At 41.7% G+C, this 60,948-nt stretch overlaps 1 long non-coding RNA gene across 1 annotated transcript; it reads right to left on the bottom strand.

The window, feature by feature from the left end:
• Nucleotides 1-7,743: 7,743 nt before the first annotated feature.
• LOC138915851 (uncharacterized) lies at nucleotides 7,744-45,559 on the bottom strand. Its single transcript, XR_011422215.1, has 5 exons — nucleotides 45,303-45,559; nucleotides 28,835-28,981; nucleotides 16,500-16,801; nucleotides 8,620-8,754; nucleotides 7,744-8,171 (listed from the first exon to the last, which is right to left on the bottom strand). It is a non-coding gene; the product is annotated as an uncharacterized lncRNA (long non-coding RNA).
• Nucleotides 45,560-60,948: the final 15,389 nt, after the last annotated feature.

Here is a 60,948-nt window from a genome sequence, read left to right as displayed (position 1 = left end):
TATAGCGAAAATTTTCTTCTCAGAGTTAAAGATAGTATACAACTACCAATTACATTTCAAGTAGATATCTTTTCCCATCTAAATAATACTCAAACAGTGAGGAGAACCCATAATAGTACCACCCACTGAGAAGCACCTTCCTCAGCTAGAGATACAGGAGGCCTTCGAACCTCCTGTGATAGGGCCCCGCCCACGTCAGCATCCTGGGCATTACCAATGGCTCCTTCTGCTCTCTGCCCCTGGAAATTGGATGTGCCACGCGTGCAGGAGCAAAGATTGTGCCCTGCAGGGAGGCTCGGTGCATGCCAATAGAGCATGAGGAAGACAAGGGGAAAATGCCTACTTTCATATGAGTCTTATGAGTAAATTCATAAGTTCATGTGAGACAATTATTCCAGACTTAGCCCAGTGCCCAATTATTCTCACAACAGGATTCCTGTCTTCTTAAATCATTTTAAATCTTAAACTGTGATTAAGTAAATAATTAGGCAGCTTCTTTATATGAACTAACATATTCCCTAGCCAACTTGAGATTATATAAATAAGCCTTTATCTTCAACTATTACTCATGCATTCACTTGCCCCAAATGTTGGAGTAATTCTCCTAAAGTCTTCTTTGGAACTTCAAACAAACGATTAGCCTTTGTTGCGTTCCTCCAAATCTCACCAATTTTCTGAGGCTGATGAAACCCAGACAGCGATTCAGAGGGCAGCGGCAGGATGAGACTGAGTTCTGTGTGCTAAAGAAAGGGAGACTACGTCATTTAGGGTTTGTATTAATTTGCCAGGGCTGCCATAACAAAGTGCCACAGACCAGGTGGCTCAAAACAATAGACATTTATTGTCTCACCGTTCTGGAGGCCAGGAGTCTGAAATCAAGGTGTCAGCAGGGCCACACTCCCTCTGAAACCTTGAGGAAGGATCCTTCCTTGCCTCTTCTGCGTTTATGGCAGTGGCCAGCAACCCTTGGCACTCCTTGGCAAGTAGACGCATCTCTCCAACCCTCCGTCTTCATGTGACCATCGTTCCTCTGTACATGTCTATCTCTGTGTCCAAATTTCCCCTTTTTACACAGACACCAGTCATGTTAGACTAGGGCCCACCCTAATAACCTCATTTTAACTTGATTAGCTCTGTAAAGACCCAATTTCCAAAGAAGATCACATTCTGATACAGGGGGGGTAGGACTTCAATATGTTTTGGGGGGGGACACAATTCAACCCATAACAGGGGTGTCAATGATTACCAAGCAAAACCTAAATAGTAAATAAAAAAATATCAAGGACCAGCCATACTACTTCAATAGACACAAGGGAAGAAAAGAAAGTGGAAGATTCCTGGATGAATGTGGGATGGCAAGGTTGAAGACATGAAGTACTGTCCTGAGAAGCTGCCGGTGGATTAATACGGTACCGAAGAGGGAAGGGGATGCTGCTAACAAAGAAACGGGGTCACGAAGGGGAAGAAGGGGCCACGGCAAAGGCCAGCCTTGCCTGCCCACACCTTCCCCCAGGGCTGGGTGGGAGGACCGTTCAGTGTGTGCTGGGGAAAGTCAGTTTAAGTCTGTTCCCCGTTGGTTAAATATCAAAATATATTTGTGCCAAGTGCTTTATATTAAGGCACTTTATATTTCCTTTTGAAGGTAGCTTTTTGAAATGTTGACATCTAAATGGAAATCGCAGGCTTCGTAAGTTTAACTATGAGTCAGAAACACGGAGCTCAAATTTTAGCTCCATTGTCTGTAGTGCACCCCTAAAAAGATGGGTCCACGGCTTACTCCCCACAACTTGGAATGTTACCTCACTGGAAAAAGAGTCTTTGCAGAAGTAATTAAATTCAGGGTTCTGAGATGAGGTGATCGTCCTGGTTTATCCAGGTGGGCCCTAAATTCAAGGACAAGTGTCCTTACAGGAGAGACATGCAGACACAGAGAAGGTGACGTGAAGATGGAGGCAGAGACTGGAGTCAAGGAATGCCACCAGCCACCAGAAGCTGGAAAAAGCAAAGGAGGGATGCCCCCTAGAGCCCCAGAAAGAGTGTGGCCCTGCCAACACCTTGACTTTGGACTTCTAGCCTCCAAAACTGTGAGGGGATAAATTTCTATTGTTTAAGCCATCTAGATTGCGGCAATTTGTTGTGGGAGCCGGAGGAAACTAACACATGGTCATCTTCTTGTGTGGTTTTGAAGAAAGTCAGAGGCTCAATTTTTGGAGTGTCAGTTCTGATGGTCCAAGTTCGGGTTGTAAGACTTTCCCAGTTTAGCTTGTAAGTCACACTATCAGACTTCTGTGCAGATGAGATACATCATCTCATACAACAAACAAAAATGAAAAGCAAATAGAACAATACCCAATAATTCAAGAAACATTTATGGATCCCCTACGAAGCCTTCGAGGTGCTGGGGAACAGCTGTGGATAAAGTCCCTGCCCTTCAGAGGCGCACTCTGAAGTGGGGGACCCAGAAAATAAGCAAATAGACAGATAAGAATTAATACACGAGGCAGGGCAGATGCCCTGAAATACATCAGGATAAGGGAATAGGGTGACTGGTGTGGGGAGCTGTGAGCTATTTTAAGGAGGACCGTCAGAGAAGCCCTCTTTGTAGAAATGGTACCAGAGCAGAGCCTTGAAAGAAAGGAGAGTGAGCCATGTGCAGATCTGGGGGAAGCCATTTCCAGGCAGAGAGAACAGCAAGTGACAAGGCCGAGGCAAATAGGAGCTGCCTTGTTTGAGTCACACGAAGAAGATGAGTGTGGCTGGAGTGGCCAAAGCGGAGAAGGGGTCAGAGGTGATGGTGATACAGACTTTCAGGCACAAGAAGGACTTCGGATCCATTCTCAGGGTGGCAGGGCAGGGAAGCAGCCTCTGTCTCCCCAGCATGAGAGTCGTTTGCTGGTAATTACTCCTCCTGGCCCTGCAGCTCATCTCCTCCCTCTGTGGAGACAGCGGTTACCTACCACTCCAGTTCCCAAGACTGTGTCTGCCTCGCCTGGACCAGACGTAGCGCCCGCCCCTGGATGCCGCCCTCGGAACCCTTCCAAGGAGCACCTGATTTCTTTCCAGCAGGGGTCTGAAGAAGCCTGATTATTAAGTGAAACTTCCCTTTTACAGACTGATTGGAGGGTTATTTAGCAGCTGGGAGCCAGAACAAACACGGTGAGTGAGGCTTTCAATCCATTTTCTCAGAGTCTAAAATACCGTACATGAACGAATCACGGAATTCAGGAGCGAGTAAGATAAAGGGAGTTACCTCTGGAACGTGAAGCTCAGACGTTTTTCACAAGTTTAGCACCGTTGGTTCTAGAATCCTGGATGAGGAAAAGGCTGCCACAGGCCTTGGTCCCTACCACTGATCTCAGGGAAGGCAGCCCAAACCCATTCTAACATGACAACTTAATTCAGTTCAAAAGGTCTCAGAGGAAACGTTCCCCATCTCCCATGATGGCCATTTAGTCAAATGACGTCTACAAATAGGAAACTTGTATTAGCACACTTACTCGGCATTCCACAGATACTTAGTAAGTAAGCACTTACACATTTAGACAGAAATCAATGAATTTGGTAGGCTTTCGTTGCCATTCCAGTTGTGTAAAAAATCACTTAAGGGGAGAGAATTACTTATGTCTCATTTGGGTTGAAGATCCAAGACAACAGATGCCACAGTGCAAAGTAAGTTGTGAAACCACTATGCAAGATTTCAGAAGGAATTTGTGAAAATACCTCCCACCTCCAAACTAGAGGTTGGAGAGGCAGGAAGAGTTAGAGATGGAAAGGTCGGGGGTCTGATGGTTAATGTGCTGGATGACACAGCCCTAAAGAGGTAAGCACCTCTCCCCACCTCAAGCCTGGGAAACTGGGGAGTTTGATGAGTGTCCCCTGCACACTGAGTGCACCCAGGCTCTAGTGTCCAGATGCATGCAGGGGGCAGCGGCAGGCTGGTCAGCTGCTCTGATGCTGGAGCAAACAGAGGCTGCTGCACTGGGGGTCACCTGTGTTCACAGGGCTGGTGGGGGAAATGGTTGCATGAGTGTGTCCTTGCATGTGGGCCACAAGAGAGAGCCTATCCAAGGCAGGACAAATGACCCCAACAGGAGGACCAACCACTGTATGCCCAGAGGCTAAAAAAGAAACCACAGGTGAGCAGCCAGAGGACATACAATGTCCCACAACAGGGATGGTAGCTGTGACTTCCCCGAGATGGGGAAAGATGGCCCTAGGAGAGAGAGACAGCTTCAAATACATCCCAAGCCCAGGGAAAGCCCATGCTGTTAAGAAAGGCTTTTCCTTTCCGTTTCTCCCTTTCTTTCACACAGCTCCGATCCTGGAGGGGAAAGAAATGGAGGTAGCAAGAAGGAGGTGAGGTAGCAGGCCAGCCAGGGAAAGAGTGGAACAGCCAATCCTGCTCCCTCTCCCACTGTTGGTAGCCAGCCATGCAGCGGCCTGATCTGGGAAGAGAGAGAGGCTGAACCTCGAATGGAGTTCAGGCACTGCATATTACTATTACTGAATTGGGATTGTTTTTATTACTTGAATGTGATCAGAGAAGTCTGTGATCCTCTTTAAGATCAAGGGGGCTTACCCTAAATTTCTGTCACGCACGAGAAGTTGCAAACCATAGAATTTATAGGGACAGTGGGAAATAAATGAGTTAATTTTGATTTAACCCATGCAATTTTCTCGTTCAGTTTATGGTTTTTTCAGTGATCAAATGTAACAATCTCTTTTAATTTTCTATGATTGTCCCTGTCCAGCAAAGAAAAATGTGCTTAAATATTATTAATCCATATGATTTGCATACATTTCCAATTACTAATAGGGGCCCACTTGGTTTCAGTATTGCCAGAGTAAGACCATTTTTAGGATGATACAAGTTTTTACCTAAGTCAGCAAATTATTTCGTAACACAGTAAAACTTTAAAAAAGAATCCTCATGAAATGCAGCTATTTCTGTTCAAGGACTCAAATCCAAAATCTGGCTTTTCTATATTAATGACTAATAATAATAGTTGCCATTTAGCCTATGTTTTCTAAGTTGTTTAGATATATCACCTAATTTGGTTCTCAGAACGAGTCTGTGAAGTAGGAATTATTAGGTTATCTTTATTACGCACATGTTTGAATGTCCATGTGGGTACACACCTCCTTCTCAATGGATAATACATTAATGGTGTGTGCACACAAAAGGTCATTGCTCAATAACCTTTATTCATCAATGAATGACCTTATTCACTGTGCAGTCTGTTTATTTTTCTTTTCTACTGACTCACCTTTATTGAGGAAGCAGTACACTTTTCACAGAAACAGGGTTTTTTTGCACTCAAATGTCATCGGTTTATATAATATTTAATTAAATCTTGTCATGAAAGGAACAAGTACAAGAGGCTTAGTTTCAGGTTTAGTCACCAAAAAGCTGACAGAAATATTTTTTTTAAATGCCTGTTGTTTTTTGTGATATCTCAAGATTTTTGTCAAAATACAAGTTTTCTAGTGTTCAAAAACCATTTTTATTCAGGTTTAGTAGTAAACACAACTGGCTCTTGTAATCCCACAGCCTAACAAATGGAAAAAGCATGTGAACGTCCTAGCTGAGTGTTCCACATTCCGTGGGCATCCGTCAGAAGGTTGAACAGAGGGCGCGGGAAATGCCAGTTAGTCTAGCAAGTAAGTTCAGAGGAAGTCCTTTAAAAGTCTACCGTTTTTCTCCCGAAAATGTTATCCATTTTTGCTTGGTGTTTGCCCCACCTACAACAGTTTCGCTTCCTGAAGCACCCCGTCCCTCCAAGAATTTCAGAGTCTGTGTGGGGGTATTTCATGTGCTTTAATAAAAAAGTCTCACCAGTTAACACACATACGTAACAGAGCACAAATCACGTGTCTATAACTTGATGGGTTATTATAAAGTGAATACACCCATGGAACCAGATAAAAGGAAGAGAATATCACTGGAATCCCAGAAGACCCTCTCTACCCCACATCACTACCCCTCCCTATTCCCCACAGGTAGGCGCTATCCCCTTCAGCCTGGCTAATATAGTGTTAATCTATATATTGAATTCTTAATTTCAATTACTAAAATTTTCAGTTTCACAATTTCCTTTTGATTTTGTAATATAGGCTTCTAGTCCTCTACTGAAATTTCCTGAACTTATTAATCACAGATATTTTAAATTCTGTGTCTGAGGACTCCAAAATCTAGACCTTCTATGGGTCAGTTTATATTTTCTGTTTTTTCTCTTGGTATTTAGTCCTTTCATCTTATTACCTGTTATGCCTGATAATTTCTTACTGAATGTCAGATATTGGGTATGAAAAAGAAAATCTAAATAAAATTTAAGGTTCTCAGTGCTTTTCCTTCTGTTAAACGATTAGGAGGACAGCTGACCTTAATCTAATCGTGGATTGAACTATCTCAGACCTGAGCTTCAGTCACTGTCAAGGCTTCTCCCTCTCTAGTTCCTCCTGCTCCCAGTGTATAGCAGCTTTAAGGTCCCAACTGAAAGCTAGCACTTGTCCTCCTTGGTGGATTCTGAATCCAATTTTTTTTAACTTCAGTCTCCTAAGACTGGATTCTCAGTTTCACAGCTTCCCAGTGCTGCTCATGACTGGCAAACAGTGTAAGAGGTGAAGCCTCATGTTCGGCTCACATGATTGCGCTTTTCTTCTCTCTGGAATTTGGCCCCCTAAGCCATAGCTGCCTCGGTAGGTCTCTGAGGCTTTCAAATAAATATTCTGAAATATTTTATCCAGTGTTTCTAGTAGCTCTTGGCGGGAGTATTAGTCACCAAAAAGCTGACAGAAATATTTTTTTTAAATGCCTGTTGTTGTTTGTGATATCTCATGATTTTTGTCAAAATACAAGTTTTCTAGTGTTCAAAAACCATTTTTATGCAGTAAATTGTACTTATTTGCAATGCTGGCCCATCATGTCCTTGTTCTGTGCTCATTGGAGTTGGAAAAAATAAAAAGCAAAAGTCCTGTTATGGATAGCAGAAACACTTATTCGGGAATTTCTCACGGTAAGTTCATTTCTAAAATTGCTTGCTTCGGTGCATTGCCTGCAGGAGATTAGGTTTGTGCGTTAAGGGCGCAGTGGGCTGAAGCGTTGGTCAGTCGCCAATAGGTGGGCGGAGCCTCTTCGCTCCCTGTGTCCCTCGAAGCCTGATCAGTAGGTTTACTAACGTGCCCCCTGGTGTGAGCCCGCAGGCCCTTCACTGGCGATGCCAGAACTTTCATACCAAGCATTAGGAACAGCCTTGAATTTATCAAGTTTAAAGCAAAAGAATAGGACCTCATTCCAAACTAACCAAGTGCCCAGAAAGCCCCTCGTTGATATTTTTCCTGCACTTCGCTTTTTTCTTTTTCTGTACTTTTTATCTCTGTCAACCAACTTTCTTTTAATTATTTGTTCTCACAAAAGTGACAGAATTGGGTCATTCCAAAGTCTAGGCAGCAGATAAAACAGCTCTTGTGCCAGCCAGGGAAGGAAAGCCTTTGAATCCCAGGTGCTTTCAATAGAGCAAAATTAACATTCAAGGCTGCGCCCGGCTGGCTAGTGCGCCTCTCTCAGGGAACAGGAAAATTAGGGTGTTTATTTATAGCTCTCTTTGAAAAGAGCAGTGTCCATTTTTGACCAACAAAAAAAAGGTTCTCTTTCCAACTTGACGTATTTTTCTTTTAAACCAGTACTCTTTCCTAAATTAATATTGATTGCCAATTAAGGCGCATGGATAAACTCAAACTTCAAATGATACGACAAAGTTTAATAGAGCAATACAGTATAAGGAGAATCTATTTCATTTAATTCGGCATACTTTTATTGAGTTCTTATAATGTTCAGGTCGCTTTTCTAGAAGAGTTTGAAAGACGCAAAGATAGATAAAACAATTCTTCATCCCAAAGAACTAAGTAGGAGCTCCCAGGCGGGTGAATTCGTGGAGACTGGGGGAGAGCGGCTGAGACGGCAGAGAGCTCTGTGCACCGACCCGACCCGCCCCCCCCCCCGCCCCGCCCCCTCAACACCAGGCCTTGCCCTGTGCATCTCTTCCGTGGGGCTGTTCCTGAGTGGGTGCTGATGCCTGAGATCTGCAGCTGGCTGCCCACACCCCTGCTGGTTTCCTCGGCAGAATGTAGCCATCTCTAGTCACGGCGGAGGAACTTGGAAGAGGATGGGCCTACACGGAGCCAACATGGAGCAGAAAACTGAATTAGCCCGACCCTGGGAACAGAAGAATGTGCAAGTGCTGAAGGCCCACCCACGGCGCATCTCACCCTTGACACAGGCGGGAAAGCCAATATGGCTGAACTCAAGATGGGCGTTTGTCTTAGAAGACCTTCTGCATCCCCCCACATTACCTCACATAGTGCTGAGAATGCGTTGAAGATTTATGGACCATTTTGACATGTAAATAAGGCCTGACCAAGGGAAAGGGAAAAGACAATGGGAATTTTGCCAAACAGGATCAAGGAATGTACTTTTTTTGGACTCTATTTTTAAAGAACTATTTTTACAGAACCTTCCACGTAGTTGGTATCAGCCAAGGTGTGCTAGTCTCTTCCTTCTGAGTGTCTTATTTCAGAACTAAAGTATATAATATCACCCACACCGAGTATCTTGGGTACCTTTTTCATGGGATTTTGAAAGTTCACAGAACTGGACTTCCTGGTCCTTCAGACCTGGACCTGTGGAGTATGCGGATGATCCAATGGAGCGCCAGAAGAAAATATTTTAACTTCTAGGAGTGTCGATGTTCTAATCTAAAGATGAAGAAAGAAATTAAGTTTTACTGTTACTAATAGCGATAGTAAGAAATATGATTAATATTTACTCTGCATATTCCCAAGTATATGTGTATAAAATTTACAAATAAATATAAATATGATGGGGATGTAGGTTCGATTTTGGGGGGATCGGACTGTGTGAACAAAATGTTTAGTGGGACTTCTGCTTCTGACCAATATGGAATAACAGAGACCAAATTTATCCTCCAGTATGAAACAACCCCCACAAAAAAACAGACAAAATATAGGAAATGACAATTTTCAAGACACTGGACATCAGGCAACGAAGAGATCCTGAGAGTCAGGAAGCTTATGAGGTGAGCCCTCCACTGTCTCAGCTTCCAACACTGAGTTACCGAGTTCAGATTGTTTAATGAATAGTTACATATGTTTCAAAAAAAGAACTTACAATATAATAACTCACGGCCTAATGTAATTGGAATAAATGTAGAAACAAAGGGTTGCAATGCAGAGTGGAAATAGAGACTATATTTGTCTGGTAACAGGAACGAAGGATGCAGGAAGCAGAATTTGAGCTGGATCTTAAAGGGTGGGTAGGATTTCACCAAACTCACCTTCAGAGTCACTTTTCCATAAAGCAGTTCCTGGTGCTTCCCCGAGACACAACTGACCTCTCCCACCACACACCACACACAGACCATACACACACTGCACACACCACATACACACACTCACACATCACATACATATACACACACATCCTCACACCCCCCCCCCACACACACACACCACATACACATACACATACACACACACTTCCTTTATGCCCTACTCTTCCCTAAACATGTCATCCCCCATAGGACCCACAGCTTATTTGTTTGCAGGTATATCTCATCCACTATACTGTCAGCACCTTAGGGAACTCCAGAGCCTGCCATGGATCTAGGACTATTCCAGCTCTGGGGGATTGGAATTGGCCACCCCAAGATCCGCCTCTTTGGCATTAGGATTATTTTGGGATGCTTACTTTTTTGAAAAACTGCAGACATGAGAGTAACTCTGAAAAGTAGAAGTTACCCTTTGTTAAGAGACGTTTACATTTGTAAAGGAAATCTCCACATGTAAAGGTATCTCCCTCTCTGTACCAGGAAGAAGGGGAGATGACCTTATCTCTAGAAACCCTTATCAATGCAGAAGGCAAGGACTTAAATCTGCATAATAACCTTGTTTACTGTACTTTTCTGGTAACCTCCCATAACTGACCCCCTGACCCCCAACATCCTCCTTTGCCTTTAGCTGAGGATGGTATTTAAGATGAGAAACTCTGCCATTTTGGCAAGTTGCTCAGTTTGCCTGAGTCTCTCCCATGTATACATGTTATAAAGCTTTGTTTGATTTTTCTCCTGTTATTCTGTCTCATGTGAATTTAATTTGTTGTCTGGCCAGAAGGACCTAGAGTGGGTACAGGAAATGTCTTCCTCCCCTACACATCCTAGAATGAACGTTTATAAGCATTTGTTTAGTTAATTAATTAGGTCATTAATTAGTTAATAGAGAGATTAAAAAGAAAGAACAGTAAGGATTCTAGTTTCATATTTCCTATTACAGGTTGGGATCCCCAGGAAGCAGATTCTGATTGCACATTAAAATCACCTGGAGAGCTTTTCTAAAAAACATTTAATTATGAAAAGTTTCAAACTTTTACAGAAGTAGACTGAACAGTCTAATGAACTCCCACGTACTCATCACCCAGTTTCAACAATTATGAGGCATGGCTAACCTTGTTTCATCTAAACCTTCACACAACCCCACACTCTTCTCTATATTTTGTTAGTATTTGGAAGCAAATTGGGGAGCTTTTTAAAAATACTGATGCCTAGACATTCGGATTTCAATTTCTGCACAACAGGTAAGAGGACAGTCTTACCTGTTGTGCGGAGTTTGCATTTTATTCTGAAGTTCATCATGATCATTGTCATCCAGGACTGAGCTGTGCTATTATTAATTTCACAGATGCGAAAGCTGAATACTGAGTAATTATGTGACTTAACTAAGAATGCACATTAAATTAACACTGAAAGTCAAACAATTAAGCCAAGATGCCCCATTTCCATGAAATCTCTGTGACTTTTTGTGATTTTCACAATGATTTCTAATAAAGGAATTATTTCACCTATAGTAAATAAAAGAGTGTAAGTCAAATGTGTAGAAGGGCATAAGCACTAATGGCTAAAAAAGTAGAGGCTCAAGAAAGACCCAGTTACCGAAAGGAAAATGGCAACTACCATAAAGACAGTCCCCCCGTCTGAAAAAAACGGAATGTCATTTCTCTGCAGTTCTTGTTTTATGCCTTTCACTTAACCAATTCTATTTAACGGTAGCATTTTGTTTGCTTTCCCCATTCAGAGTTCCTGGACACATTTTTTTTTTATATTCTTCATGACTTTTTATTCATTTCATATTTTAATATGGGCTATCATATACTGATTCAATACTTGTTTGAAAAATGCAACGACAAGAAATTCATGAATTAGAGTCAATTATAGATTGATCATCTTAAAAGTTCAATCTCTTAAAATTTTAGTCATAATGATGCGGGGTCAGTGAGCCGAGGAGTCAAAAGAAAGATTTCTTAGACTCTCAAGATCTGGCAGTAGTGCTCTTTTATTTAGAGAATAGTATAGAATAGCATGGGGACAGGACCCATGGGCAGTCAGAGCTTCTGCTGCCCCAAGTTGAGGGTTAGAGCTAAATTTAAGGCATAGGTATGTGAGTTATCTCTTTACGAGACAAACAAAAAAAGTTAAAATGGTACCAGTGCCGGTAGGGTCCGGCCATTGGGCGGTCCCACAACTTTTAGATAAGAATCAAACCGGATTGAGTAAATGGCAGAAGTCACCGCTCAAATATTATCTTCAGCTAAAGACAAAGGAGGATTTTGGGGTGGGGGGGTCAGTTACATGAGGTTGCCAGACAGTAAACAACTTAAGTTCTTGCCTTCCCCATTAAGAGTTTCCAGAGATAAGGCCATGGCCCCTTCCTCCTGGGGCAGAGAGGGAGGCATGGAGATTTCCTTCACAAATGCAACTGTCTCTGATCAAAGGGCAAGCAAATTCCACTCCTCGGAGCCTGGTTCTCATCTGCAGTTTTAAAATTAACCACCCTAAAAATCCTCATCATAAACCATTTTAAAATTAAGCAGCCTAAAAATCCTCATCAATAATAGATTTCAAACTTATAAGGGGATACAATGAATCACTTTGCATACCACTATTACTGAGCAAGGGCTCGCCACCTGATGCACACAGAAGCTGACACCGTGGCACACCAGCTTTTGAGAAAAGAAAAGGCTTTATTGTGAGGTCAACCGGCAAGGAGACAGGAGGCCAAGCTCTCAAATCTGTCTTGCCCATCCAAGGTGTGGGGTAAAGTTTAAGGGGTTAGGGAGAGCCAGCTGGTCTGAAAGGGCTGACAGGATGAGTTTTGATTGGCAGGTCAAAATTTTTTCTTCTGTGAATGCTCCTGGCTGGCTTTGCTGCTCCCAAAAAACCAGCTTTAACATTCAGTTGTTAAGATGAGGGTCAGTTATGGGATATTACTAGGAAAAGTATAATAAACAAGGGTAAAGTTGTCATGCAGATTTAAGTCATTGCCTTCTCCATTGATAAGAGTTTCTAGAGATTTGGAGTCATCCCTCTCTTCCTGGCACAGAGGGATACACCCTTACAAATGGAGATTTCTTTTATAAATGGAAATTTCCCTTACAAAAAGGGTAATTTCTCCTAGGTTTTCAGAGCTTTTCCTGTGTCTGCTGCTTCTTAACAATCATCAGCTCAAAATAATCCTTATGTCAGAGGCAAATTTGGGGGTGCAAAATCTGTTCCTGGTCCTGTGGTTACATCACTAAGTATTGTTAAATCAAGATACTTTTTAAGATACTGTTAATTTCAAAACAGCCAAAATAGAGAATGTTTCCTTCACATTTGTTACTATATTCAACCTCACTTCGAAAAATTACTGCAAAAAAAAAAAAAAACCCCTCCAAAAGTGCATTAGCAGTTTTGCTTTTAGAATATAAATCAACAAATATTTATTGAGCATGTATTATATGCAAATTTAAATTGTTTTCCAGTTTCATTGAAATATTTTTGAAAGTCATTAAAATTTCTTATGAGTTTTGCATGACTAATTAAGCATTTTAGCAATATTATGGCTTTGCCATCTTGTCAGATTCAAGGATAAAAGAATGCGGTTTTCATATTGTTATTTCATTCATGCTTTCAGACAGCAAGAAGGAAAAAAGCAGAGCAACATGAGGAGCAAAACAAAAAGATGGATTGCTTACACCCTGCAGCTGTGTCTCAGATTGGCACTCGGCTTTTCTTCCCTTAGTTTTTATCAGCAGGGTGTCTCAGAAATGTAAAATGTCCTTTAAAACGGCATATTTTTTCAACCTAAACGTCATTTCATAATCCATGTTCCAAGTGTTCTGAAACCTTTAGATGAAAATAGTGTGATGACAGACATGTCATTAGTGTACGTACGAAGCATTTTGGTGCAAATGCTTCCCTTTTGAAATGCTCCCAATGATACTATTGTCTGCTTCACACAGGGGTGCTTTTAGATCCAAGAAAACAATTTAGGGGAGAAGGGGAAGGTGGAAGGTGCAGAGCGGCAGATTCACTAACTTTATCTCCTTTATTCAAAGCTAAAGCAGATGAGAATATCAGCTAAAAGTCACAGTCCTTTAGAATCTACTGTTAATGGGGGAAAATAATGGCTTGAAATACGAATTGTCGGTCCTTATGTCACCATCAACTGGAGAGCAGAATTCTATATGAAGGAGTCTGTCTTGGATCTTGTTTTATAAGCTTTGTCAGTGAAGTATTTCTTCATTGCATTAGAAGAAATGAGGTTGTATGTGTGCAGAGATGGATTCACTGGGAAGCTAATGAAGCTCAAACTAGAGCACCTCTCACTTCCACTAGCCCTTTCCAAGGTCCTGAGGAATGCCTCAGCAATGTATTCAATTGGTCCTCTGTTTTGCAACATTTGCACAGTTAAGCTATTTTATCTACAATTGCTCAAGACCACTATCTCTTTCCACCCTGACATCCCCTCCATCACTCCCCTCTTGGCAGTGGGGTGGTCACTGGAATTCTGAAGATGCAACTAATGGGAAATTGAGACAGAGTTACATTTGGTTATGAATAAGTGGGATACATTTATGTGGTTCACAGTCACTTCAAGTTGTAGTTACATTCTTACTAGCTGTCCTAGAATGGGAAGAGCTCCCAGGAATACTGCCCCCTAGTGTTTTGACTCATCACGATGGAAACACAAAGATTCAAGGTAGGGACTGTAATCCCATTTTGAGTGTGACCTATGACTCTCAGTCCCAGAAAGCTGTAGAAAGAGGAGGAAAAACAAAGTTTGAAATGTACAGAACCAGAAACTAGCCTGTGGAAGCTTTTTTAAAGTGTCAGTAATAAAAATTGAATTTCAGTCATCTATTATTCTAGAGGAAAGACTGAAATATTTTTCTGTTTTCTCTACAAAAATGATGTTACAAAATCATTGTCTTACAAAGAGATGATCAAAGAAAATGTAGGAAATTATGTTTAGAATTTGTCAGATAGTTATGAAGATATATTCCTTTTCTTGATTTTGTTATGACTGTGCTGTTTATCAGCTTTAAAAATTTTGTATTTTGCGATAGTTTCTTTACCAAAAAAGCATACTAAAGAAATTCTAGAATTCTTTTAAAAGAATTTTAAATTGTTTTAAAAATTCAGCTTTGCATTTATTTTTGAACTTGTAATTTTGCATTCATCTTCTTAAAGAGAGATTGCCAATTATATATGCTTGGGCCCACAGACCTGGATCCACCTCTCTATGAGCAGCCCTAACAGAACTGTGTCCATGTTCCATCATGGCCTTCAGTATAGACTCAGACCACTTGTCGGAGACTGGCCCAACCTGTACTCCCGTGATTTTGCATGATGTGTGGTGGGCAACAAGATCTGAATTTCTTCAGCATCTTTTGTCAACTGATGGATCGTAGGGCCCCCAGCCTGAGTGAGATGTCCCCAGTGAATGTTCTCCCAGAAACAGGTCCCTTGTGTTTACACTCTGGCTCCATTCCAAGCAAGATTATTGCCTCCCCTTAACTCCTTATCCCATACAGGAGATGGGAATTCAACTTCTACAAGAACTTTCTGAAGGTTCCAGGATCTTAGGATGGATAAAACAGAGAGCTGAATACAAAGGAGAAGAGAAGAGCTGCTCTTGCGGCTCATAAACTCAGATCCAGCCCATGCCCAAGGTTCCTGACTGGCCTCTTCCTTACCTATCTTTCTAGCTCTGAGCTTTAGGAGATTCCTTCTAATTTCAGTGATAGAAGTGCATCCCTTCATTCACCTTGCACTTTCTGAGAACCTGCCATAATCACAAAAACAATTCTTTATTGAGTTGTATACTATATGCCATGAACTGTGCTTAAGAGTGTTACATGCTTTAATGAATTTAATTCTCCCAGGCATGTTATGCTGTTGATATTATTATTATTTTCTCTATTTATAAATGGGTTCTGAGAGTTAGAAATTTGCCCAAAGTCTACGCAGACAGTACCTAGGAATTAAATGCAGTCCAGACCTAGATTCTACATTCTTAACCACAGAACTACGTGCCCATCACTGTGCTAGGAGTGGATGGAGAGGGGAGCAAAGGAGCCTGAACGAGTCACCATCTTGTCCTCCTCTGTGACAGACACAAGTTAAAATAATGGTTACCATGGTCCTGCAGCCGCTCTGGGGGATTTGCGGTGTCTCAAATGGTCTAATTTGCTCCCATCCTAAAACCTGCATCCTCTGTTCATTCTACCTGGAATGTTCCCCTCAACCCCCAATGCCAATCATCTTTTGGTTGGACCTTTTTTTACTGTTTAGACTTCTGTTCAAATTTAACTTTATCAGCAGGCCATGCCAGATCACCCAATAATTTAGATTCCTAGTTAAATTATTCACAGAAGCACTTAACACTATATGGCATTTTTCTTGCTTTTATTGTTTGTTTTCTCTATATAGTTTATTCTTAAATTTGTGTGTGTGTATACGTGTGTGTGTGCAGGGAAGACAGGAAGATGGCAAGAAAGAGGATAAAAATGAAAGACTGCAAGAAGAGAAGAAGGGAGCAAGGAAGGGTAAGAGGAACAGAGAGGTGACAGCAGGTAACCAAGAAGGGAAAGAAAGGAAGAGGGACATCATGGATAATCCTAACAGCACATTTGTTGAATGCCCTTGGCCTTGCCATTTGTACGAGTTTCCTGTGGCTGCTGTAACAAATTACCCTACACTCGGTGACCTAAAACAACAAATGTGTCCTCTCAGTTCTGGAGTGCAGAAGTCCAAATCAAGTGTCACCATGGCCACCCTTGCTCCGGAGGCTCCAGTGAGGACTCCAGTCCTTGCCTCTTACTGCTTCTAGTAGCTTCTCCATCTTCACATGGCCTTCTCTGTATCTGTCTTTGCCTCTCTCTCTTATAAGGACACTTATGAGGGCATTTAGGGCCCTACCACATAATCCGAGATAATCTCCTTATTTCAAAATCCTTAATTTAATTACATCTTAAGATTTAATTGCAGATTCAAAGACCCTTTCTCCAAATAAGACATCATTTACAAGTTCTACGCATTATGACTTGATATCCTTGGGTGGCCGTTATTCAACCTATGACACCATCCATGATGTTTTTTTCTTACCTGTTTTGAAAATCAGCATCCATTAGTTGAGGTGTCAGTAAGACTTGTAATGGCTGAAAAGGAAAATGAATCTTAGATATGTGAGGCATGGACATGTCAGTGTTGTTGAGGAACACCGTGGACCTGTGAAGTGGAGGAGTGTCCCATCCCTATGAGGTCACTGACTCCTTCAGGACCCAGACTTGTCTCTGTCCTCTGTCCTCCATTTGGTGGCCCTAGAAACATTTTGCCAAATATGAGGTTCAAGGTCTTCTCAAGAAGTAACTGTCCCTCATTGCGATGATGCCACGTTTTTATAACACCTGTCAAGAAAATGAGGATTCCAGGTCATGCATTGTTCCGTTTTAGTGATAATTGTAGGATTTCGTTATCAGCATCAAATACAAAACAAACAGATGTGCATACATGTTCTTTATTTGTATGTTTGTGATAGAGCATTTGTTTATAAAGCTCTTATTCAGTGTTTACTGAATGAGGAGTACAATTTACAGAACTTTTTAGCAACCAAAATGACATACTGTATATTTATAATAGGAAGAAATCACATTGACAGATGGATAACATAATATTCTAGTTATGTTTAAGTCTATCCTAGAAAAATGTTAGGAATTGCATGTGTTTATACAAAGTTATTACGGTTTAAAGTCATATAAGCACTTCAAAAGTGTCCCGTAAGTGTCTGTGGACAGTCGCTATTGATTATTTACTTTGTGTAGTTCATGGAGAGAATGCTTAAAACTCAGCCAGTTTCCTTTGGCACAGGATTTTATGAAATCATCTCCACCAAGAGATAAAGATGCTAAGGATAATTTTGACATTAGCTTAAGAGAGCATAATTTAGATGTAAATAATTTAAACGCAATTATACTATTAACAGTCTTTCAATGCTTTACGGTTAAACATAGCTTATTTAAAAGCAATAAATAAATACTCATGCAACATTTCCCAAAGTGTGTTTCTTGAAAGACTACTCTTATAGTTGTTAAAAAGTAGAGTATGGAAACAGAGTACTGTAATCAACTACGAACAGTAAACACTAATTAAACAACTTTCTTAGTGAGGGCTTCCTCTGAGACATTAATATAAAAAATATATTTGGAGTCTCCAAGAATATGGTAGAAGAGAATGTGGCATTTCCCAAAATAATGTCAGAATGAACACCTCCCTGAATTAGGATTCCACAGAACCCACTGCAAAATGCTGCCCAAGGGAAGAGCATCTTCACCAATCAACTAATTGAGATTCACCCCCTGAGGCTGCGGATGGTTCATCTCCAAGTTTCCTGCCCTGTACTCTGCTAGCAAGCAGGAAGGGAGGAAATGACCCTCTGAGATGCAGACAGCGACTCTCAGGTCCGGGATGATAAATTGAGACTTTATACGAGTTTATTCAGCTCATTAATGGAGGTCCATTCCACACACATCAGTCTGGCTTTGAAACTCTTAATTATCTTACATTCTACTGCTTTTTGATACGGTAAAAGTGGTACCATTATTACCCACTGCTCTAAAAGACTTCTGGTAGTTTTTAGGCGGAATTTAAAGTGAGTTCTTCAACCTGGAGACTGAAGAATGGAGTTTGGCCACACTAATGGCCTTTGATTGCTTTAATAGAGAAAGGTTTTCTCAAGTATTTAAAGATCTTTTCACCTTTTATTAACAATTAGAAATAGATATATTTTTAAATCAATCTCATTTTCCTTCCTTGCCCTTCTCTAAGTTACATTAGTGTTGGCCCTACATTTCAACCACTTGCGGTGACCACCCCAAATGCTACTGACCACATGGCAGAGAGGAGGGGGAGAGGGTGTTTGAAAGACAGAAACTTATTTGCAGCAAGAATAGTAAGGAAAATAAAGCTACAATGTTATACACACAATCATAACTTCTAAGGAGCTGTGAAAACCCCAATGGTAATAATTAACATTAACTAATTTCATAGGCTGCAAACTGAAGTGTTTAAGAAATGTAGCTGTCTGTAATTTTCCATAATTGGACTTAATTCTCTTCGTGGCCTCCATTTCTGGTAGATGGTGGAAAACCTACCCTGGTCACTTTGGCATCAGCCAGGTTCAGTAATTTCATAACAACGTGGTGTTTTCCGCTGTCCCTTCTTTTATAATAAACAGGCAGGACTTTATCTAAAAGCATTCAAAATCAACTTTTAAAAAAGCTCCATGCTGGCCAAATCTGAGACATCTCAGGTTGCCCTCAGCCTCCCAGGGGACAGTTTGCCACCCTAGTCATCATTTTTCAGGTTTTGAAACCAAGACTAACAGCTTCCCCCACAGTCACACACATAGACACACGAAACTTGGAAATCCAACAGAGGTCTATCTGACTCCAGATCTCTGGCTCTTTTCTGCTGGAAACTCTTGTCAACTAGATCTCTTCTATCCCTCTACCTCCCACTAAAATGTACTTGTCTGTGCCTCGTTCTTTCCCTAGATTTTCATTATTGTCATAGACATAATTGATAACATTCTTTGTTTCAAGTAAAATATTTGAATCCACAAGAAACAAGCTTATTTTGAGCCCCTCCATGTACCAAGTTCTATAAAAATTACTGTAAGACATGGTTCTTGGCTTTAAATAAAACAGCATACATGAAAAGTCTTTGCAAATTATAAAACAGCAAAAATTACTTTTTGTCTTCACTGAGTCTTCGCCATATTTTTCAAGGAATGAGTAGTCTACTCCAATATGTGTCAGAAATAAATTATGTGCAGCCAGTTTCTTCCAGCCAGGCCTCTCACCCCTCAGTTGGGGAAAGGCAAGCTCACCCTTTCTCACCACCCCATCCCTTACTCCCTGCTGACTCCTCCTATTCTGGGGTTTTTCCACTCTCTTGCATTAGTCTTGCTGGATTCTTTGATCTAATGAGAACATCCTTTCGTCCTTTTTTGGAGAGTGGGGGAAGGAGGTAGCATTTTCACTCCCTTTACTTCCCTACCTTAAATGAACTCTCATCCCCACTATCCATCAATCTTTTTACTCCTCTCGGTCATTTATCTTATCTGTTGCCTTTAATAACTTTTTAGATCATTGCCACCCTCTTTAAGCCCCTTGTTCAATTCTGCCCCAACTTACTCTCAGCACATGACAATGGAAGCCATTAGGCATGAACTGTTTCAACTTCCTGCCCTCTTTACCTACAAGCTTGTCTCCATTCATCTCCATTCTACCTCCTTTTCCCTACTCTCAGAGGATGAAATATCTTTTCTCAAGATCAACCCCTCTGTTGGGGTTTTTTTCAAGATTAACCCCTCTATTAGGGATTGAATGGTGTCCTCCAAAAACATATGTGGATGCCCTAACCTCTGGTACCTGTGAGTGTGACTTTATTTGGAAATAGAGTGTTTGCAGATGGAATCAAGTTATGATGGGGTCATTAAAGTGGATCCTAATCCAATATGACTGATGTCTTTATAGGAATAAGGCAATCCAGACACAAATACAGACACACACACAGACACCGAGAGAGAAAAGAATGCCATGTGAAGACACAAACACACAGCCAAGGGTACTAAGGATTGACGGCCACCACCAGAAGCTAGGAAAAGGCAAGGAACGATTCTACCCAGAGTCTAGGGAGCAAGGCCCTCCTGACACCTTCATCTTGGACTTCTCGCCTCCAGAACTGTGAGAGAATACATTTCTGTTGTTTTAAGACATCTAGTCTGTGGTACTTTGTTACAGCAGCCCTAGGAAAGGCTGATACATCCTCCCTCCTTCTTCTGATCACATCACATCATGGTCCTTATTCAGTCAGCCCCTCTTCTCTATCTAAGGGCTCCTTCTCTGCAGCCTATAAACATGTCAAGTATTGCCCATCATCAAAATATCCTCCTCTAACCCAGTGTCCTACTTGAGTTACCACCAATACTCACTTTCTTCTTCTGATCTGGACCTCTCAGAAGAGTAGCACAAACTAGCTTACTTCATCACATCTCTCATTCATTGCACCATTCCTGGTAATTGGGCTTCTTCCCCCACTGGTCTCCAGGAACTACTTGAGTTAAGGTCATAAATAACCTCCTACTTATAAAATCCAATGGATATTTTTCAGTTATTTTGTATTGAATTAGCACACTATTTTGACACTATTGATTGCTCTCTCTTTTTTGAAACTGTCTACTTTCTTGGCTTTCATTACATTTGACTTTCCTGGTCCATGTCTATTGCTTATATTTAGTTCCTTCCCCATTTCCTCTTTGGGCTTCCCTCTTCCTACTCTTTAGACAGGGCATCTCCTAGGATTCCAGCCCTGTCCACTGCTCTTATTCTGCATAGGAATTTTGACAGGGTGATCTCATCTACTCTCATGATTCTAGATAGCACCAAACCTTTATCTGTAGTGAAGATTCTTCTCTTGAACTTCTTCTGGATATATATCTAACTGCTTACCAGAGTCACACTCATACCACAAACTCATCCATTCCCAAACTAAATGATCAACCTTGCCTACAAATCTTCCTATATTCTCAATGTCTTAGTGCCTCTATCATTCATCTATTCATCCCAGCTAGAATTTGGAGACTCAGCTTATCTTTGGTTCTCTCATCATCTCTCCTAATTGGTCCTTCTGCCTTCTATGCTTTCTCCTTCAAGTCCATCATCTATATAGCAGCCGGATTAATATATCTAGAAGAAATATGACATCATCTCTCAACATAAACTAAAAGTTCTTTTCTCTCTCACCTCTCCAACCGCATTTTCCATTTTTGTCTTTGGAATGTGGAAATGATCGTAGTTGTACCGTGAGATGGCTAATGCCTTGTGACTTTTTCATGTGGTTCCATCTCCTCAGGACATTATCACCTGACGTGTAACCTTATTCACTTTTAATCCTCCTTTATGTTTAAGCACAGACTCTCTTCTGGGAAGAATTCTCAGAGGCTTCCCACTACCTTGGGTACCCCCTTCTGTTTCTATATCCCCCGTATGGACTTCTGTTATTTCTTCACTGTGTTATGTTATAATTACTTGTTTACCAACTTGATTCCCTCACTAGATGGGGAGCTCCACAGAACAGGAACTGCATTCATTTCACCTTTGCATTCCATTACCTGGCACATTGATGGAGAATGAATAGATAAGTAACTGGGATGTTGGGCATCTATTATTCTGTACCAGGTGATGAGTAAGCTCTCCTGGGGGAAGAAAGGCTTTTTGGCACCTTTCAAATAATCCTACACAACCTGATTTTTGATCCTTCCTACTAAGAACAGATAATGCAAAATCCAATTACATGTTAGGTTATCTCAATGGCAGAGTGTGGAAATGAACACACCATGATAAATCTCTGCTTTGTGATAAACATCTTTTTTCCCTAGGGAACATGGAAAACAAAACGTCTCTCCCTCTTTTGAGCTGTAATATGCTGCTCCTTTTGGAAATTCTCACTTTTAACAGAGCAGCTTCATTCCCAGAGCCATCAGTTTCACAAGGTCACCCACAACCCAGTGGACAGAGTCAAAGGATATTTCACAGAAGAGCAGGCTTTCTCATGACAGTAGGTTTGGGGTTTTGGGGGATTATACATACACCAGAATTTGTATTCAACACACACATACACACACAGTTTTAATATTCAGAAGGCGTAAGAATAAAATAAAAAAATATTTATGCATTAGGTATTCTGAATAAGTATCCTTAAATATTCTGTACTGTAACATTCTTGAGGAGGAAAAACAGTGCTGAGATGAATTGCCTTGTCCTAGTATATATCTTATTTTTGATGATCTTCTTAGCAAAGAATATTATTAGCCTACACAAAGAGTCTGAAAGGGTGTGCCAGAACTCTTTTTTTGGCCAGCATGGTATGCTGATTTGTTCAACTTTTAAAAGCTGTGAAATATAATATAAAAATCATAAAAATGCTTAATATTTGAATATATAGTATTATCAATAATTATAAATTGAATATTTGTGAAACCATCTTCCAAGTCAAGAAATAGAACATGTGCACCTGGTGTGAGCTAAATTGCACCCTCCCAAAATTCTTGTGTTGAAGTCCTAACCCCTAGGACCTCAGAATGTGGCTGTGTTTGGAGATAGGGCTTTTAAAGAGTTGATGAAGGTTAAACGAGGTCATTAGGGTGGGCCCTAATCCAATATGATGGGTGTCCTTATAAGAAGAGAAAATTTGGTTGCACAGAGGGAGAAACAAGACATGCGCATGCACAGAGGAAAGCCCGTGTTGAGGACACAGCAAGAAGACAGCCAGCTGCAGCCGACGAGAGAGACCGCCTAAGACAGCCAACTTGTCGACACCTTACTCTTGGACTTTCAGCCTCCAAAATAGAAAATAAATTTCTGTTGTTTAAACGACCCTGTGTGTGGTGTTTTGTTATGGCAGCCCAAGAAAACTATTACAGCACCCTCAGAAGGACACTTGTGTCCCTTCCTGATGACAATGTCTTCCTTCTCCCATCTGAGACATGGTCACTCGCTTGACTTACAGTTATTGGCAAACGTTATCATTTTTCACTGAATTTGTGCTTGTATCCCAAAAATTATACCTGTGCTTACATTCAAAAAAATTACAGCTTAGTTTTGCAGTTTTGTAATGAATTTGAATTTGAATGCCTTGAGGCAAAGCATCCACTCTCTAATTCACAATATCCAGTATTTTCTAGTGTCTGCCCCTGATTCGTCCTTGAGCATGTGTGTTTGCCACTCCTTGGCCTCATGCCCAGCCTCCTGGAACATACCTCTTTTAATGGCCAATTATCAACTCAAGAATGACTGAGCCAATGCTTCTAACAGTCACACTCCTTTACTCCCCCCTGTTACAAGTGCTAAATGTCAAGTTTTTCATTTTAAATTACAGTTGAAACTGTTTTGAGAATTTCATGACACCTATTGAGATAAATAGTGTCACCCAGAACTGTCACAAACCAAGATAGAAAATTGTTAGTTTAGCCAAGGTGAGCTTCATTGAAAGAAGCCGCAATACCAAAATCCTTTTCTTGCCTGTATCACACAGGGTCCCAACAGAATACAGAAGAACGGTCAAGTTAAACTAATTAAGGAAGAGTTTATTTACAAAGGAACTCATTACAAAAGTAGGAGAACCACAAGGAATCATGCAGGAACCAGGTCTCGTGGCAGAGAGAGAGATACTAGAAGCAAGAAAGAGAGAATTGTCTAGAAGAGAGCTCCTTGAGAGTGACCTTTTGTTGAGGGTCCCAGCTAGCCTGAGGCAACTGCTCAGGGAGGGAGCCAGAGAAATGAATCTCTATCCTCACTCTTCTCCCTCTGATCTCTTGCTGGCTCCCCATTGATCCAACCAGCCAGAAGCCAGAGCGTTTGGGGATCTGTCAATGTCGGGGATATAGGTCTCAGGGCAGAGAGAACAGGAGGAGGGGAAATCTGGGGGGAAATGGGAGATTTCTGGCACTTGGCCTTTGGAATGGCAATGTGAGAGAATGTGGATGTTGATTTTTCCAGGCAATTCCATGTTTGAAATGTGACAATTCTCCAGGGAGGCCAGTGTGTGAGAAACGTGCAGCTTTTCCAATATCCTTCCTGGAAGTTCTCGACACCAGGATGACCAGATAGTAACCACCAAGAAAGCAGACAGGTACCTTGGATATTTAGATATGGCGTGCTTCCTAGACATCTTTGTGCCAATTAGACTGTACGGCATTTGAATTTACTAATTTTAACGCTTCAGACATTTCACTGCCAAATGGGAAGAACAATTAGGAGAAAAAAAGAGAGCTACCATCTGGAAGGACTAGTATGCTTTTTAAGACAGTAGGTGTGACCTGTACTCACATTTGGAACCAAAGTCAGCTAACATATAAATCTCTCCTGAAATATTACATATATATGTATTGGATCAAAGCGGGAATTTTTTTTCCAGATTATTTTCCCAAGAGAATGGCATAATAGTATCACACTACATGCAGTACAAAAGTCACCTTTATTTCTAGGTGATTTTTATTATAACAGAATATAATCAAATTATAAATATATTTTATATAACTTTATAATATATAATTTATAATATATTATATAATTTATAGTATATTATATATTATATCACTGTAATCCTATTTGTAAATTTGGAATTGGGCATGAGGAAGGCTCATCCTGAAATCCAGCTGAAAGATTTTGGTTATTGAAATAACAGAGTAATTGCTCAAGGTTAATCTACAAGCATAGATACCAAGGCAAGTGAATAATTAATCTCTTTATCTGTGCTCAAAGACAGCTGACATTTGTAATTCAATAGAAGAAAAAGAAAAAACAATGCATGAAAGAATAAGATACGCCACTCAGAGTTAGGTTTGTTAAATAATAAGCCAAATCCTTAGAAGAGTTGGGATTAAAAATCAGGTCCCAAATTTACCTCCATCTCTAAATTGGAACCCTTGTAAATTGTTGATGGAAAGTAAAATGGTGCAGCCACTGTGATAAACAGTGTGATATTTCCTCAAAAAGTTAAACATAGAATTACCTCATGACCCCACAATTCTGCTCCTAGGAATATATCCAAAAGAATTGGAAACAGGGACTCAAACAGATTCTTGTATGCCAACGTTCACAGCAACATTTTTCACAATAGCCAAAAAGTAGAAACAATCCAAGTGTCTATCACTAAATGAATGGATAAACAAAATGAAGTATATGCATGCAATCGAATGTTACTCAGCAATAAAAAAGAATGAAGCAGGTACGTGCTACGACATGGATGAATCTTGAAAACATGATACTAAGTGAAATAAGCCAGATACAAAAGGAGAAATATTGTCCTTATATGAAGTATCTAAAATAGGCAAAGTCATAGAAACAGCAGGTAGATTAGAAGTCTCCAAGGGTTAAGCGGAAAGAGGAAACAGGGAGTTATTGCTTAATGGGTACAGAATGTCTGTTTGGGATGCTAAAAGGGTTTTGGAAATATGTGGTCATGATGGTTGCACAACATTGTAAGTGTAACTCATGCCACTAAATTGTACACTTAAAATGATTAAAATGGAAAATTTTATATTCTATATATCTCACCAGAATTTTTTTTAAAAATTTCATTTATCCCCTTCTTCCTCGCAGCATTTCATTTTAACTGAGGATGTCAAATGAGCCTCAGAAATACTGCACAAGGCTGCAAGATGAACTTGAATAAAACCACCCAGTGACTGAGACTGACAATAAAACTTCTGAAATGTTCGTTTCTGGTTTGAGTTGAAAGCACTAGAATGACCTCCCCTGAGCCTTAGTTATCAGGGGATGTTAACAAATCATAGAACACTCAACAGAGTTGAAGAGCAGATCGGAACTCAGTCTTCCTACATCAAAGGCTTCCAGTCTTTTCTTACTAAGACCTTAAAATAAACTGTGCTTCCTAAAGGCCTAAGCAGAACTATAGCTTCTGAATTACCGGAGCCTAAATGCGAAATGAGGACAGAGGTCAAATTTGCTCATCAGAGGTCATGGAGATGCCACCACCACCGTGTGACTGGAGGAAGCACCACGTCCTTCTCCCTTCCTGGTCAGGCCCTGGACTTGTCATTTCAGTTTCCCACGCTGCAGTATAATTGTCCAGAAACATAGCTTTCATTTTGTTAATAAGCAGAATTTTTGTCAAAGGTTTTTAAATAGTAACTACTGACATTTCTAATTTAAAAAGTAACACGTTTTTATTATAATGAGTTTAGGGGAAAAAAAGACAAAGCTCAAGGAAGGAGAAATAAATCACCCACAATTTTACCCTCCAGATGTAATTATGGTTAGTATTGTGACATGTTTGCGTAATGTGAGACTTTGATGATTAATTTTAGTTAAAAATAATAGTGCCTAACTTTTCTGCATTATGAAAGAAACAGTTCTTTACTGAAAAATATTTGGAAAACTGTAATAAACATAGGACAATACTGTCACATGAAGACAGTCCCTACTATGATTTTGATGTGTTGTAACCCCGTCGGTCAAAAGCCACTAGCAGGGTAAGCTGTAGTCTGAAAAATCACGTTTATTGACTTTTTTGAAATAAGGCAGACCACAAACCAGAGGAACCCTGGGGTGTCGCATCAAAGAAAGAAAGAAATGAGGTTATTATAGGATTTAAGTGCAGCAGTGCTTTGATAGGCTCAGAGCAAAGCAAGGCTGTGGATGAAAGAGTCAGCATGCTCTAAGGCTGCAATCGTGACCTCAAAAATGCAACTGGAAAATTCCTCCACTCAGTAGTGTAACTCCTTTGAGGAATGAAGATCTGGACTGCAAAGTGGACCCAGAGTCCTTTCTCTCTAGAAATCACAAAGTTAGGATGGATGTGAAATGATGCATCCAGAAATCCCTTATCTGAAGCTCTGATCATGGGTTGGAAATCAAGGCTGCTTCTCTGTTTCAAAGGACCAAAATCGTCCAGCGAGAAGAGTGGGTGCTCCATTCTTAGGATTTCAAAGAGCAATGTTTCTGATGGTCTAGGTGTTAGAAAACAAGATTTTTCGGTGAGTGAGAGAGTAGGAGCCCCTCAATGAAGGGGACCGTGACAACACTTTATAGCTGCAGCAGGGCCTTGGGAGAAACGTTTCCCATCAACTTAGCAGCCGCCTTGATCTTGATCTGTGTCTGTTATACCAGCCTGACCAATGGCAGAGTTTTTACCTTTGCAGTTTGGGCTAACTTTTATTTTTTCAGATGTTTTCTTTCATTGTTAATTCTATGCCTAAGTTTTTATTGCTTTTGATCTAAAATGTTGCAATTTTGTGTATCCACAGGTGAATCTGGTTTGTGTGCTGAATATTATTTTATTATGATTTTTATTTAACCACCTAGTCTTAAATATATATCATTTTAGTGACTAAATTGTAGACCATCTTAGAAGTGTACTAAAGATCACTTAACAAATCCAAATTGGCTATTACCAATTTTTAATTATCATACGTTCCTAATTTTTACTGTAATAAGTTATATTATGATAAACATCTGCATGCATATGGCTTTATGCAGACTAATGACTGAGCCTAAAGTTATGAGTATTTTTGAGGCTCTAGATATTTATTTGCCAAATTGCTATCCCAAATGTTGTTATCTATTTATACTGGTTCAAGTAATCTATGAAAATGATAATTTTGAGGCACTCACCTGAGCACAGGGAATTATCTTTTAATTTTTTAAAAATCTTTTAGCTTTTTGTTAATTCTAAGACTGTAAAGTGTTAGCTCTTTATTATTTTAATGTGCATTTTTTGTATTATTAGCAAGGTTAATGTTTTCCCACATTGTTTACTAATTCTAGTTCATTCTTATGTCTTCTCTGAAATTTTTCCTCAATTATGTATTGAGAAGCTTAGAGTGTTTCTCATCAGACCATCTAGCTTTTTATGTTGTAAAAATATTATGTATTAAAGTACTATTTCTTTGTCAAGTTAGCAGCAATATTTTCTTTCTAGGATGTAGTTTAGAACAAGTCTTTGTGAAGTTATTCTTTTGACCTTTTGAAATTCTCCTCAATTACCTCAAAACCTGAAGTTGGCAACCAGAAATCTAAATCATCAGGTTTCAGACATCTCCTATTGATGGAAACTTGTTTATCATGATCGATTGTGACTCTGACACCAATAATGTCTTACACATTATAAAATACCAGCTTTGGATAATGTGTTACAAATTAGAAAACACCAGCTTTGGATAATGATTTCTTCTAAATATGAGTTCTAACAAATTCAAAGTTATCTCATGATATTGTCACACACATTCCAGTATTCATTCTTAAGAGCAATGAGCATAGTTACAGCTAGCATGCCAGGGATGCAACCAATAAAATCCAAGCCATCAACACCGATGGATGCAGCAACTGTGAAATACCGTAGTGTTTTTCCGTGTGAGATTCATGCTTGTAAGTATCTCAGACAAATAAGGGAAAACTGCTGAGTTAAATCGTGATGTAGCCTAAGACTGGATCAATGAGTAACTCAAGAAAGGAAGGCTTAACACAGAAACCATTGCTACAATTTTAAATATCCATTTGGATCCTTTGTCATCTCATATCCACTTTCTTTCAGATCTGGGATCAGTTTTTTCCCATACTGCCCTTTGGGCCCTGGTCAGTTTGGATAGTGACCTCAGGGATTTCTGTGAGGTGTAGAAGTCTATGTCATTGTAGTTGCCCCAGTGACTTCAGATTGCCCTCTCCCAAACTCCTCCATCCCTGAGTTCCTATCACTGCAACCGAAAGGAGAAAGTTCAGGAACTTGACATGTCTCAAAACATCTTCTCTTCCTCTTTTAATGCCCTTTCCTTGATTCATTAATGAGATAACAGACAGCCTCGGTTGAAAATTCACTTCGGGAAGAAACCACATGGCCTGATAAGGGTGATGACTGACCTGTTGGAAGGGCTGGGGGATTTCTTGGACTTGGCCTCAGTGTTTCTCTGATTGAATGTCACATTTCAGTGCTGCCATGTTCACACGCTGTTGATACTCTGTTCGTAGAATGGATGACAACCTTGCAAACCACGGATCACTGAAAGCCTGATAAGAAAACAAATACGAGGTTTGTTTAGCTGGGGCAGGCAGGGCGGGTTGTGGTGCTGCTCAGTCGACGTCCAGGGATGTGAGGGATGCCAAGGCCAATCTTGGCCCATCCCTCCCAACTTCAACGTTTTTATACAGATGGGATCAGTTTAACATGAGCATCCAAAGTGGTCTTGACAGAGAAGGAGGAAGGGAAAGATGTCACAAAGAAACAAAATAAGCAGTTTTAAGTCTATAAAAGATGCCCTGGGGAAGGTGTGTCCTAAACGTCTTCTTTACATCATGGGATACCTACCATGGCTCCCTTCTCTGCCGGAGCCTTTCTCCTTGTGTCTCCTTCCTGACAATCGGACAGTAGGAAGCCTTAGAAATCAAACTTAAATTGCTTTCACAGATTAATTATGTAAATGCTGGGTTCACTTGCATTGTTTCTCTTTAATAAATCTGTTTGAAGTCACAGTAATGATGACTACAAGTATTAGTCAAGAATAATGATAATCTTTATTTTAAGAAAATTAAAAATACAGTCAAGTACAGAATTATTAACATTTGATCGCATTTGCTTTTCTTTCTTATTAAAAGAATAAAACATCACAAATAGTTGAAATCTCCTTTACCCTCATTTCTAGTCTCATTTCCCTCCTTCCCCCTGGAGGCAACCATTACCATTACCACTTCATTTTTATGTATATTAGCAGCCTAATATATATATATCTAAACACAGTGTTTTGTGTGAAAGAATATTTCTAATTTATATAAATAGTAATGGATACATATAACTGGACAATAACATTAGGCTTTTAAAATTTATCCATGTCAAAATGAAATATATTATAAGTATAATATATATAATCTTATTCATTCCTTTTAACTGCTATGTAGTATTCAGTTGCATGAATATTTAATTATCTATTCCTCTTTGATATATATTTTGGGTTTCAAATTTTTATTGTTATGAGAAGTACTCAAATAAATATCCTTGTGCATGTTTCCTTGTGCTCATATGCAAAAGAACTTTCTAGAGTACACACGAAGTGGGATGATTCAGTGGTCAGGTGAATACATTTTCAAATTTACTCAATATAAACAAATTTATCTCCATAGGAATTATATCAATGCAACTCCTATTTCTCGATATTTTGACCAATATTCAATATTGTCATACCTCAAAATCTTTGCCAATCTGAGGCATACCTTGTTGTTTTAATGTGCATTTCCTTACTTATAAGTGCACATGTTTATTCACCATTCAGGCTTTTGTTTTGTTTTTTCTGAAAACCGTCTGTTCACTTCCAGCGATCTTCCCAGGAAGAGCAGATTTACAGCTTGCACTTAGCCGGAAACTAAGGCTCAGAGAGGCCACGTGAGCTGCCCCAAGCTCGTGGAGCTAGTGAGAATCCCAAGCAGGATCCCAACTTTGGTATCCCAATCCACACCATGTCTCTTTTCCCAACACTTAGGCTTCACAAGACACTGATCAATCCATTTTAGCCCTTTTCATCTCACTGTACTTGACCTCCTGATCTGGGGAGGCACTCATGAAGAAGGTGAGGTGGAGAACTCTTACCGGGTCCAGTTGGCAGTTCAGGCAGGAAGCCCTGGCCACACAGTGACCTGGGGGTGCCCAGAATCCCTCAGGATCTTGAAAGCTTTTCTCTTTCTGGTCAAACCTTCAAATCCCTTTGAAGTATGCACTGTTATAACCATGGTTTTATGCATGAGGGGTTAAATAACTTGCCTAATGTGACAGGATCAGGAAGAGAGAGCAAGAAAAGCATTTCAAGTTCTTGTGAGCTAGAGGAAGATGGATCAGACTGCTTCAGGAAAAGCTTTGTGGAGAAGATGAAAGCGAGTACGGAAAGACAGTTTCCTCCTTCCTCCCACTTTCCCCCAGCTTCAGCCTTTGTAGAATCACCAGGCAACGTGGCTACAAAGACCTTTCAGGGAACCTTTCTGAATCTGTTGTCTCTCTTCAGTGAAGAAGCTGAGGTCAGTATCTAATCTACAGGAGTCAAGTAATTACAAGAAAACATTGGCAGAAACCGTAGCCAAGACGGACACATGGGGGTCTCAGAAGAATAAATGTACATTCAAAGCATGAAGCTTAACCTTGCAGTCTTTTTAGCTGAACTTTCTATAACAAAGACTCTCAGTTAACAAGGAGCACAGTCACACACTTCAAATCTAAAAAAAGCAGAGATAGTGGTCAAAAGAGCCTTTGAATGTGTGTTTTTACAGATCTAGAATAATCTTCTGCATGAAGTCATGTATCCTGCTGTCTTGGTCTTTTAGTTTCCCAGCAATAAGAATCTACATCATTCATTTGATAGGTATCTTCCAATCCTGACACCTCCCTTACTGGGAGGCTGATTTCTCCCCCATCTCCACCTCATCAGCTACCACAGCCCCAGGGAAGGGAGCAGGTTGAGTATGACCACTGGAAGGTGGAGCATATGATGTAGGAGAATGTTAAGAAAGATGAAGGGAAGAAAGCCCATCCCTTCTGATTCTGGTGGCTTGTAAGAAGAGGAAGAAAGAAAAAGAGAAACAAATCCATGGTTAGACATGATGTTGTGCCTCATCTCTGGCCAAGGTCCCAGAAGGAGGAGGCAGAGAGGGGCTGTGAAGGGAAGGGGCCATTGCCCACTTCCCATTTGGAAATGTAGCCTCCACCACCAAGATAGACAAACAGTGTGCTTCAATTTGGCTCTTCCAAGCCATCCTCAGTTTCTATATGGCGTGGATGGGATCTCAGAATCTCCCGAATACCCCAAAGGTGTTCAAAAATGAGTCAGCATTTGGCTAGACATTTGCTGGAGGAGATTACCATCTTTAGGACAAAGAGACCCTGAAGCTGGGAAATGTACTGCTAGAATAGAAGATACAGCCAAATTTCAGGGGCCCACAGCAAGAGTAAAGCTGAGGAAGTGATGGGTCAGTAAGCAGGGCTTACCAGGCTAGCTAAACCATGAAGGAACAGACCTCCAGCTATGCTGGTGCCATGTTTCAGCAATGGATGCCAGAAGGACACTGAATTGATGTAAGCCCTCTAAATTCCCAGACACCATTTTGGAAAAGAGCAGTGAGGGGGAGCTAATCTAAAATACAAAATACTCAGTCATCCATGGGAAATGAGTTACCTGCAGAGGCTCTAAGTCATTGGATTACACTGCATTTACTGGATATACCTAAAACACAATGTTCCCACTACCCAGGGGAGCTTGTAAGGAAGATCAGATTTTTTTCAAGATGAAAAGTATCTACATTTTCTTTGCTTACCCAGTTGTAATGTGAGTAATTTTTTCAATGCAATGGCACCAGCTTAAGTGGAAAGGGAAAGAATTGAAGTGGTGCCACTGAGGGCCTGGATACAGCACTTGAAGCCATCAGGAATCCAGGCATCTACTAGCCTCTCTCTCCCTCTGTCCCTCCCCCACCCCCAACTCTATGTGCACACAGCTACATGTGTGGGGCCAGCCGAGACGAGTATCTTTCAATGTCAATCCTAATCCTAAATTCACTGGGTAGTGGGTCAGGGTCACAGAAAACAAATATGGCTACTGGAAGGCATCCATGGTGGCAGGGGCTTGGTTATCACAGAATAATATTACCGTGGTCGTCTGCTAGTCCTTATCTTTTCTTTTTAACTTAACATTAATATTTTTCCATATTATTAACTATTTCATGAAAACATTTTATATGTCTGCCTAATAGTCCATTCTCCTCTTGCTGGTTATTTTATTTTTATCCCAAAGCTTTTTAGTATTCTATAAATAATGCTATGTTGAACATGCTTATTCTTAAGTTTTTGTGCCCATATTTGATTATTTCCTTAGCACAGTTTTGTAGAAATGGAAATGTTGATTGCTAAGGATCTGGAATTTCTAGTTGTGTCTAATAGTGAAAATTTTTATACTCATCGTGTTTATAAAGTATCACATAAATAATTCTAGTAATCCTTGAAACAAAAACATCCAAAAAGGTCATTCTCTCACATACAGTAAAATTACTACATTAGTTAGGGTTTATAATTTAGTGCAAATTGATGTAGTTTTCTGTTTTAAATGTAATATTTTAGATTTGTAGCTGTCTTTTGGTCGCATAGAGTTCTTTCAAGCATTACAAGTGTCAAAAGTTGGGGGGGCTGGCCCCTGGCCTAGTGGTTGATTTCACATGCTCCACTTTGGCTGTTCAGGGTTTCGCTGGTTGGGATCCTGGGCGTGGACATGGCCCCGCTCATTAGACCATGTTGAGGTGGCGTCCCGCATACCACAACTAGAAGGACCCACAACTAAAATATACTACTATGTACTGGGGGGATTTGGAGAGAAAAAGCAGAAAAAAAAAGTTGGTACTTTTTAAACTCTTATAGAAAATTCTTTTCATTTCTAGACTTCACTATAAATATCTGCAAATACAATGCCACACTAGTCAGGTCTGTGAAGATGCTCAGCTTTGCTCCAGCATCCCCTGGAGTAAGGCATCACCTTGCTTGATCATGAAGGAGTTTACAGCATCTAAGAGAATAAAAGATACACACACTTGAAAACGTAAATACTTCAAGATATTTCACAAGGCGTATGTCACAAGGTGTATGTCACAAGGCATATATGAGCCCAAAGTGAGCACTAAGCGAGTTCAGGAGAGAGGGAGCGCTGCCCCACCGATGGAGGATGTTTGAATGCACCACTTCCCTAACACCTTCTCTCCCGACTAGACAGGCATCCTGCCTTGTTCATCTGCTTATGCTACATCTAGAGTGGGAATTCAATGTGTGTTTGTTGAGTTGTTTGGTGGACCAATAGCTACATTGATGAGGGGATGGTATTGATTGGTGAGCACTGGGTAGTGCCCCATAAGGAGCCGGGAAACAACTGATAACTCACAGTCAGAGGTAGAGAGGAAACCTGGAGGAGAACAGGATGAGGATGCCAAATCTTCCAAACTGTTCCTCTGATCTCCTTGGAAGGAGCCAACTATGCTACTAATAGGACTGATAGACGCTAATTTTCTCTGTAGCTCCTGTAGATCCACCATCTTGCTAAGATTTACATTTTGTGTTTGTTCATTTATAGGAGTGGTGAAGTGGCCAGACTCCGGATTCAGTGGTGTAATTTTTCAAACTCTAACGCTCTAAACTTCATCTGTAAAATGGAGATAATAATAACACCAACCTCACAGTGATCTGAGGACGAGTGAGAGAAGTACGCAAGGTGCTCAGCCTCATGCCAAGCCCATAGAAAGCCACCTGTAAAGCGCCAGCCTCCATCGTGTCGAGAATGAACGTGGTTTTTGCTCTGCCACTTTTCACACATTCAAAGTTTGTAAAATACTTTCAGCTTTTTTTCAGGTCAAAATCCCATGCTCACTCAGCTGAGGGAGGTTGAATTAAAATGGAAATGGCATTTGACCAATGTGTTTATTGTCTAAAAGTCATGAAATGCTGAAAAGTATTTTTAAAAATCTAGGAATTGTTTCTGACTAGAGTCAGAAATTCTCCCAAGGTTTTATGAAAACCTCTAGAAAAAGTAAGTATGTAGGAAGTATTGCCTGCCTCTGGACCTGTTCAGGAACATGCATGCCCTTTCTGATGCCATTATTTGCTTGGACACATAGTATAATCTAACCTCTTTTTTAAAATTAAAAGGTAAACCTTCACTGTGCCATATTTTAACCAATAACACTTTGGACATTCCAGGGAACGTCTACATCAATTTCTTTCTTAATAAATCTGGGCTTTTTAAGCTAACAGCTGTGGCTCTTCTCCTGTTAGTAGCACCGCATGGAAAAATCTGCTAAGAGAGTGGGGTTGTTCAGATTTGTTGATCTCTACTCAGCCTTTGAGGCTGGTATCAAGTATGAATAAAACTCTTTGAATTCAAAATAGAACCCTGGCTATTTATTGATTTTAATAGAGAACTAGTTCCTTATCAGTACAAGTGTCAGGGCCTGTGGGAACATTCTTCGTGTGGGTCTGATAACAATATTTACTGGGAGTATAAGGGGCTGGCTCTGGCCCCTGGACCCAAGGGATGTGAGATTACTTTCAGATGAGCTAAATGCATAAAGAATAAAACGATCAGTGTTCCTCTATGTGCAGGCAACATGATTCATTGTCACACAACAGTAATTATCTTAACAGAGCCTGGCCCCGCTATTTTTAGTACTATTAGAAATAAGAGCCAAAAGCTCAATGTTTCCCAAGCAAAAGCTATAATTTTTGGAAAATGACTTTTAACGTTTTGAGAATATAACTCATTCGGTTAACTAAAAGTACATTTTACAAGTACCAAAAGTATCTAATAAGAAGTTATATTAGTAAAAATTTAGCCTTCTGAAAGTACTTTGTTCGGGATATTTTTAATGGCATGTGAGAGACTTGTTCACACTGATTTTGAACTTTTTAAAAGATAAAAATCATGGACGTCCTCTGGGACGGTGTTTCTCAGTGTTGGGTTATGTGTAGGCCCCTTTTTAAAATGTTTAAAGTATGTTATACTTGATACATACAAAATAATGTATAAAACTTATAAGGTCTGAAATATAATTTTTTAAAAAGTGAAATCACCACCTAACTTAAGAGCTGGGACACGGCCACACAATGATGGTGCCCACCTGTGGCCTCACCTCCTTCTACCTCGTGCCCCCGAAGAGTCTACTAGCTAGTTTTGAATTTAGTTTTCTCTTAGGGTTTCAAAAATTTTTCACATATGAATCCGTCCCTAAATGATATATCGTTTACATTTGCTTTATGAAAATTGTTTCATGCACTATATAATAGTCTACTGCTTGCTTTTTTGACTCAACTTTGTTTCTATGATTCGTCCCTGTTGTTTCTTATGGCCATAATTCATTTGTTTAAACTGCTCTGTAATATTCCATTGTGTGAATACACTTCAATATATTGAGCTATTCTTCTGCTGACAGACATTTTGGTTATTTCCAGTTTTTTTCCTATTACAATGCTGCTGTCAGCATTCTTTAAGAATGTAAGATGTTTTTTCTGGAACACTGTCAATAGTGGTTTTGGATTTTAACCATTCTAATAGATATATAGTGGTATCTTATTATTTTCTTTAAATTTGCAATTCCCCATTGACAGAGGATATTGAGCTTATTTTAATAACATCTTTCCATAACATGCATAACATATCCTCCTATGCTTATTTGCCATCTCTATATCTTCTTTGGTGAAGTGTCTGTTCATCTTTTTTGCCCATTTTTCAATTGGGTTGTTTGTTTTCTTATTGTCGAGATTTAAGAGTTCTTTTTTTATGTTTTTGATATGTCTTTTATCAGTTATGTGTGTTGCAAAAATTTTCTCTCAGTCTGTACCGTTTCTTCTCCTCCTCTTAGCAGTGTTTATCACAGAGCAGAAGTTTTTAATTTTAATGAAGTCTGACATTTTTTTCTTTCATGGATTGTGCTTTAGGTGTTGTATCTAAAACTTCATTGTCAAATCCAAGATCATTTAGAGTATCTCCAATGTTACCTTTCAGAAGTTTTATAGCTTTGTAATTTACATTTAGATCTATGATCCATTTGAGTTAATTTTTGTGAAAAGTCTAGATTCATTCTTTTGCCTGTGGATGTCCAGTTATTCCAGCACCATTTATTGAAAAGATTGTCTTTTCTCCATTGAATTTGCTCCTTTGGCAAAGATCAGTTGACTGTATTTATGTGGGTCCATTCCTGTGCTCTCCATCCTGTTCCATTGATCCATTTGTCTATTATTTGGCCAATGCCACATTTTGTTGAATACTGTAGCTTTATAACAAGTTTTCAAGTCAGGTAGCATCAGTCTTCTGTGTTTGTTCTTCAATATCGTGTTGGCTATTCTGGTCTTTTGCCTTTCTGGATAAACTTTAGAATTAGTTTGTCAATGTCCACAAAATAACTTGGGATTTTGATTTGAATTGCATTGAACATATAGATCAATTTGGGAAGAACTGAGACCTTAATAATATCGAGCCTTCCTATCCATGAACATGGAATATCTCTCCATTTATTTAGATCTTTGATTTCTTTCATCCGAGTCCTCATGGTTAAGATTTTACTACAAATTCAATTTTTTTGATAGACATAGTTTATCTACTTTTTCTTGAATAATATTTGATAGTTTCTGTATTTCAAGTGATTTATTCATTTCATAGAAGTTGCCAAGTTTATTGGCATAAGATTCTTCATAATATTCCCTTGTTCTCCGTTTAGTATGCACAGAATGGTAGTCATGTCACCTCTCTCATTCCTGATGTTGGATATTTGTGTCTTTTCTCTCTCTCTCTCTTTTCTAATTAATCGATCTAGAGATACATCAGTTTTATTAATCTCTTCAGCGTACCAATTTTATGCTGCATTCATTTTCTATATTACTTTTCTGTCTTCTATTTCACTTTTTCTGCTCTGATTGTTACTATTTCCTTTCTTCTGTTTAATTTGCGTTCAATTTGCTCTTTTTTCTAGTTTCTTAAGGTGAAAGTTGAGTTCGTGGTTTTGAACAACAGCAATTCTTACCATCCTAGTGGGTGAGAAGTGTTGTCTCATTGTGGCTTTTGTGTGTGTGTGTTTTAAAGGTATGCTTTTTAGTGAGGAAGTTTGGCCCTGAACTAACATCTATTGCCAATCTTCCTCTTTTTTTTTTCTCCCTAAAGCCACAGTACATACTTGTACATCCTAGTTGTAAGTCCTTCTACTTCTGCTATGTGAGATGCCACCACAGCATGGCTTGATGAGCGATGTGTAGGTCTGTGCCCAGGATATGAACCAGTGAATCCTGGACCACCAAAGTGGAGCATGCAAACTTAACTACTACACCACCAGGCTGGGGCCTCGTTGTGATTTTGATTTGCATTTTTCTAATGACTAATGACATTGAGTCTTTTCACGGGATTACTGGCCATTTGTATGTCTTTTTTGGAGAAATGTCTGTTCAATCCCCTTGTTCATTTTTAAATTAGGTTATTTGTCTTTTTGTTATCAAGTTGTAAAAGTTCTTTGTATATTTCGGATACTGAGGCTTTATCAGGTATATGATTTGCAAATATTTTCTCCCATTCAGTGGGTCATTTTTTACTTTCTTGATGATATCCTTTGATGCACAAAAGTTTTTAATTTTTTTTTTTTTTGAGGAAGATTAGCCCTGAGCTAACATTCACTGTCAATCCTTCTCTTTTTGCTAAGGAAGACTGGCCCTGAGCTAACATTCATGGTCATCTTCCTCTACTTTATATGTGGGACATCTGCCACAGCATGGCTTGAGTAGCGGTGCCAAGGTCCACGCCTGGGATCCGAACCAGCGAATCCCAGGCCACCAAAGCAGAATGCATGCACTTAATTGCTGCAGCATTGGGCCAGCCCTAAAAGTTTTTAATTTTGATAAGGCCCAATTTATTTCTTCTAATTTTGAAAACTGTTTCAGTTTTTTCCATGCTCTGGACTCATTTATGTAGCAAGAAAATAAACTATTTGTTAAACTTATAAGACATAACAGATGAGACTTTCAACCCTCAAATCTTTATAAAAATATTTTCAGTTTCTTTTATGCTGATTATTTGTTGAGGTTTTCCTAAAAAAAATCTGGTTTTGAGTTCATTTTGATGATTTTTTTCAGAACATTTTTTATCTTACAGACTTTCTAATTTAATCAGTGTCTGAACTCCTGGACCTGGAATGGTTTCTTTGTGGAATCAACCATTCCATATTTATTTATTAATTTTGCTATTCAAGTTTTCTAATCAATGTTTTCTTATTCTACCAAAACCTGTTAATGAGATCTTGTGTTTCTGCCAAGCATCCTACAAACAATATATATTTTCATTTGGATTTTTAAAACAATCTGAAAATCTTTGCTTTATCCTATACCTTTCAGGATACTGTTGTCATATGAGATCTAACTTCAATCCTTGTGTTGCATACTTCCTATTTTTCTATACTGACTTGCAGTTTCCTTTGCTTTCTGCCTTTGCCGTATGGACTAGATTTTATCTAAATTTCACTTTCTGCACTGATGTGCTTTACTTCTCAGCAAGTTTTCATACTTTTCTCACTCTCTCCTTGGAACTCTTGCTTCCTTCGGCATCCGTGAAGCTACATAGCTCCTGATTTTTTGCCTTCCTTATGGCACTTTTTTCTCAATTATGAGAGTTGGCTCCTCCTTCTCTTCCCTTCCCTTACATGTTGATATTCTTCAGAGCTCCCTTTTTCTTCCTAACTCACTTACCCTGGGTCATGTCAATCCACTTCCTTGGATTTAATTCTCATCCATATGCTAGCAATTCCCCGTTCTTTAGACTTATCCTAGATGTCTCTCCTGAACCCAAGCCCAGAGATGTATAACTAACTCCAGCTGTCTCCATTTGAATGTCCCACAGACACATTCAACACAATATGGTCAAAATGACACTCATCTCTTCCCCAGGAAACCTGCTCTGCCAGAATGTTCCCCCCAGAAAATGATGGAACTATCCACCTCAATTCTAAAGCCAGAAAAACACAGGAACATCTTTAACTCTCCCCTTTCCCTCAGCTCCTTTCTCCCTCATCCACATTTTCGTTATTCTTGCTTCTGTGTTCTACCTAACTGTGGAATTCATCTCCCTACCTCCATGGCCCCTGCCCCAGTCTAAGTTACCACCAGCTCTCACCTAGATCCTGCAAAACTAATCCTGTGTGGTCTTCTTCAATTCATCCTCCCTCCCACAACCAGGAGAATCTTTTTTTTTAGATTGGCACCTCAGCTAACATCTGTTGTCAATCTTCTTTTTTTTCCCTTCTTCTTCTTCCCAAAGCCTCCCACCCAATACATAGTTGTATATTCTAGTTGTGAGTGCCTCTGGTTGTGGCATGTGGGATGCCACCTCAGCATGGCCTGACGAGTGGTGTTATGTTGGCACCCAGTATCTGAACCAGCAAAACCCTGGGCCACCGAAATAGAGTGTGTGATCTTAACCACTCAGCCACAGGGCTGGGCCCAGAAAAATCTTTTAAAATAAAAATCTGTCTGTGTTACACCCACTTAAAACTCTTCAGTGGCTTTCCACTACATTTAAATAAATCTTGGAAGACCCTCCTTGGTCTTGGCCCCATTTACCTCTGCAGTCTCTTTTTTAAAAAATTTTTTATTATTTTTTTAAGTGCAGTAATGTTGGATTATAACATTATATAGCTTTCAGATGTACATCATATATATTTCAAATTCTGTGTAGTTTATATCATATTCACCACCCAAAAACTAATTATAGTCCATCCCCTCACATGTGAGCCTAATCACCCCTTTGGCCGTCCCCCCCTTCCCCCATGGTAACCACCAATCCAATCTCCATTGCTATGTGTTTGTTTGTCATTCTTTTTATCTTCTACTTATGAGTGAGATCATACGGTATTTGGCTTTCTCCCTCTGAGGCACTCTCCATGTCTCACTATATTCTTCAGCCATAACTACGTTATGTTTACTTCAGTCCTTTGGACATGCTATGTACCCTGCAGTAGACACTATAAATGATCCCCAGTAGCCATTCTCTCCTTCTTTTTAGTAACAGAACTCATCCTACTCTCCTCCAGATTTAGTAGGGCACAGGACCACCCAGCTAGTTACTTCTCTTCCCAGTCTCCCATGCTCCCTGGTGTGACCTTGGGACCAGATTCTCATGAATGGAACATGAGGAGGAGTGATGTGCACAACTTTAACTTCACTTCCCTCCAAGTAAACTGATTGCCCTTTGTCTCTCCCCTAGGGCTGGGATGCAGATGTGGAGCTGGTGAACCACCTCTAACCACGCGGATGAGGAAACACACTGGGGGGATGGGAGGGCCATAAAATGGAAGGGACCGGTGACCCTGAAGGACCATGTGGTATACAGATAGTCTGTTCTTGATTAGAACAGTTTAGAGTATCAGTCAGGATAGTTTGGGTTCTGCTGCAGTAACAAACAACCCTGAAAGCTTAGCGGCTTAAACAACAAAGATTTATTTTTCACTCATGCTGTATGTCTGTCACAGGTCAGTAGAGTGGCCCTACGCAGGTAGTCACTCAGGAATCCAGCCTAGCAGAGGGCTTCTCCTATGTATGTGCTTTAATGAGCACACAGGAGAGAAAGGGAGTGGGCAAACTACGCTCTGTCTCTTAGGATTTCAGCAAGAAGCCCACTTCATCACTCCTCCCGTGGCACAAGTCACAGAGTCTCACTTCATTCCAAGAGGGTTAAGGACAGGTAATCCCATTATGTCCCCAGAAGGAAGAGAAAATCAAAATATTTGTGGCCACTCCTGATGACTCCCTCAGCTTCTGCCTTCATACGTCTTAGCCTGTGCTCCCCCAAAAGAGGTAACCACTGTTCCTCTTGCCCAAATGTTTGTAGGACTTTTTTCTTTATGTTTCAAAAGTTATTTTTCAAAAATTTCACAAGACTCTATCTTCTCCTTAATTCTTCCTGCAATCATTACCCTTGGGAATCCTAAATTAACTATTTCTTTTGCAAAATGATTCCCAAATATTTATCTAAACATCTAAACTCTCTCCAAAGCTCCATCACTCCGTTTCCAACAGCGCACTACCTGCCAATCTTGATAAGCTAAAAACAGTTAAGTGTATAACTTTTATTCCTCCCTGAAATCTGATTCTTCCACTGAGTTTCTTTCTTTATTGTTTGTTTGTTTTGTTTCTCTCGGTGTCCCCAGGCTCTAGAAGAGTACCTGGCATGAGAAGTGACACTATATACTCTGAATGAATGAATGAACACTATCAAGATTTGCCAATGGCTTCCACAGCTGGAATCTTCTCTGACTCCATGCCCTCCTTACTAGTCTGCATCACAGCCTTTCTACTTGCCACTGTGGCTATTCAGGGGCTCATTACTTATCAACCAGGTCATTACAGTTGCTTTCTTACAGATACCCCCATCAACAAATTTTCTTTCTCCCATACATTTCTGTACCACTTCGATTTGAATGTCCTTGGAACAGATGACTCATTCTGTTACTTATTCTACAACACCCTAAGGAGCAGGTACCGTGGGCAAACACTGCGCCACATTCTGAAGATGAACACAAATAAGGCAGAGTCTCCACGCTTGAGCAGCTCACGCTCCAGTGGAAGAGAGAGATGTGTCCAGAGATACAGAGCAGGGAAAGCAGCGCCAGAACAGAGGCTCGCAGATGGGGACCAACAGATGTGACAGATGCTGAATCAGCCAAGGAGTCACACAAGAGAGGACATTTACCCCATGTCCTGGTAATTAGACATTTTCCAGGATTGGCATGAAATGGAGGAGGAACTGTTCATCTTCTGAGGCAGGAGGGGAAAAGGAAAGAATGGGTGCTAACGGAGTTTAGAAGAAAATTGGTGGCAATTGTAGCTGAGGACCCCCGTTTTCTCTCTGACATGTAAGAAGGAAGTCACCGTTTGTGTAGTCTTCTTGACAGGCCTGGATGTGCAGCTAGCTGGCAAGGATGGCTTCTGGCTCTCCACACCTGCCGGAAACATTTAGCTCTATCCATGGCATTCAGTTTAATCCTACAAAGAGGTACTAATGTACTGGGGTCAGTGTTTGGCTATGTCAGGAAGCTGCTGTTCCCTGTTTTTGCTTGCACAATTCCACCTTCTAGCTGCAGCTGGCCTCACTAGAATGCTTGGACGTACACTGCTTTCCAGGGGAGAGGGTCTGACGTCAAATGCACTGCCGCATGGATTGTGAAAATTCACAGCAGACCCATTGCTTGGAAGCCGTAGTACTATTTATTTACATAAATCAGGCTTTTTTTGAGAGAGAAAATAGGAGGTTTTTTTTGGGGGGGGGGGTGGGGTGGAATTCCAAGGGCTAAACCTTGAATATTGAGCCAAAGCCTGGAAAATTAAAGGCACAGATTTTGAAAATAAGACACAGAGAAGCAAAAGATAGCAGTTTGGCCACAAGGCACCCCACCCTCCACACCACCCCCATCCCCTCTCCCCGCACCACACACACACACACACACACACACACACACGCCATCAAAAGGAATATAGTCTGACCAGCAGGCAGGAAGGCGTGGAGGTTTGTAATTCACTTTAAGTGCCTCTTTGAGCAAGGCTCTTGGAGAATAAAAGAAAATTCCCTTTTGACAAAAGATCGTACAGTCTGATGAGGGCAAGGGACAAACTCTCTCAACAGAGACACGTGAGGAGTGTCTTCGCCTTCTTACTGACCCAGACTTTGCTAAGATTCCTGGCTCTGTGCCTGGGCTTCCAGAGAGCAGACGGCCTCTGATAAGATCTTCCAGAAACATTCACAGACCTTTCCCTGAAGCATTTCCAGGAGGACAAGAAATGTCACTTTATGGACAGCCCAGGATGCCGAGAACACCTAAATAAGCTTGCCAAACACCAGCAGAAATCAGGAAATGGAAGAAGCAGAATTTCTCCCATTATTTGAGAAATACTTAGAAAAGGGAAATGGAGGCTTTTCAAAGAGAAAACCTAAGCCTTTAACAGTTCTCCAAGGCACACAAAGAAAAGACTTTACAGCAAAATAATAATTATTAGGAAAATTAATTAAATTCCCTTTGCAATAAGAAGCACACCACTCTTACTTTATACTAAGAACTACAAAAGATTACCTTGAAATCTCCTTGAAATAGATCTAGAATTGCTTTATGGTAAAGAATATCCAAAAGGCAGAGAGTTCTCTTTCTTTATCTTTTCCTATTTCTTTTTAACTTTTCTGTGGGCAAATTTGTGAGAAGATGAATGCCATGAAACTAGCTTTTTCTTTTCAAAAGATAAATCCTTCCTCCTTTTTATTTTTATTTATTTATTTATTTATTTGCATCATAGAACTTCAGCATCGCTCAAAAGGATATGGGCATGTCAAGTGACCTTTAAAAAATCCTTTTGATAGAAAGAAAGGAAAATAATCTCTACAGACGGGAAAACATCACTATTCCTTTAACCCTCATAATTACTGGAACTGAGAGAAGAGCTTAGAGTATTGTTAAAATTCCCCCAAGGAAATGTCAGACTCGCATCACCAGAGACGGCTTTTAATCAACCCGAGGACTCCAAGGGAAGGAGGAACAGGAGGAATTTCATAAGCTGTTCCAGTTCCTTGAAATTTTGTTAGGCAGACAGAGCCAGTTCTGAACATGCGTGCTGTGGGTACAGCTCACGCCCAGATCCCGTCATCTGGCTGCAGCCCCCGTCGCCCAGCTGCCGTGACGTAGGCTTCTTGTGGTTCACACCTGTCCCCTTTGCTAGCACAGCACCCTCAGCTAAATGGGAGTCTCCTGGTCTGGAAGGTTATGCCCTACCCCAGGGTTGGAGGATGGAACAGCTGGCAACCAATGACTGCCTTGTACATAGACCACCATGCACATCTTGTACTTCGGTACAAGATGCTGGCCTCTGCTTCAGGGTCAGACTAACTCCAGGGGCAGTTGTGGCCCAGAGCATCCCTGGGGGGCAGGCTGAAGCCAGGGAACAGCAGAATTTATTTTTGCTTAGCTCTCTTCTCCTGTCAGATCTTGCTTTCCCAACCCTCTTTCCCCCCAGAGCAATCCCTCAACAAACCTCTTCCACCAGAACCCCTGTCTCAGGCTCTGCTTCTGAGGAAGTCAGCCTAAGACAGTCCACCAAGTAAAATCTGAGACCTTCACACCGTGTCTACAATCCTCTTTCTGCTGCCTTTCCTCTGCGACAGCCTATATTCACATTTTCTGTCTGTCTTTTTTTTTTTTTTAATCAAAACCTTCCCTCAGAAAAGGATCTGACAGCTTCAGCTTCGTACACATTTAGGATGTATTAGGTTTAAGGGTCTCTCTCTCCTGGGATATTTGCATTTTAACGCGACACAAAGACCATGACTGGATTCACTGTGAGCGGCTGAAGAATTTGGAGGGGGTGGAACTAACTTTTCAGCACCTAAGCCAGCACATCACAGGTCAGCGCATACTCCATCTGAACACGACTTTCGCCTTAATTAGAAAGTGCTGGTGTCATTTGTTTTCGCAAAATTATAACCCCTGACGTTGCCACTAGTCCTGGAAGGGGCCCTTCTCGGGAAGCTTCCTCCCTTCCCGGGAATGCGTGGAGGGGGTTCTGGGGGCAGAGCTGAGCATCTCTCTCTTACCCTGCTCCTACATCTCACAGCCTCCTTCTCTTCCCAGAATCGCGGACAATTAGACCCGCTGGTTCACCACTTCCCTGTGTTCAGGCATCTTTGAAAAGCATCACTTACTTTATCTCCATTTTCGAGGGAGTCACAAGATCATTAATATACGAAATCTGAGAAATATAGAAGTAAAGAATCCTATTTAACTCATTAAGCCGAAATTTTCCTAAACTTACCCATAGAATCCTATGTGTAGGGCTCATGGCTTAGGAAACACCCAACCGATCCAAATTCCTCATTCTCACATGAGAACTGGAGGCCTCCAGAGTTCAGCTTCTCTGATTTGCCAGCTGCCTGCGTGACAAGCGCCCCCAGCCCCGCAGTGACGCAGCGCATCCTAGAGGCAGCGCCGCGCGTCCACGCGGACAACGTGCCTCGCGCAGCCGCCGGTCGCTGCACGCTTTTGCCCTCGACGTAGGGTGGCAGCAGTTCCGCACTCGTGGGGTGATTTTACAGGGTTAACAATTCAGTGTTTGAAATGTGCGCTTCAGACCTCCTGTTGTCTTTGCATAAATAGACAAAATTGTCCCCAGACGCAAGGGGACTCACCCAGTGACCTGTTGGTGTCGGGGGTGTGTCTGTGGCGCTGCAGTGCGCGCTCGGGGGTCTGGGTTTGTGGGATCCCGCCTGTCTGAATTCACCGTAAGGCTCGGTCCCAGCAGCTCTCAGTGACTTTGAGGATTCCAGGTCTCTGCTTCTATCATTGATTTATTTTGAAAACGTGATTTGTATTTTTTTAATGTTTAGTAATTCTAGATCCTTTTCCCTCCTGGCTTAGATTATCAGTAATCGCTGTTTAATAACCGTTTGCCTTTTTGATCAATGGAGTCAAATGGAAAGGTTGTTATTCTATGAAAAAACAAAGTGTTTAAGCTCAAAATAACTTCAGCTTGTCTTTCAGTTCTAAGCATGAGAAGAGGACTCGAGGCTTCTCAGAAAGAGATGTGTCATCACGTCTGCATGTTTATAAATAAATTGCAGGCATGGGGTGTGTGTGTGTGTTTGGAAATAAATCCTCAGGCTTCATGCTCCCTTTTCAGCTCAGCTGAGAAACTGCTTCAGAAAGCTACTATGGCTGAAAAAATCAGCCATTTTATGTTTTGTTGGGTATTCAGCCTTTTTTCTGGGTCTAAACATGTCTAGAAAGGAACTCTCAGGACAGCTTGCTTCTTCACCGCTCAGATCGCCCCAGCATCGTGAGCGGACATAAACCAGAGCTCCCCAACGAGGCCAGGCTGTGGCAGCCCAACCCCCGTTCTCTGAGGACAGCGTCCCGGAAAGTTCAAGGGCAGCCACGGGTGTGCGGCCACATCCTCCGTGCCCCGCGTCACGGCGCTCGGTGTGAGCAGCCTGCAAGTGTGTTTGGGGAGTCAGTTCCCCACTCCCCTTCCAACCACACAAACAAGAATGTCTCCTGGTTTCCTAACCTGCCATCCTCCTTATTCATTCTCCCTGCAAACCCGGTAGGGACAGAAACAAAGCAGAATGAATATTCCCACAATTATGAGCAGAAACGTAACATTTTAGAGTTAAAGAGGGCCTTAAACATGACTTCTTCTGTGCTTTGCGTTTCACCCTGGAAAATTCTGCTGTTCCGGGCAGGCACGCCATCGTCATTTCTCTCCCTGTGCTCCTGGAGCAGGTGTGCTTTGTAGCCATTAGCAATGCAGCTTCTCCCTTTGCACAACTTCAGTAGTGATGTAAGCCTACACACGCATGCACACACATGCACACACACACATGCACATGCACACACGCACACACACACTGACTCGGGAGGTGGGAGTGGGAGGCATTATGAACTGGAAGGGAGGATAAAGGACGGTGATGAATCAAGTCCAGAGTCAGCTGAGTAACACTTTGGGTCCCATGGAAGATTCTAGAAGCACCATGTTTATGGGTTGGAGAGGTGACTGGCCAAGGCTTCAGCTGGAGCAACAGCTGGAGCAGCCCGTCACCCCAGGGTGCTGCAGAGTCTCCTTCCTGCTCCAACACACAGCCTACCCCTTTAATTACACAAATTTAAAGTAAGTGCACATGAGTCTTTAAGAAAATTGGTAAACAACTAGAAGAACAGATGTTGTAGCCTGAAAGGAAGTATTCATTTTGGTAATTTGCGTGTATGTGTGGCCAGAGCTAACTCTCAGCAGATTTGGTTTTCGTCTTCTCCAGGACACTATTTTTCTCTGTGTGGAATTATTGCTTGTTCCTGGCGAGATTCCACTGTTCACTTATATTAGTTTGCTAGGGCTGCCATAACATAGTATCACAGACTGGGGGCTTTAAACAACAGAATTCTTTTTTTTTTTTTTTTAACAATGCTGTTGTTTTGAGACGGGGGGGGGGGGGTGTGGTTTTTTTTGTTTTTGGTGAGGAAGATTGGCCCTGAGCTAACATCTGTTGCCAATCTTCCTCTTTTTGCTTGAGGAAGATTGTCACTAAGCTAACATCTGTGCCAATCTTCCTCTACTTTGTACGTGGGATTCCATCACAGCATGGTTTAATGAGTGGTGTGTAGGTCCAAACCCAGCATCTGAACCCATGAACCTCAGGCCACCGAAGTGGAGTGCATGAATTTAACTACTACACCACCAGGCTGGCCCCTGGAAATTCATTTTCTCATGATTCTGGAGGCTAAAACTCTGAGAGATCAAGGTGTGGGCAGGTTGGGTTTCTTCCAAGCCCTCTCTGCTTGGCTTACAGGTGGCTGTTTTCTCCCTGTGTTTTCATACAATCTTCCCTCTGTGTGTGTCTGTGTCCTACTTTCCTCTTCTTATAAGGACACCAGTCCTATTGGAATTCGGGTCCACCCTAATGACTTCACTTTAAATTAATTACCTCTTTAAAGACTCTATCTTCAAATACAGTCACATTCTAAGGTACGAGGGGTTAAGACTTTAAGATATAAATTTCAGGGGGACACAATTCACCCCATAATGTGGCCTGATACATGCAAAATGAATTGGACTGGGCTCATGGCATCTCAATCTAGACAATGAGAAAGAGAATTGATAGTCCCATCCTATAAATAGGGGTGTGATTTGTGACCAAAATGTACTAATGCTAGGTCATTATATTCTGATAATTTTTCTGTTGAGCCAGAAGATGTTGCTTTGGGCAGAGGGGGGAGATTCACCTGAAGGGGTTGAACATGCTCACTGTCAGTCACCTAGGAAGTGGTTTCTTGTAGAACAGGAAGTGAAATCCAGAGAAGGAAATCATAGCCCAGGAGAGCCTCAGAAGAACTGGGTCCGAAGTTCAAGACGTGGACTCAGATGTGCCACACTCCCGCGCCTGGTATGAGTCACCCTGCTCCATGGAAGAAGCCCTGTGGCATTTCTGCAGATTAGAGCAAAATTTTTGCTGGTTAGAGCTATTTAGAGCAAAGCCACTGGTAAAGAGAGCTTGTCAGCAGCTTCACTTTAACCAGTGGGATTAGCAGTCACTGGCCGCATTTGCCCAGTCACTGGCATGGGGTGGGCAGGGGGTGAGGGATACGGGCAAGGCCCTGGACCACAGCCTTGCCAACAACTCTGCTTGATTTTCATCTACTCCCTGGGGTGACATAGCTTTTTTTCCCCTAATTTAAAAAAGTTTTAAATGTAGTAAAATATACATAGCATAAAATGTATCATCTTAACCATTTTCAAGTGTGCAGTTCGGTAACATTAAGTATGTTCACATTGTGTGCAACCAATCTCCAGAACGTTTTCATCTTGCAAAGCTGAAACTCTGTCCCCATTAAACAATAACACCGTTTCCCTCTCCTCCCAGCCCCCAGCAACCACCATTCTACCTTCTATTTATAGGATTATGACTACTCTGGGTACCTCGTATAAGTGGAATCACACAGTATTTGTCTTTTTGTGCTGGCTCATTTCACTCAGCATAATGTCCTCAAGGTTCAGCCATGTTGTAGCATGTGTCAGAATTTCCTTCCTTTTCAAGGCTGAATAATATTCTACTGTGTATGCACACCACACTTTGTTCATCCATCCAACCATAGATGGGCGGTGGGGTTGTTTCTATATCTTGGCTACTGTGAATAATGCTGCAATGAACTTGGGTGTACAAATGTCTCTTTGAGACTCTGCTTTCCATTATTTTAGCTATCTACCCATAAATGGAATTGCTGGATCATACGGTAATTCTATTTTTAATTTTTTGAGGATATTTATTTATTTTTAAACCAGGTAATACATTACCTGGTTCAAAAATCAAAATGATGTAAAATGCTTTAGGCTAGGAAGTCTCAATCCATGCCCTTTTTCTCATCTCAACCACATATATCATTATCTTCTGTATCATCGTGGTGTCCATTTATGCAAATATGTGTATACGTTCTTATTTCCAAGACCACAGGTAGCTGTGGTAAGCAGGATTTGGGCCCCCATGGTCTTCACCCCCTGGTGTCATGTCCGTGAATATGTTAACATGTCATGGCAAAATGGACATGGCAGAGGGAATTAAGGTTATGGGGCCTAAAATAAGGGGATTATTGTGGGTTATAGGAGTGAGGGCCAAGCTAATCACTTGAGCAGCATAAGAGGTGGGAGAGGTTAGGCAGAAATGGAAACTGGAGATTCAAGCATGGGAAAACTCAGCGCACCACTGGCTTTGAAGATGTAGAAAGGGGGCCATGAGCCAACGAAGGCAAGCAGCTTTAGAAACTGAGAACAAGGCACCTTTCCTCACTGACAGCCAGCAAGGAAACAGGGACTCAGTTCTACAGTTGCATGGAACTGAATTCGGCCAACTACCTGAACAAGCTTGGAAGCAGGCTGGGTATGGAAGTACCGGGGGTGAGAGGATGGGTGTTACCGTACAGAAGGTGCTGTTGGAGCAGACGCCTGAGGAAGGATAGCTGGATATTTGGAGGACAATGTAGTTCATCTCAAAATGCTGCTCCAATTCATTCCTTAACGATTCAGCAAATGTTTATTAAGCACCCACCGTATACCCAGCACCAAGCTAAGTAGTGACACTGAAAAAGAGCATGTGACATAAGGTGTGGTCTTGGGTCTCCTCCGCCTTTTAGGAGTGCATAGACTGGAAGGGAGAGATTAGCATGTAAACCAATAATTACCCAACCAGTTCAATGTGCTTTGGGCAGAGCTCCACGTCCGAGAGGGGATACAGGAACAATGTGATGGTTCCTCTGAAAAAGCTTCAGAGAAAGTGTCACTGGAGTGGAGTCTAAAAGGAGAGCAATTGTTTCCCAGGAGGTGGGGAAGGGCATTCTGGGCTGGAGGGAGCAAGCTGCTGGAGCCGTAGGTCATTCAGCAAGGATGCGGCAGAAGTTCCAGAGGGGATTGTCAGAGGATGGGGGTTGGGGAAGTCAGGGCCCATGTGGAAACCCTTAGATGTCACACTAAGAGTTCACATCATGATCTGTAGTGGATGGGGAGCTTCCAAAGGATTTTAAGTGAGATAATAGGATCGTAAAAATTACTCCAGCGATGAGATTTGAGGCTGGACTTAAGGGAATCAGGCAAGAGAACCTAAGCAGAAACTTCTGTTGGCTTGACTTTCCTCTAGATTAGTACTATGGATGGAACCAAAATTTGAGAGAGAAATATTTAATAGCAATATGGGGAAACCTCTATGCAGGAAAAATTATTAAAATCCAGCTTTACAGGTTCTCTTCTTCCCTTTGGCTACACAAATTTGATCAAAGATACATTTACAATTACCAAAGATTTCATGCCATCACAGTTACCACGTCATTGACAGTTACCAAATCGGATTTCCTGTGCCTTTCGTTCTCAGGTTAAGCTCAGTGAATAGCGTCTTCTACTCTGGATTCTTCAACAAAAGACAAAAGCTCACGAACATGGATGGCGTCCTTAAAGAGTCATCTTTTGAAGTGCTTTTTCGTATTGTAAATGTGTCTTTACAGGAGCAGTTTGCTGTGTGTCTATAAAAAGTATTGAGCAGGAATCATTTCATGCTTGATAATTGGTTTTCTCTTAGCCTGATGCTCAATCTGTTCCTTAGCAGAGACTACCTATACTTTCAACTGAAAGATGATGTTCAGGACACGGTTCTGTTGGGGTGGCTTTTAAGCCAATAATTCTTTCCACACCGGTCAACACACCAAAGCTTCGTGGTGGAGAACTCCATCTGCACTTCAGTTATTTTTATTTTATTTTGTTTTCTCTCTCAGAATGAGACCCTTTAAAAAACCATAGCTGGGGGAAGCAGGTTGAGAAGCCTACGGTGTGTGACACATTTGGGTAAGTGCTATTGACTGTTCCGACCCCAGCAGAGGCAGAGGTCCTGGATCTAGTGAAGCCACTCGCCACAGCCTCTCCCCAGGCTCTGCACCCCATTTTGCACTTGTACTTTTCTGTCCTTGAAGAACAGCTCCAACTTCATAAGAGGCAGACACTGTAAGACCCAGACCCATTGTCAAACCTCTGTAAATCAGGCCACTGCAGCCTGGGGGTGAGGTCAGAGACAAAAGAGTATTTTCCTAATTCCATAGCAACTTGTTCTGCAGTCATTTCAGTTCCCCCAAACTTCCTTCCAAATAGTTCCAGAAAGTTCCAGGAGTATCTCCTATATGTTTCCCAAGCTAATTCCCTGAGCAACGAGAGTTGTCTTTTTCCTCCTGCCTGTTCCACCTCACAATCGAGGTGGGTCTTGTCGCTGTTGACAGGAACAGTTGCGACTCTTGCCATTGATGCCAGCTCCACTGCTGGTGCCACCAGGCCGGGGTCAAAGAAAGCAGCTCAGGCGCCAATGAGGAGAATACTACTCAAGCGTGCCGGCCCCTCACCTCCCATCACCACCTCCTGCAAGGTGCTTTCCTGGTCATAGCCCTTTTCATTTTTACACGCAGCAGAGTGCAGCCGGCTCACTATATGCCTCGGGCGTGACGCCGCAGGGCTGGCCGGGAAGTCCCCCTAGAGACGGACATCAGCCGTCTTCTAAGCAGCTTGGGTCCTTCTTCCCCACCACGTGTTCTTTCTCCAGAGGACCTTTGACCCTCAGGGAAAAGACACTGCCAGAGAGCCCACTGCAATAGGCTTATGTAGGCGTTTCCAGGGATGAAATCGGGGGAACAGAGGAAAGCCATGGAACCCCGCCTGCCATCCCCAGCAGTCAGAGGCCAGGCCTCATGTGATGGCTGCGCCCCTGGGCTCTGCACTCAGCCGTCTGTGTTCTGACCATGCTGCTGCAACCTTGGGCAAGTTACTTAACGCTTCTGTGCAGCCGTACCCTCATCTGTAAAACTGGGATGAAAACAGCACTATGGCACCGGGTTGCTGCAAGAACTAAATCTGTTGACTCATAAAATGGTTGAGAAACAGTGCTTTATGGAGAAATTACAGGAATTTAGGTCACTTGATCGAAGCATGGAATTAATTTCTATTTTTAAATGGTAATTCCGCTGTTTGCTTAGCATTTATTTCCTTTATGGAGTAATCGCAATACACATACATAAAAAAATTAAAACATTCAAAAGACACAGAGTGAAGACAACCATCCTTTCTCCCCCATCCCAGCCAGTTAGATCTCCCCGCCAAGACACAATGTTACCAGTTTCTTGCACACCCTTCCTGGGGTGCACTGTGTGACCACACACCTCTATGTGTTTTTGTGGCGTAGGTTTACTAGCTGACCTTTGGTTTAGAAAGGTGACTGCACGGACAGTGATCAACTCTCCTACAACTTGCCCTGGGAAGCCGACCATCTGGAGGAAGAGCAGATTAACCCCAAACCAAACGGGGCAGAAAGGAAACAATGCTGCTACCAGGGAGCCCGGAGAAGGGGAAGTGGGGGAGGCAGAGGTGATGCTGGCTGGCTGGAACAGCTCTTAGAGAAGCTCACAGAGGCTAAAAGAGGGATGTAGATCCTTTTATGTCTGTGTCTGTGCTCCAAACCATTCAGAATCTGATCCAAAAGTGTAAACATTGCAAAGAAACTTGGTGTTGTCAGGATGATTTTGTTCTATGATGTTGGATATGTGCAAATTAACATTTTCTTTTTCTAAACTAAATTAAATTAAGCGCTGGGCCTAGAGGATGGTGCCTGAGATCTGTCATTGTCACAACATCCCTCTTCAGGGAATATTTGAGACTGTTTGAAAAAGACCTTCTGGTCTCCGGGCTGCCAAGGCCCCATGGGGATGCCCATTGGTCCATTTACATGGAGCCCTGCTCCCTCCATGCCTTGGCCAAGGGGATCTGGTTCACGCACGCAGACAGGCTCAGGACCCACGCCACCTCCATCTGGGGTTCTCTGTGCACACAGAGCCTGAGTCTCCACTTGCAAACACAGGACAACTCCCCACCCCTCCCACTGAAGGCTTTCTCTCCAGTCTCGGCTCCTTCCATCCTGTAGTCCCCATGGCAGCCAGAATATCCTTGGCCGTTCTTGTTGGTTGTTTGCTTGCTCTTTGTGAAGGCTCACATCAGTATAACCCTGCTTTGAGAAAGACATTCATATTGGTTAACATAATACAATTTATTTCAACTTACCCTATGCAATTTGAATGCAAACTTCTCCATGACTTAGGTTTAAAATGAATAAACAGGATTTGGTTTATTTTTTACAAACATTTAAAATTCTTCCCTCAAAAGCTATTAAAACAGGCAGGGAGAACCATGAGAATTTACCTTTGGTTTACTAAAAAAAAAAAAAAAAATGAGAGAAGAAAACTGGTGCAAACATTGGTGCAATAAAGCAGTTTTGAAATGTTTTCGAGCCAGCTTAAAAAGTGTCCATAATTACAGTGTAATCTGGGGGCGGGAAGCCTGTTCACGCCCATGTACTAGTTTCACGGGGCCGTCGTAACAAATCACCACAAACTCAGTGGCTTTAAACAACAGAAATTTATTCCCTCACAGTTCTGGAGGCCAGAAATCCAAAATCAAGGCGTCCGCAGCACACCATCCAAAAGTCCGAAGGGAGAATCTTTCCTTGCCTCTTCCAGCTTCTGGAACCTTCTGGTACTCCTTGGCTTTCAGCAGTATTACTGTCTGCCTGTCTTCCTGAGGCCTTCTTCTGTGTCTTTCTGTATCCAACTCTCCTTCTCCTTTCTCTTAAAAGACACCAGTCTTTGGATTTAGGGCCCACCCTAAATCCAGGGGGATTTCAACTAGGGATCCTTAACTACTTACATCTGCAAAAATCCTGTTTCCAGTAAGGTCACATTCTGAGGTTCTGGGTGGACCTGGAATTTGAGAGGACACTATTCAACCCTCCACAACCCATGAAACAACTTCCTTAGCTATCTGTATTTGGTTAATATTGCATGTTGAGTGTTAACCTACATAAACCAAGATCCAAGTAATTTCCTGAATCTAAGTTAACACCTTCAGTTCATTTCGTCTGCTGAGGTCAATAAGAGAACTCAACACGCTGGCTGGCAGTATTCCTGATTTTTATTTTTTTAAAGATTGACCCTGAGCTAACATATGTTGCCAATCTTTTCCTTTTTCTTCTTCTTCTTCTTCTCCCTGAAACCCCCCAGTACATAGTCAAATATTCTAGTTGTCGGTCCCTCTGGCTCTGCTATGTGGGACACCGTCTCAGTATGGCCTGATGAGCAGTGCTGGGTCCACACCCAGGATCCAAAGTGGTGAAACCCCAGCCTGTCAAAGCAGAGCACACGAACTTAACCACTCGGCCACGGGGCCAGCCCCTGATTTTTATTTTTACAAGGACATTTTTATCCTAGTTTCTCCAGGTCCAGACAGGTAATTAATTATAGGACTAAGAAGTATACCTTCAAACACGGACAAAATAGTGTGCCATGGAGTCTGCCTGGGTTTCAGTTCGTATGCATAGAATAAGCTAAAACGAATTTGGTTGTCTCACATCCCTGGTAAACCCAGCAATAATATGCTCATTGCTCCTAGACAAAGACCTAACAGTAAACGTGAACTTGCATGGTCTGACCCCCGGGTCTAGCCAAATCCCTGACAAGGTCCCCCACAGTTCCATGCACCCCTCTTTCATCTCTCCTCACACACACCTGTGTTTTTACATCTATTTGAAAGATTATCTAAATAATGGCAGTGAGCCCAATGAAGGTGGAGACCAGGGCTGTTTTCCATGTGTCTCCAGCACCCAACACAGAGTACAGCACACAATCGATACTCAGTGTACATCTTTGTTGAATGAGTTAATGAATGAAATGATTACCTTGCCCACCTGTACTTTCTCATCTCACTTTGTTGGGCGGTCACCATAGATACAATCCCAGGCATACCTGAATTGGAGTCAGGGCAAAAAGCCTTTGGTAATCAAGGCAGCCTTGTTCCCACTGAGAAAATAATAAACCTGACCAAAAGCTGAACCTTGAGAAATAAGGACAAACACTGCTTTTGTACAGTCAACAGAGATTTTCACAGTGTGCTCTCACTTTTTTTCCCCTTTGGAAAATTAGCAATCTGCTATTGCCCAGGTGGGAGGTACGCAATGGAGAGAAACGACCAGAAGCTGGGCAGGGGGCCACGACAAGGAGCAGGGTATGATATCAGTTGCTGACTTCTGAGCCGGTCCTTAGAGGCCGCCTGCCAGGTTGTATTTGAATTGGTCACATCTTCTGGAGGGCAGGCATCCCCTTCTGTGCGGGAGGCTGACAGAGCTCTGTGCTGCACTGCTGCCTCCAGCTCCGAGGAATCCTTTGTTGGCCAAGCACCAGGAAGTCCTGGTTTCTACAAGGCAAGCAACCCGCTGTTTAAATTTATGTTGGCCTTCAACTGCCATGAAGGCAATCAGCTAAAAAGTTTATTTCAAGTTGAAATGCAAAGGAAACATCTTAAACGAATCCAGCTGTTTGTTTCAGTTCTCATTTTTTAACTGGTTGAGCCAAGCACATTGATTTTTCAGGGGGAAGAAAAAGGCTGCAGAGGTCCACAGTCCAGGGTATTGATTTTGGAGGGGAAATTCAGTCAAGTAACCAAAACGTCATTTCTGGGCAAGCGTCCCCATCTTTTCAGGTTTTAATTGGGAAATAATGAAGCCCTGCGGCTGAGGGAGGAGAGACCAGGAAATGATTTCCCTTCTTCCTGTGAGGGAGTGGTCCATTAGAAGCGGGATGCAGAGAAACCCCTGAGGCATTCAGTTTTGGTCTCTGGACTGTGAAGGAAAGTGGAAATGTCCTTTTCATAATGTAGAAAATTCTAGCTCAGTGGTTTTTTAAAATGCAGATTCCCAGGTCTCCTAACGTCTGATCCTGACGTAGCAGACCCAGCATGGGAACCAGGAACCCACACTGAAGCAAGAATCACATCGAGCTCCCTGAGAGAGGGACGTCCTGCTCAATAGCCATCACAACGCTGCACCAACTTGTTTGTGTCATGGCACACATTACAAATGGCAGTCTCTGCACAGCACACTGGTTTTTTGTTTTTTGGGGGTTTTTTGAGGAAGATTAGCCCTGAGCTAACATCCATGCCCATCTTCCTCTACTTTGTAGTGGGATGCCTACCACAGCATGGCGTGCCAAGCAGTGCCATGTCCGCACCTGGGATCCCAACGGGTGAACCCCTGGCCACCAAAGCGGAACATTGGAACTTAACCCCTGCGCCACCGGGCGGGCCCCAGCACACTGGTTTTTAAGGAGGTTAAAAAAATAAAAAAATAGTCCCTGATTATTATGGTAATTGTACTGATAATTAACTGAATTCTTCAGAGAAGGGAGCAAATATTTACTAGCAAACATTACCTCTACCCCACCTACCCCCTCACAGGCATCTACACCTAAACCGCTCACGAGCCAAGTCTCCGGGATTACTGGCTGAAGGTGCCCGAGGGCTGAGGCTGACCCAGGGGTGGGCCCCCAGCAGAGATGAGATCCAGTGGACTGTGTGCAGACCAAGAGCACCCAGGTGTCACTGTGCATTGGTGATTCTCAACCGAGTGACTTTGCACCCTCCCCTTGGTCCCCACCCCGACTCTGCCGTGCCAGGGGATATGTGGCAGTGTCTGGAGACATTTTGACTGTAGCTCCCAGAACTAGCGCGTCAAGGCCAGGGATGCCACTAACCGGCCTTTCACGTACAGACCAGCTCCCACAAGGAAGAATTACTCGGCCCCAAATGGCCATCCTGCCGAGGCTAAGAATCTCCATTGACAGGCAGTGAGAGGAGAGAGCATGTCCAAAAGAAGGAGAATTGTTTGTTTCCGTGAATGACGGTGCCTGGTCAAAGAGACCGTACTTCATAAAGGTCGAATTGGAAAGAAATATAGATGTAAAATATTGTCTGCTGGTAAGTGTTTGAACATCAGAATTGGTGACTCTGAGGGTCTAATCGCAGACCATTCCGCCCAGACCCGGGCACATCAGCCCTACAGCAACACGTGGAGCAGTGGGAGCGGGCGGTGGTGGGGTAACGCCGTTCTTTGAACCAGCAGCACTTTCCCTTTCACAGGAAATAAACACGAAAGCTGGTTGCAGAGAACATGTATCCTTTTTTCTCCTAGTTTTATTGAGATATAATTGACATGTAACATTGTATTTGTATAAGGTACAGAACATAATGATTTGAAACGTGTAAATTGCAAAATGATCACCACAGTAAGTTTAGTTAACATCCATCACCACGCACAGTTAGACATTTTTTTTCTTGTGATGAGAACTTTTAAGATCTACTCTCGTAGCAACTTTCAAATATACAATCCAGTATTAACTATAGTCACCAGGCTGTACATTTCATCCCCAGGCCTGATTCATCTTATAACTGGACGTTTGTACCTTTTGACCTCCCCTCACCCATTTCCCCCAACCCCACCCCACCTCTGTTCTCTGTTTCTTTGAGTTCAATTTTTTTAGATTCCACGTATAAGTGAGATCACACAGTATTTCTCTTAAGAACGTGTATTCTTTATCCTAGCTTATAACCTGATATTTATCCCATGCCACTTAGTGCTTCTGAGACATTATAGAATTCCTTGTTTTCAGAGTAAAGAGATAATGGCTGCAAAAGCAATTTGTAACAGAGAACTCCACTTGCTGAATTCATTAATAAAAACAGAAACGTATTTTCACAGGGAAAAGCAAAAGCATTCCATTAGACTTACAATTTCCAAATCTAAATTCCAATGCTGACTCCTGTGCATCTTCCAGGGTCTTCCATGCACCTGGAGCCCTCAGTCCGGGGGACACTAGCAAATTCCCAGCCAGGCCTCGCCCTGCCATGAGCAACCTCGAGGCTCAGGGTTGTGAAATTGGGCCCCTGCCTCTGCCTAACCACACCTGCACCAAGTTTTTTTGATAGGACTACTCAGGACAGGGCAAGACCAGCCGAGGGTGGTATTTCCTTCCAGTCTGAACACAAATGGAAAAAGAAGACACTCTGTTGTCAGGCTCACCCACTTCCCTTCCCTTTGAATTTTTGCCTGAGAAGGTGGAAGAAGAAAACTAAAATTCTGCTCTGCCGTTTTCCTCCATTTCCATTTCCCGGTTTTACTCCTCAAGCCAATTAGCATGGGCTGCACTTTCCCTCAAACCCTCTTCTATGAGCAGATTCTTCTGCTACTCTGCCCAAGGTCAGGAGGACAGGCTGTGGCCCTTCTTTCTTCTTCCCCACACCAGCCTCAAGGCCAAACTTAATGACATAGGGACAGCAGGAGAGAGAACCCGTAAGAGGACCTAAGAGGAGAGACAGTCTTTAGTATTATATCTGTTATATTAGGTATGGCTCTCACTTATGAAAATCACTTATTATCACTAAGTCAGAAGGACATAGTTACGTAGTTAGCAGGTGGTGGAAGCAGGATACAAACTCAGTTCTCTCCCACCAAACATGTACTTCCTGTTAAATCTGTTGACAAACACCAATGGGAGAATTAGAGTCTGCCTCTCATGATCTGTGTCACCCCTCTGTGCCTCAGTTTTCTTATCTGTAAAATGTAGATGATTATAATCACGCCTGCTTCTTGGGAATGTTATAAAGATCAACCAAGTTAATACACAACAGCGTAAAGCATGATGCAAATGGCAGGAGGAAATATTGCTGTGGTCGATTCTGCACCCACTACATTGGTGATAAGAAAACTCACTGTCACATACGGTAATCCTGGGTTCTTTTCCTCCATTGTTTTCAGAAATTATTCTGCCTCATTAAAATCTCCATTAACTGAATGAGGGATTGGTCTCTGAGGTCATTATCTGAAGAGATATTGCTATTTCCACGCTGCCTTTCAGACTCCAGTCTAAGTGTTTGCTCAGAAAGGGTATCTCCTCGTTCCTAATAGCTGCAAGCTGGACTGGTCTCGTCATGGCGATTACCCCTAAAAGCATATGTCACCAAAAATTATTTGTCTCTGTGAGTATAGTGTGAGTTTTCTTAGAAGGAGATTTACTTTCCAACTAGGCTTCATTTAATGTATTATTAACAGAATTTTATATTACCCTGGGATATGTCATCACCGGTCTTCTCTGAGGAAACTGTGCTAGCAGTCCCATTGTTACTCCTGTCTCTCCTTTGTATTCATCGTCTATACTGTGCAGTTAATACTTAAGTCATCAGCATTACCTCCCATAGTGGACACCTGATGAGCACCCCTCTCCTTCTGCCAACCCCTCTTCTGTTCACAGAACACATTTTCACCAAGGGAAATCCTTTTCAAGTGGTTGGGGCTGGATCTCCAACAAAACAGAGCCTTTTGCAACAGTGACTGGCTCAGTGATGGGCACATGGTAGAGCCTGGGGAGTAAGGGTCTTCCCAGGGACTTTTCTGCTAGAGATTTCCAGAGAAACATCTCCAGGGAGTTCCTAAACATTAGGTGGGAGCCTTGATTTCTGGAAGCCATTTTGCCAAGCACCTGGGGAACGCCTGTCCAAAGAATGAAGCCCAGCAGAGACAAGGTGAGACAGAAAGACTGAGCCAGACTACAAGTCTAGTATTTTGACGCCACAGACATAACTATGGTCAGTGGGACACCATCAGTGAGGGTGGTCTCGACACTTGAAGTCCCCACAGACTCGTTGCCTGCTGAAGGAGAGTCATGGCACAGGGATGGTGTTAATAACCCCTCATCCCTTCTTTCTTTAACTCTTTCATGGAGGCTGACCTTGTTTTCCTCTTGGGTTTGAGTAATAGCTTGCACTTCTACAGCCCAGGGGAACCGGAATGCCTGGATCCTTGTGCGACACTGGAAAAATCCCTTATGCTCATTTAACTTCATTTTCTTCATCTGTCAAATCGGAGTGATGGACACATCTTGGAAAACCACTGTTAATCTTATGAAATCGCTCTGATTCTTATGTCCTCATCATTCCCCGCCTTTGTCTCATCCTCCTGCATAAAGCATATGCTCTTTATGTGCAGAAATAACACTTTAAACTTCTTCTGTGTCTTCGTACATTTGGTTTTGCATCTCTCAGAGTACTTCGGTTGGCGAGATTAAAATTTTTTTGAAACAAAATTACTTTTTTATTAGTAAATCAATTGACATAGAGTGGTTAGAAAGTAGGACCGGGTTGAGGAACTCAGAAACTTCCAGTCACTAGAGTAAACTTTCCCAGACTGCACTAATAGCTGGAGCAGAGACGCCATCAAAAGTACAAGATAAACCACAGAAGGATGATCAAGGATAACAATTCCTTAGCACAGATTACCCAATATAAATCCTTTAAAAACTTACAGTGTTTCCTCATTATAGAGATAGCAACAATTTCTTTAAGGTTTGGAAAATATTTTTAAAAAGAAAAGAAAAATTTTTCATGATAATTTCATGCAGAAAAAATTTAAATATTACAACTTGATCTATTCTTTTCAATCTTTTTTACTATTGTTTTGTTAGTCCCCAACTAAGGAGCAAATGGTATGCCCTACAATTTTTTCACTTAATATTATGAA

The sequence above is a fragment of the Equus caballus genome, chromosome 10 (genome assembly GCF_041296265.1).
Source record: "Equus caballus isolate H_3958 breed thoroughbred chromosome 10, TB-T2T, whole genome shotgun sequence".
In the NCBI taxonomy this organism is placed as follows: domain Eukaryota; kingdom Metazoa; phylum Chordata; class Mammalia; order Perissodactyla; family Equidae; genus Equus; species Equus caballus.
Note: the sequence above shows the minus strand (reverse complement) of the source record. Positions and strands in the feature narration are given on the sequence as shown.